General features: G+C 34.3%; 3 protein-coding genes across 3 annotated transcripts; all 3 read left to right on the top strand.

Annotated features, from left to right (window-relative positions):
* The first annotated feature begins 30,572 nt into the window (after nucleotides 1-30,572).
* Nucleotides 30,573-32,917, top strand: LOC143577291 (heat stress transcription factor B-4-like). The gene is made up of 2 exons (XM_077061159.1): nucleotides 30,573-30,887; nucleotides 31,360-32,917. The coding sequence occupies exons 1-2, from the start codon at nucleotides 30,636-30,638 to the stop codon at nucleotides 32,182-32,184; spliced, it is 1,077 nt and encodes a 358-aa protein (XP_076917274.1). The 5' UTR covers nucleotides 30,573-30,635; the 3' UTR covers nucleotides 32,185-32,917.
* A 19,001-nt stretch (nucleotides 32,918-51,918) lies between these two features.
* LOC143577290 (putative serine/threonine-protein kinase At1g01540) lies at nucleotides 51,919-54,194 on the top strand. Its single transcript, XM_077061158.1, has 6 exons — nucleotides 51,919-52,593; nucleotides 52,918-53,022; nucleotides 53,107-53,400; nucleotides 53,492-53,621; nucleotides 53,706-53,915; nucleotides 53,980-54,194. The coding sequence occupies exons 1-6, from the start codon at nucleotides 52,007-52,009 to the stop codon at nucleotides 54,091-54,093; spliced, it is 1,440 nt and encodes a 479-aa protein (XP_076917273.1). The 5' UTR covers nucleotides 51,919-52,006; the 3' UTR covers nucleotides 54,094-54,194.
* Nucleotides 54,195-68,073: 13,879 nt separating this feature from the next.
* Nucleotides 68,074-71,107, top strand: LOC143577289 (E3 ubiquitin-protein ligase MBR2-like). The gene is made up of 6 exons (XM_077061157.1): nucleotides 68,074-68,344; nucleotides 68,813-70,088; nucleotides 70,183-70,233; nucleotides 70,324-70,422; nucleotides 70,523-70,660; nucleotides 70,744-71,107. The coding sequence occupies exons 2-6, from the start codon at nucleotides 68,844-68,846 to the stop codon at nucleotides 70,870-70,872; spliced, it is 1,662 nt and encodes a 553-aa protein (XP_076917272.1). The 5' UTR covers nucleotides 68,074-68,344; nucleotides 68,813-68,843; the 3' UTR covers nucleotides 70,873-71,107.
* The last annotated feature ends 982 nt before the right edge of the window (nucleotides 71,108-72,089 follow it).

Below are 72,089 nucleotides of genomic sequence, written 5' to 3' on the forward strand. Positions count from 1 at the left end.
TGTAGAAAGGCCAAGTCATGTCAGTTGTAGGTATATGTATAATACATGAGTAAGTCTACGTTTATGCTTTTTAGTTTGATTGCAGTGATACATTTTTAAGTTTTTATATTATTATATTTTTAGTTATATTTCTTAAGTATTTGTGTTAAAAAATAGTTGTATTAAAGTTAAAAGAAAATGATTGGGGAATGAAGGGGTGGAGCGTGAAGGAGATAATGATGTGTCCCTAAGTTGCAAGCAAGAATAAGGAAGATACAATCACACAGATGGTGCATATAGTTTGAGTAAAGTAGTACCTTTAGAAACTAGGGTTTTAAAGTAACAAATTTGGGTTTTAAGGTTCCAATTTTGTAACGAGTTTATGCATTAACATTAAATTATGTTAACTTTTCTATTAAATTCTAGCAAAATGACTAAAATACCCATGGATATTTTAAAAAACAATTAAAAGTAATAAAGAAATAGAACACTAAAATAGGTATCGTCTTATTAATAGCTCCTAACCGAAAACCACATGAATCTTTTCTCCGATAACTTTTTATTCTCCGATACTTACCTTTCTTGGCAATTAACTACTGCTCTTTCTTTTTATCTTTGATCGTGAGCCTCCCACTTTTGTCATTCTCGCCGTTGCAAATTAAATAAATAAAAGCAAAATCTGTTAAACCCAAATAAAATTACAATCAAAGTTGAGGTGAACCTGATGAGTTTGAAAATATTCTATTGGAATTACTACATGGGTATTTGGGTTCACCAACAAACCAACACAACATATGTGTCGGCATTGGGTTCACGATTCACCACAATTACCACCAAAAAACTAAACAGAGAAACCACCATCGACATATGTGTTAAAAACAACCGTTGTAGCAAGCTTTGCTGATGAATATTTTACTCATGCGTATTAAATAACATAAATATAAAACAAAAAAAAATTTTATGTAAGTATATACTTTTAAGTAAATTACATAATTAGTCTCTCATCCAATTAAGATATATGATTAGTCTTACAAATTTGAAAAGGCTTAAATGCTCTTAATTTTAACAGAAATATTAACAGAAGTTAATGTTAATACCCAAATACATTACAAAATTGAAAACTTAAAACTCAAACTTGTTACTTTAAAACAGTATAGTATTTAAAGGTGTTACTTTACTTAAACCACAGACACCATATGTGTAATTGCATATTTGGATAGGCATTTTTTCCCAAATACCCGTACTCGTACCCGTCCCGTACCCGTACACGTACATGTACTCGTAACGATTTAGTTTATTCGGTACGGGTATTGGTACTCATTTTTGTTGAATTTTGGTACAGGTACAATCGAGTACATGTACGGGTACGGTACGGGTACATTTGGTATTTTGTTCCTGTTTGGAGTATATAAAGTTTTAATCGGGATTCTTCATATTTAATATATAAAATAAATTCTCCAACCATGTTATTATTGAACAAGTACCAAACGTTTCTTCAAAATTAAATAATATAGCATCTAAGACTCGAACCAACAAACAAATCACTTAAAGTTGGGGACCGAATTAGGGTTCTTCAATACTATCTATCATTAAATCGACGGCCAATTTGGTACCTATAATAATTTGGTGCCTTCACGTACCTGTGAAAGTACCGATACTCGGACTAATTCGGGTCCTTTGTTACTCGTACCGGAACTAGTTTCAAGATCGTCAAAGTTTTGGAAATAAAAAGGCAATATGGTACAAAAATGGGTATTGTACTGAAATACCCGTACCCGTACCCGTACCATATCGAAAAATTTGGTACGAGTATTGGTACGTGTTTTTATTGATTTTTGGTACGAGTACAATCAGGTACAGGTAGGGATACAGGTACAGTCCCACGCTCATCCCTGATTGCATATGCTAATAAAGAATAATAAGTGAGTAGCATATACGCGCACACACACTTGATGGCACTAAGGACACTAATCATATACTCTTGATAAAACTAGCCCGTTAAGGTTACTTAACAAAACTTTTTAAGCATATGATAACAACATACATCTTGGATTCGGTATGCGATCAACACTTATGTATCTTAGTTATTGGTCATTTCAAAGCTCGGAGGGATTTTTATTTCTTAAATGAAAAAAGAAGCTAGGGGTGAGAGAAACATGAAGAGAAAGACAAAAGGGTACCTTGTCCTCTCCATTAATACCATATGGCCACTTCCTCGTGGGTACCATATTCATATCATATGATACTCCAGTTCAGTCTCCCCTCGTGACCCATCCTCCTACTCTTACTCTCCGTATATTTTTATAATAAGTTTGGTTGTAGATCATAAATTATATATATTTCAAGAATAGTTTAATTATCTTGCCTTTGTTTAAAACTTGTATTGAACAAAATATATAAAATGTAATGTACAAGCACTTGTCATATATTATATGGCATCAAGTATATATAGTAATCACTTTCTACTAAATGCAAATACCTTTTTTCTATATTCTAAATATGTATATCTTTTCTTTAAAGACAAGTTTCTTGTGTTTTTGAGGATTAAAATCCAGAACTTTTGGATGTTTAATTGATATCTATTTAAATAAAGTTCCTTGTCATGATATTTATTTTATTTTATTTCGTACTAGTTTTAAAACCCGTGTGATGCACGAGAAGCTCAAAAAATACAATTAAACTATAAATATTAAATGATAAAATAAAATATATTTTATCAAATTAAATAGTTTAATAATTTTAAATTATATTTTCTAATGGTATATTCATACGAATATGTGGTACATTCTCACGCAGTTTCTTCATAATCATGAAAAAATGAACCTAGTAATTTTATAAGTTGTAATTATATATTTTAATGGAATAATGAATTTTTACAAAAGATGATAAGATGTTTCATTATAATTGACATATAAAAAATAAAACATCATATATAAAATATAGCATGACTAAAACACGTTTTTGTATTACTAATTTGAAAGAGATGAATGAGAACTCCATCGATCCATGGAGGTTGAATGAATACGTGAAAATAAACTTGTTATGTATTCATTCGTAATTTCTTTTTGTTTTTATCTTCTTATACTATTGTTCACTAATTTTTACCACATTCATCTTATACACTGAAAAATGTTTATAAGTCTAAATATTTAAATAAATAAAAAGATATATATGATTTCATTAAAGATTTAAATAATTTTATTATACTAACATAATTTCAACATATTTTTAATCTCTATAATTTATGTATTTAGTTATTTGATTAAATGATGAATTGATATGTTTTGATTACACTAACATATATAAGTTTTCATTAAAAATAAAAAAATAATTTAAGTTAAAAAAATTGACAAAAAATGAATCATTAAGTTATATGTGTCTCCATCTATTTAACTATTAGTATAGGTAGATTTTGAAATTTGGTTTGCATATAACATAATATCAAATTAGACGTTTTGTCATTTTCAGGGAAATGTACAGCATAAGGATTTAGATGCATGCACAATTTTCAATTTTTAGTTATGCAAAAAGACAATAACTTTTAAATTGTTTTTTGAACCCAGTTTATTTAATTTTCAATTGGTAGATCAATCAAAAGTGATACTTTAAATAAAAAAAATATTGTTTAAAAGGTTTAACTGATTTATATTTATTAAAAGATTATTTAATAATTAATAAACTACAAGCTAATAATCATAACCTAAGTGATTAATGTGAGACATTCAAAGACAGCATTTCAGAAACAAGAGGTTTGGGTTTTATTCACTTGTGACAAAAAATTAAGGATTTTAGATTGGGTCAGATGGTTTTCTCATTTATAATGACTTTTATTCATAATGTGAAATGAAGAGGATCGGATGGATTATTGGTCGTCAATAATCCATTGGTCTTTCAAAAACAATTAATATAGTACTACAATGTGATTCAAGTATTATAAGATAACGTTTGGTATGCAGGAATGAAGAATGGAATGAAATGACTCATTGTCAGGGAATGAAAAATAGTGTGTTTGGTTGACCAAATGAATGGAATAACCCATTACCTAGTCCATTTCATTCCCTCTAAATTACCCAAATTTCATTCCATCCATACCCCATATTTTTTTTTCATTCCATTCCCTCATTCACCCTACATCACCTCCACCACCCTCCCACCACCACCACCACCAACCACACCCGCCATCGCCGTCCACCGCCGCCCACCGCCCACCTCCACCAACCATCGCCATCAGTGCCAGCCACCCAGCACCGCCGGCCGCCCGCCGCATATATCAACCATCGCCCCACCATCACACATGCCGTCCTCCGTCACCGCTGCCCACCACCGCCTCCACTGCCACCAATCACCACAATCGGCGTCCACCGCCACCACCACCCACCTTCACAAACCATCGCCATCAGTGCCAGCCACCCACCACCGTCAGCCGCCCCCGTATCCATCAATCATCGCCCCACCATCACACCCGCCGCCCACCGTCACCGCTACGCACTACCACCTCCACTGTTACCGCCACCACCACCTCCACCATTACGGCCACCGCTGTCAACACCACCACCACCACTCACTACCATTTTAATTTTATTTTTTTATTTTTTTTCTACATACTAACAATACAAAGTAATGATTCATTTCATTCCAATGTGACAACCAAACATTTCATTGGAATTGTAATAACCCATTCCTTTCCTTTATCCATTCCATTTCGTCGTCCATTCCATCACCCCATACCAAATAAACCCTAATTTTATTTTTATGACGATTGGCCAGAGAATAGGACAAAAGAGACACATGAAAGAACCTTTGTGAATTGTCGTATTTACTGCGCATTTGATTCTTCCACCACTTCGTTTTTTTGACTTTCCATTTACACTACTCTTCACTTGTACTCTTGTATTATTTATCTTTATTCTTTTCCTAAATTCAACAATAAAAAATAATATTTAGAAAAATAATTTTTTAAGAAACTAGTTAGAGCATTCTCAAGTTATTCCTTATTATATTTCTTTTATCATCTTTAAATAAATAAAATACTTTTAATATTTTTATTATTATCTTTTGTCTCTATTTTATTTATTACAACCACTTTAAAAAGTATTAAAAATTTATATGGTGTAAACAGTAAAAAATTCAAATTTAACTTTTTCATATAACATTCTCTCTCTCTTATTCTCACAAGCACTCATGACCATACTATATAATTAACAAAACTAATTTCTTTGGTTGGATTACGTCTCGCTCGGTGCACAAAGACATAGTTTGAAGAGTTTGGATGGAGTCTGATTTTTCTAGTCTAGTCTAATGCTTTTAATTTTGTTTGTTGCTGCTTGTTTGCTGTTTTTTTCCTTCTCTTTTGTAATATTTGGCTGTCATTTGCTTCTAGCGGAGGTTACATGCCATTTTCAATCTATCATTTGCTTTGTCATAAAAAAAATAGAAAAAATAACTTATCACTTATTCATATCTGTCAAACTACAACAAAAAAACATTATATTTGCTTTCTCTTCTTTCAAATACATGAAATACTTTTTAATATTTTGTCCATCTTTACTTATAATCACTTTTGAAAAAAATATTATAAAATTATACAGTTTGAATGGTATAAACTCAAATTTAGCTCTCACATAATACTATCTCTATGTTCTTCTCACGACTACTCATAACCATACTATATAAATTAACAAAACTACTCACATATTTATATGAAACGTGTTGAGAATGCTCATGTATTAAAATTACTATTAGAGTTGATTTTATGTTGTAACATGGTAGAGTACCTACTTAATTAACTAGTGTATTAACAGTTTAGTGTCACAAAGCAATCTTTTTAGACTTCATGTGACGTTTGAAAACTAGTCAATCCGACCGTTTAGGATTAGAGTAGTCTCTTTAAACCTTCTATGTGATGTGTTCTTCTTTCATGCATCACTTTTCTTTCGTATATAAGCAGTTAAGACGCTTATTTTAAAATAAAGTTTATTTTCATGCGAAGCTTACTTAATTATGAAATATTTAATGGGAGATATATCTATATTATAATGTAAGATTATTCGCACTGTTTGCGAAGATGTCTCTCCTTGGAACACTCAACCAATTCATTTGTTTATTTTATTTTATTTTGAGTTATTAGTAAATGGGTTAAATATACCATCAATAAGCAATTCCAATCTATTCTTCAAATTATATAACGGGGTTCTTTATTTTTTTTTTATTTTTTTTTGTTAAAAGTGGTTGTGAGTGGAGTAGAGAGAAAATGTTACTATTTATGGTTAAATTTGGAGAAACACATTGTTCACATCTATATTTTTTAAGTTTTTTTAAAATGATTGTGAATGAAGAAGAGAGAAAATGTAATGATAAAAATATACAAAAGTATTATTTAATTAAATATGAGAGACAAAAGATGGTGTTTTTAACGTAATTATAGAGATGGAGATGGGGAATGGATTGAGAATGCACTAACTGGTCCTTGTTAACTAGCTAAGTGGTAGATTAACATAGTGCTAGGAATGAGCGTTTATGGTATCGATAACAATCCGGTATCAAATTCGGTAATGATTTGGTACTGTCGGCCTAGAATCGGTACCAAGTTTTGAGTTTTCGGTAACTACCGGTATTTCCTAAAATTTTGCACGATATACAAGTACCGTAATAGTACTAACATTTCGATGCCGGTACTGGTACTAAATATTTCCTTCGGGATCATGATTTTCGAAATCATTACCGGTACCATCCCTAGCTAGCTCATCCCTACCTAGTGTTGCGGTGGAAGGTTACAATTTGTAAGGTTTGGTTTAGACGACGTACGTCGTACGGTGTCACCATTGGACGTGGTATCGATGATATGACCGAAAGCGTATTTACTCGTTATAACAATAAAAGAGAACCCAAAAATAGAGTCATAGTATGGAAGAAAGGGTATCGAATGTGTTCGATTTGCTATTGATATTTGTCAAGAATTCAGTCGGTACTAGTTCGATTCATTATGTATTGGAACACCACTACATAATGAAAAGGAAAACAAAAAAATAAATAAAGTTGTGGTAAGATAATTTTTAAGCTAACAAACATAATTAACTATTAGGTCGACCCTCATGTCGTGTGTAATTGATCACGACTTCGTACGTTTCACACCATATACACCTTGTATCGAAACTATTAATATGGGGTTTATGTATAGTGAATGTACGTAGAATAAGTATTATGGATTTAAGCATATCAAAAAATATCATTACATGTTCGTGTGGAACACAACCCTATAATATGAGTGAAGGCTAGCTGGTAATAATGTAAAAATATGATTTGGTAGAATTAGAATTCTGCTCGATTTCTGGTTTCGAAAAGAAAAAAAAGCTGAATTTAAAAACAAAACAAAAAAAATCTTGCTTCGCTTTCTGGTTATGTTTCTGGACAAAAGCAAGAAGTTCAAACTACACACTTATTTAACATAGTCTGAAACAAACATCCTAAAACCAATATAAATACGTATAAACCATAAAATTGTCTAAAACCAAAATTGTAATGATATAACATTTAACAAATTATTGTAAGTTGCTATTAGTGATAAACACGGTTAGGCGGGAAAACCGTATTTTGAACACCTTGATTATTTTGTCAACTTTCAAGAATATATTCTAATTACTAGGTTAGAACCTGTGTATTACACGGGATGTTAGATAATAAAGAAAAACAACAAAATAATAATAATAACATTAATAATATGATCTAAATTCTAAATATTTGTAAGTAACTATCATTATCCAAAAAAAGCACAAAAAAATCAAATATAATTCATAAATCTTTAACTTCATCTCATAAATGAAATTACATATTACATTACATAGAATTATGAAAACTAAAAAGTTACGACATTTATTCATAAACATCAAAGTTATAGTTTTTTTTCTAACAACTTACTTTAATACTTAACATGCTCCATCAATGAAAAATACTTATTTCTATTGTCATCATATGGTATTGTCTGTCAATAACAAAGAAAGAATAAAATCTATAACAAATTTATCTTTCTTTTCAGATTATGAATGTAGGGAAAGTAATAAAAAGTCAAAAATCTAAATAAGACACTCTAATTTTGTAATTTTCATCTCGAAATGAGCTACCTCGTAATGATTTATAATATCTCCACCTTAAATCATAAACCTGGGGATGATACCTGTTTTGGCTTGCCAAAAAATGAAAATTGAGAAACTTAAAGAAAAAAAGTAAAATAATAATAATAATCTAAAAAATTCTGAAAGAAATAAAAAATATAAGCACTATAATATAAGATTATCACTTGTATACAATATTATTTGCAAAGTGAAAAAATAAAATAAAAAAGAAAATTCAGATTCTCGATTCCATTGGAGAAAATAAAAAAGGGAATATCAAGTTGTCACTCTCAAGTCTCAAGTACTAATTTATAGAGCTATGAGAAAAAATGATCCGATAATTTGCTAGATTAATATTATTTATAAAATAAGTAGCAAGATTCCATTTTTAAATGTTCAATCAACACAGAAATTAAGCCTAAACAAATTGACGTATTTTATTAAAGTGACTTGTTTTGTACCGAACTCATTTTAATCGGTACTTATTTTTCTAATTAAGAAATTATATTGACCCGAACCAAATAGATGTTTTTTTAAAACAACCCATTTTGACATGAACCAAAATTAATGAAATAAAAAATTAGAAAATGTCATGAGTTAAAAACTGATCCGATATTTGGCTAAATTAATATATTTATAAAATTAGTAGCAAGATTCCATTTTTAAATGGTCAGTCAACACAAAAGTTAAGCCTAAACAAATAGATGTATTATATTAAAATGACTTGTTTTGAATCGAACTCATTTTAACTTGAACACATTTTTCTAAGAAACCATATTGACCCGAACCAAATAGATGTTTTTTTTAAAGCGACCCATTTTGACATGAACCAAAATTAATGAAATAAAAAATTAGAAAAACTATTTTTTTAATATTTTCTTAAGAAACAAATATTAATGTATGATTCAGATCATTAGATTTTGAAAATAAATAAAATTAATGAAATAAAAAATTAGAAAATGTCATGTGGTACTTTGAAGACATTTGGTTAAATATAAATATAAATTGATGAAAATTGTTGGTGTAAGATGTCAGTAGTTCAGTGTCAAGTGTCTGTAATCGTGTTAGTTAGATTTATGTTTTGTATGTAAGCGAAGTTGCTAACAAGTTCGCTGATATGGGCGAACTTGTTAGACAAGCGAAGTTAGGGACAACTTCGCCTGAACATGCCAGGCGAAGTTGTCGTGTCTATATAAGCTGTTTAGGTTACGGATTATTAAAAATTTTCCAACGAATTCAGTTTATTATTCAGAGAACGAGTTAGAGAGAGTCTGTATTTGGTGATCTTTGTATCACGTGTTTACGGTTGAAATATAACGTGTTTGTGTTTATTGTAACGTGTTTAATCGTATCGTCTTCTACGCTCGTAACGTCTTACGTTGGGATTCCGCACCTACGTAGAACGCGATATCTCGTGTAGATCCGGCTGGGAACCTACAATTGGTATCAGAGCTTTTTGCTCGTGATTGTGGTTCGGGATTATCACGCGGGTGTAGAAATCGTTCCGTTCGACTATTCGCGGGACGAGTTTACTGTGTTTTTGTGTCCTACTCACCTCCTGCAATCATAAACAACCCTTTACACCGTCACAAACCTCGCAAAATCCAGAAATCAAACCTGCAAAAACCATCGTGTTCATCAGGCGAAGTTGCTGTCACTGTTAGTAGGGTTTCAGCGAAGATATAAGGTTAAGCGAAGTTATCCACAACTTCGCCTACCTTCTCAAGTTCGCTTATCTCAAGCGAAGTTACCCACAACTTCGCCTACCTCACAAGTTCGCTTACCTCAGGCGAAGTTATGCACAACTTCGCTGAATCAGGCGAATTTAAGAAAGTGAGCGAAGTTCAGAATCAGCGAAGTTCAGATTTAAGCGAAGTTATCCAAAACTTCGCCTACAGTACTGTTAAGAAGAAAATTTTTATTTTTCGGGTTTCTTTGTGTTTCGTAAAAGATGACTTCAATAAACATTACGGAACTGGTGAAGATGGAAGTGGAAGCGGGTTCAGCTACTAAGGCCCCAAAGATGCTGAAAGGAACCGACTTCGTGGCATGGAAGGATCGGTTTGAACAATATGTCAAGTACCAAGATGCTAAAATGTGGGTGTGTACACAAGATGGCTACATTCCACCAACTGCAGAATATGAGGGTCGTGATCAGATTAAGAAATACAGCAAGATGGAAGAAGAAGAGAAGAAAATGTATGAGGCCGAAAGCAAAGCTCATGCAGCAATTACAATGGCTCTTCCACAAGAGATTCTGCACACCTTCAGAAAGTACAAAACTGCCAGAGAGCTTTGGGAAGCGCTTGAAAACCGTTTTGAGGGTAATGTGGGAATCCGTGCTTCAAAGATTAAACTACTTAAAACCCAGTTCTCGGTCTTCAAGTATCTGAAGAATGAATCACTTGATGATATCATCACTAGATATTATCATCTTATGACAGAACTCAGCAATTATTCTATTACTTACAAAGAAGATGAGATTGTTGAAAAGCTTCTTGATGCTCTCCCACCGAAATGGGAGATGTACACTGTGTTGATGAGAGAAGACAAAGACTTTGCCGACTATGATTTGGAAACGGCAGTAAACAAGCTACGAACTTTTGAACTAAACATGGTTCGAAAAGAGACATCTACTGATCAGGTTCAAGATCCAGGAATGTATGGTGCAAAGGTCAACTCAAGTTCAAGTTCGAAGTCTGATTCGTCTGCTTACTACTCAAAGGGAGAGTCGGGCGCTAACTCAACACATGACATTCATGTATCTCTCAACATGAATGGTGATGTGTGCTTTGTAGCTGGTGGATCTAATGCTTCTAGCCCTCAAGCAACCAAGAGTAGTTTTTCCCCAGGTGTTTCAAAAAACAACTACTCGAAGATGCCCATGAGTGTTAAATCTGCTGAACAGCAGTTTGCTCTCTACGCATCTTTCATTGCTTCGTATGAAAATTACATCAAGGGTAAAATTGTTGATCCAGCAACTTTGGATGAAGATTATGATCAGATCGATGCTGATGATCTGAAAGAGATGGATCTGCAGTGGCAGATAGCGATGATTGTGAGAAGGGTTAAGCGGTTTATGAAGAAGACTGGTAGGAAGTTTGTTGGTGCGAGACCAGGGTTTGACAAGTCGAAGGTTAGGTGTTACAACTGCCAACAGAATGGCCATTTTGCAAAGGAGTGCACAAATGAACGTGTAGATCGCAGTCAAAACAGGTCTACACAACAGAGTGGGGGTGTCAATGATAATAGAGCCATGATATCCAGACAAAATGGAGAGTACAACTGGAATCTGCATGCTGAAGAAGTGTTCAAACAGGCCAATTTGGCAAACATCGAGACTGCAGATAGTGAGAAAGTGACTGGCGAAAATGAAGCTTACATGGCAGAAGCTCAAAATGAAGCTAACATGGCAGATGTGAAAGACCAGCTCTCCGAGGTAAGTACCAAAATTCATTGTACTAAATGTGAAAATCTGTCTGAACAACTGAAAACTATAACTGATCAGTTTGTTAGTTTGGATGCTGAATTTAAAACGTTAAAAGAAGATCATCATTTCACTAAAGCTCGAGAAAACAGTTATAAAGTAAAAATAAAAGCTAGTGAAAAAGATATTAGAAGTCTGAAAGCAAATTTAGCTGAAAAAATACAAGTTATTGATCTTAGCTGTGAAGTCTTAGAAGAGAAGACCAAACTAATAGCTGAAAGGGATAAACAGATAGCTGATCACCAGGTGAAAGTGGTGGAACTGAACAGGAAACTTGAGAAATTTAGAAATTCCTCCGCTATACTTGATCACCTCGTTAGTGATCAAGGTTCCCCAGTTAAAAGGGGAGGAATTGGTTATCATGAAGTTCCACCACCTTACAATCATAATTACACTTATGATCCTAGTAATCAGAAATCTGTCGAGTTTGATTTTGGTCAGACAGTTCCGGTTAAGGTTACTATTAAAGAACCAGAAGTTAGTAAAGGCGAAACAAGTAAGCCTGTTTCGAGTGTGAAAATTTCTGTGCCTAGTCCTGTCTCATCTAACTCGGACAAGTCTTCCGAGTTGAGTGAGACAAAACAAGAGGCAGTGTTACCAAAAAGTGGGGAGAAACATAAAACAACTGAAAAGAAATCTCCACTAAACCCGTATGTCCCACCTTATGTGAGACAAACGGGCAGTAATACAGCCTCAACATCTAAAACAACTATGGAAAAGAAATTTGAACACAGGAGTTATTTCAGATGTAATCAATTAGAACACCTAATTGCTGATTGCCCTCTGAAGCAGAAATTCAGAGGTGTGAGGCCTTCAAAATCTGAGAAAAGAAACAGTAATCAATATAATGGAAAAAATGAAAACCCATCAAAATTCAGAAATTGGTCTAATTCAGGTTTTCAAAGAAATAGATCTCAGTTTTTCACTGCTAACAACCAAACCATAAGTAATAATTCATTTAATTCACGACGGTTTGGATGGCCTCATAGTCAATCTCCAAGAAGGTATCCGCTCAGGACTTACAGAAATTATTCTGATGCTAACTTTGGATAGCCAAGGTACGGGATGTAACGACCCAAGACCAAGAGGTCTTGGGTCCCCAGATTTTAACCCTCTGCTTTAATCGTGCAGGAACAGTTGAACAGGGCTGCAAACAATCTATGGGTTGTGGATAGCGGCTGTTCCCGGCACATGACGGGTAACAAGAATTTGTTACACGCATGGAAACCTGTTCAAGGAGGAAAAGTGAGTTTCGCTGGAGAGGGCGGTGGAAGGATCACAGGAATTGGGACTGTGACGAATGGAAAGATGACTTTAGAGAAAATGAACTTTGTTGAAGAATTGAAGCACAATCTGCTGAGTGTTTCGCAGATCTGTGACAAGGATTACACCGTGCATTTTACCAAGAATGAGGCGATTGTGTTGCATCCTGGTTTTAAGATACCCGAGGATTGGATTGTTATGAAGGCTCCAAGAGAGAAGAATACGTATATCATGGACATGAGGTCGACTGAAATGGCCACAGAAGAATCGTGTCTTTTGTCGAAAGCGACTGAATCGGAGTCCGAATTATGGCATAGGAGAATGGGGCATATTCATCTTCGGAAGATGAACTACATTGTCAAGAATGGGTTGGTGTTGGGTGTTCCCTTGAAGAATTTCAACTTCGAAGACTAATGCTTATCATGCAAGAAGGGAAAGCAATACAAGAAATCCCATCACACCAAGAAGATTAATTCTATAGTCAGTACCCTAGAACTACTTCACATCGATCTCTTCGGTCCAGTGAATGTAAAAAGTCTAGGAGGAACATCTTACTGCTTGGTAATCACTGATGATTTTTCTCGATATTCCTGGGTATATTTCCTGAAGTCAAAGGATGAAACTGTTCAGATGGTAAAGAATTTGATTACCAAGGTTGAGAATATCATGGGAAAAGGGTTAAGTACATCAGAAGTGACAATGGGACTGAGTTCAAGAACTATGAGATGGAGATCTTCTGCTTACAGAAGGGGATTGAACACCAGTACAGCGCTCCATATACACCGCAACAAAATGGAGTGGCTGAGAGGAAGAACAGAACTTTAATTGAAGGAGCCAGAACCATGCTGGCTGATTCGAAACTTCCCGTGGTGTTCTGGGCTGAAGCAGTTGCAACAGCCTGTTATATCCTTAATAGAGTGTTAACTGTTAAAAGATTAAATAAAACCTGTTATGAACTTATGCATGGGAGAAAGCCCAACTTGAGTGGTCTTGAACCATTCGGGTCCCCGTGTTCGATATTAAAGACCAATTCTAAATTTGGTGAAGTAGCCGACGAAGGAATCTTAGTCGGATACGTTGTTGGGACTCCCAACAGACGGGTCTTTAATACATCGACCAGCAAGGTTGAGGTGGTGTGTAACACTGATATCACAAGTTACAAATCACGAAAACCAAGCACGGGACCCGCCGCGGTTTTCGACTATGATAGACTTTTTAAATCTTTTAACATGCCTTATTTGGATTTTGCAGAAGTTGAGGAAAGAATTGCTACGAAGATGATATGCGATGAGGAAGACACTTTGGTGCAACGACCACAGTATGATGAATGTCAGCCTTCCTCGTCAAATGCTGTCAATACCCCTGCTGCCTCTACTGAAGAGGAATTCATCAATCTGTTTCACTCTCAACATTAATCACCCATTGATGAGCTATCTTCGAACTTGGAAGATAATCTGAATGTCAGTTCGGTTCCGACTACGAGAATTCACAAAAATCACCCTCTGGAAAATGTGATAGGTGATCTGTCCGATGGTGTACAAACAAGACAAAGCTTGAATAAGCACACCTGTGTTTACACAAGCATTAAAGAATCAGGCATAATCAACGAATGCTTGTACACCTGCTTTATCAGCCAGATTGAACCAAAGAACTATCAAATGGCTCTCAAGGACAGCTCGTGGGTCGAAGCCATGCAAGAAGAATTAGCCCAGTTTAAGAAGATGGAGGTATGGAACTTGGTTGCAAAACCAAAGAATGTGCATGCGATTGGCACAAAATGGGTCTTCAAATGCAAGAGAGATGAGAAAGGGATTGTTATCAGGAACAAGGCGAGGCTGGTTGTTAAAGGCTTTAATCAGCAAGAGGGGATTGATTACAATGAGGTGTTTGCTCCTGTGGCAAGATTGGAAGCCATTCGGCTGTTTTTGGCATTTGCTGCTCATAAGGAGATGAAGGTTTTTCAGTTAGATGTGAAGAGTGCGTTCCTAAATGATAAAGTCGATGAGGTTGTGTACGTTGAGCAACCTCCGGGTTTTCCTGACCCTGACTTTCCCGATCACGTGTACAAGCCAAGTAAAGCGCTGTATGGACTACATCAGGCACCTCGTGCCTGGTACTCAACGTTATCCGATTACTTGCTTGAGAATGAGTTTGAAAGAGGTAAGATTGATAGCACATTGTTCTTCAAGAGAAAAGGGAGCGACTTTCTACTGGTGCAAGTCTACGTGGACGACATTATCTTTGCTGCATCAAAGGTCGCCATGTGTCAGGAGTTTGAGGCCGTCATGAAGAAGAGATTTGAAATGAGTGCTATGGGTGAACTAACTTTCTTTTCAGGACTGCAGGTTGATCAGAAGATAGATGGTATGTTCATTCATCAGATGAAGTATGTCCATGATGTTCTCAAATGTTTCAAGATGGAGGACAGCACTCCATACGATACTCCAGTCTACGTCAACCACAAATTGGGTGCTGAGTCAGACAACGATGCAGACGTGGACCCAACCCAATATCGGGCTATAATAGGTTCTTTAATGTACTTAACTACTTCTAGGCCTGATATAATGTTTGCTGTTTGTCTTTGTGCTCGCTTTCAGGCAAACCCAAAGGAATCTCACTTGAAGGGTGCGAAGAGAATATTGAGGTATCTCAAAGGCAAACCTAAGCTGGGGTTGTGGTACACAAGAGGAGGAGACTTGGATTTGGTCGCCTACACAGATTCTGATTATGGAGGGTGCAATCAGAGTCGGAAGTCTACAACTGGTGGATGTCAGTTTCTTGGTGGCAGACTAGTGTCCTGGCAATGCAAGAAGCAGACCTCAGTCACAATTTCAACCTGTGAAGCAGAATACATGGTAGCATCCAACTGCTGCTCCCAGGTTCTTTGGATTCAACAACAGTTGCGCGATTATGGTCTGAATTTTACTCTTACTCCTATTTGCATTGATAACACTGCTGCTATCTCAGTAACTAACAATCCCGTTAAGCACAGTAAAACTAAACACATTGACATACGTCATCATTTTATACGGGATTGTGCTGAGAAGAAACTGATTGAGCTCGAAAAGGTTGATACGCTAGATAATTTCGCTGACTTGTTTACGAAAGCGTTTGACAAAACTAGATTTCAAAACCTTGTTGAGCTGAATGGGATGATCAATCCCGAGTAACCATGCTTTATGTTTTTGTTTTTTTTAAAAAAAAAAAAAAAAAAACGTAACTATCGCTTAGAATTATGTCGGTTGCCTCAGCTTGAATGACATGTCTTCGGATATGTTTGGTCCTCATTTCTACTTGTAGAATATGAGGATAACCATTAACCAGATGACTGAAAGTGACCGGGGCGGTTTATGATGTGTTTTCATTCTTTCGCTGAAAATTAGTCGATCATACTTAGTTAGAAGGACACATACTTGTATGTGGTCGGTCCAGCTGATCCATTGGATCTTCGGGACAGCCGTTTACCTGAAAATTTCAATTTGATCGGGGTGATTGAAGTTAAAAAAATTTTTTCTTTACGGGAGATGAAATTATTTTTCAAGTCTACTACTTCGTAAGAAGTACCTTTGCTATGTTTAACAGAAAATTGATCCAACCTTGGAAAGTGATAGATATACTGAATCTGTGTTCTTAACTAGCGAAGTTATTAGGCCTAAAAGACTTTAGAACAGTCATTGTATGTCATGGTAGCTTTTTATGGTGCGTAAAAGTAGAAGTGATACTAACTAAATCTACTCGATTTTACGTGGAAACTCCTTAAGAGTTGTGCATGTCTTCATATATATCTTTCCGAATGATAGGCAGAAAACCGATTACCCAGTCATATACGAGCCCGTGAGTGTTCTGATTCCCGTGATTATAGCGTGTCAAGACACTGCAGTGATCCAGATTCGGGACTTGCAGTTGTTTACTACTTTGAAGTTTGAAAAAAAAAAATGTGAGTTATTGAGACATTCTAGAGTACTTACTAGTTAATCAAGATGCAACAAAGAGTACGGGAAGAAGAGACTAGAGATCGAAGAGTACTTTCTAGTTAATCAGACACTACGGGTCGAGGTCAACTCGGGGTGACTTTGGGAAAGCCAAATACGCTTTGAGAATAGATAGGAGGCATCATAATCTCTGAGTTGTTGCCCACTTAAGTTTTGAGCTTAATTGAACCTAACCCGTATCACAGAAACAATGAAAACCATTCTAAGTCATTTACCTGCTTACAACCTGTTTCTTTATGTCATAATACAGCTAAACACGGATCTGTGTGACAGTCACGTAATAAGTATGATTCCTGTTCGGATCTTTTCTTAAACATGGTAGTCCCTGTCGAGACTGAAATTTGATCCCATGTACTTTAATTTTTCAAATTTTCGTTACTTTTGTAGTTGTTTGATTTTATACCTGGTTACTTGGTCTTGATCGTATCATTTATCTCTTTAAAGGATGTTTTAAAACTTAATTGCAAATTGTTCAAAGTATGGGGTTGTTTTGAAAAATTTTAATATCAGCGAAGTTGTGTATAACTTCGCCTGCAATAGGCGAAGTTATCCATAACTTCGCCGGTACATCTGTGATCCTATATAAAGAAGTTTTTAGGTCAAACCTGTTCATTATTTCAAAAACCTCAGCGAACTTATTCTTTCCTGTCAACCGGCGAACTTATCGTATTATCGTTCGATTCAATCTGTGTTCATTCTTTCTCGATTTCATTGTCGATTAAATGTCTGTAGGGTTTATAGTTTCATATAATCATTGTTTTTGAGGTTAATCATCGGTCGTTTCGACTCGATTATCGACCTCGTCTTTCGAACCTTAACACCCGATTTTCAAACTTACTTTCACGTGATAGTAAACATATTAATCGTCCAAATCGACTCAAAATCTTGTGTTAACTGGCCGAAATCTTCAAAATTGTCCAAATCGATTCGATTGAACAGCCTTAACTGTCGCCGTTTCATATTCGGCGAAGTTACAGTTTAGGCGAAGTTATCCGTAACTTCGCCTGAGGTTTAACTTCGCCTGATAATAGTTTTTGAAACAGTTTATGAGGCGATGTTGTGGTTAGGCGAAGTTCTCATTAACTTCGCCTGGACCTTTTTACTTAACAGTTAACAGACGAAGTTCAAGTTGAAGCGAAGTTGTTTCCCAACTTCGCCCCACCTTTAACTTCGCCTGTACAGAATAGATCACAACTTCGCTCATGGTAACAGGCGAACTTGTGATTTGCTTTGACGTTTATATAACTTAGTCTGTTTGTTGCAGATATGGCTGCTGTAGCTGGAGCAGGTGGTGCAGGCGGTGATGACGGAGGTGATAACCAAAGACAGTTCTTCCCGGGTCACAACATGTATATAACATTAGACCCGGAGGCGAGCGGAGTTGATGATTTCCGCGAAATCATCACGTTTCTGTTATGCTCGCGTATATTCCACGCGATCACTACAACACTGCCGATATCCTTGCCCAACATTGAGGATTTTTGGCAGACCGTGGAATATGACTGTAGAGTCAAGCCCCCGGTGATGCGCGCAACAGTCAACAATCAGATTGTTCAGTTCTCTTCTGAACAAATCCGGGCGGCTTTACGGTTTGGAAATGAGACAAGGGATGACCCGACAGAGTTTGTGGCTCCTTTCCGTGATGGAGCGTTTTTGAGGATGGGATACTCTGGTCCCTTGGGGGATACGCAGAGAAGGAAAGGGTTTTTGCTTGACCAGTGGCGCTTTCTCATGCATGTCATGATTGTATGCATGTCAGGGAGAAAGGCTGGCACTGATGGCATGGGCGCGACCATGCAGTCGGCGATGACTGCTCTGACTTACAACAAGCGATACAGCTTTAGTCAGATGGTCTTCTATGAGATTGATCGTCAGAGAAGGGAGATGGCGCGTGAGAGATTCATCATGTATCCAAGATTCCTACAAATGATCTTGAATCATGTTGCTCCAACGCTAGCTCAGCGCCGTCCGATCAGATACGTTGAAAGTGTGAATAAACGGATCTTCGCCCAATGCAGATCTTCGAGTGCGAGGAGCAAACCTGAGCTCCGTCCTCGCCATACTCCACTGTTTGGGTACTTAATCAACCCAGGGTATGTGCCTGCTCGTGGGGACGAGTTTCGGGACCCGGCACCACAACAGGCAGGAGCACCTCAAGTTATACCTGCTGTACCTGTTGTGTCACCGGAGGAGAACGTGGACCTTGATGCTGAGTTTGGAGGTCAAGGCTACTTTGATATGGAACGGGTGGACCCTGGAGAGTATGTGCAAGTCTCGGTTGAGAGGGTGTCGACTGTGAATGTTACTAGGACAGCTGCTACGGTGGCTGGTTCTGATTCTGATGATGAAGTGGCTGAGGCAAGAAGGATTATGGTAACTCGAGAAAGACTACATGGGAAGAGAAAGAGAACTGATGATGACAGCGAGTCAGACTATGAGGAAGAGGTACAACAGTTAATACGCAGATCAAGAAGGGAACGGATAGGTGCAGGTTCTGGAGCTGGTGAGAGCTCGAGGGTGGTACGTTTCACCCCACCCGCACTATCCAGTATGACAATGGTTCCCTCAACATTACAGGTTACAAGGCCAAGCGCTACGGATGTTCCCGTGGTGGCTACCTCATCTACATTTGGCCTCCCACCCACTACTTTCCAACTATCGGCTCCTGAGATTGTCTCGTTGCCGCCTCCAATTGTTACTCCAACGGAGGTCGTGGCACGCTTTATTGAATCGACTGTTGTGGCCACTGCAGGGTTATCGGTGACAATACCACCTGCGGTTACGTCTATTTCTACTTCTGAGGTCCCGGTGACATCGGAAATCCCTCCTCAGTACACTCAAGATATATCACATATGAGGTTCGATTTCGATGCAACCTTATCAGACTCTGAACGAATAGCAACACTTGAACGGGTCGTGGCAGAACAATCAAGGATAAATCTTATCCAGACCCAGGCTATTCAACGCCTAGTTGCAGAGAATCAGATGTAGTCGTCCCTGCTGGTAGAACATGGAAAAATCATAGATGCTCTGAAGGAGTTCTTGGCATCTCAGGGGGAGACGAGCTGTAAAGGCGATGAGTTGAGGACCAAGAGACGAAATGATAGAGACGATGATCCCAATGCGTCGAAAGATGCAGGTGGTGAGTTGCCAAGAACTGATCAAGCTCTTGGAACTTCCACAACTCAGGGGGAGTCGACAACTGCAGCTGGTGATGATGATGTGGTGGTAGTGGACGTAGAGGAGATGGATGATGAGTTGGTTGGTGATGATGATGTACTACCGAGTGATGAGATAGAGAAGATTGGTGAAGAGATAGTTATTGATAATGAGATTGAAGAGGGAGAGATAGTAGAGGAGAATGTGGAGCATAAATCTAACTAACACGATTACAGACACTTGACACTGAACTACTGACATCTTGCACCAACAGACTCCCCCTTGGCAGTAGCTTCAACTCTTTATCTTCAAACACGTGTCTTGTAATCTTCAACGACCTTGCATCTTTATCTTCAAGCATGAACTTCTTCGCGTACACAAACTGATACAATTCTTTGATATTTCTTCGCTTCGTCTTTCCAAGCAGGAATATAAAAGATTTTCTTCTCATTCAGCACCTGCAGATCAGCTTGCGACAAGTTCACTAGATGCATCGGATCATAAACTCTTAGCAGCACTTGTTCATCTTCGTCTTCCATCACTGCTTCAGCTGTTTCACAATCAACATACCACCACTTTAGATCTTTGAGCACATCCTTGGGCATCTGTTTCATCGGCACTTCTTTAAGGCACCGGATCGGCTTATACTTCATAATCATCCAAGGTTTACCATCTGCTCTCAATCCACGATCTTTGTCTTCGATAAGTTTTCCCTTTTGTGGTTTCAACAGCTCAAACTTCTTCTCTTTTATACTTTCCTTCCAAACAATCTTCCCAGTAACTCTAGCCATATTATCATCACTTCGGTTTATCAATCCCAATCTAGCTAAGTCTTTCACTTCACATTCTGGCAGTGTATTCAACGATCTTAAAAGTCTTTTGAAGTACTGAACACCATCATACCTCTTAATAACAAAGAGCCTCAACTGCTCATCGTATATCCAGCAAATAATCCCTTTTCTCGATTCAGCATAGCCTCTAATGTTGTAAGTCTTCTTAAACACAGTAGGGACCGCCGGTTTCTTCGTTTTGACGAACCACTGAGCGTAGCCTTCTTTCCATCTAGGCTGCTCTTCCCATTCCGTCTCATCACTTCCAATCTGTTGACTCATATCTGCCTTATCTACTTCTGGTATTTCATGCTCCACATTCTCCTCTACTATCTCTCCCTCTTCAATCTCATTATCAATAACTATCTCTTCACCAATCTTCTCTATCTCATCACTCGGTAGTACATCATCATCACCAACCAACTCATCATCCATCTCCTCTACGTCCACTACCACCACATCATCATCACCAGCTGCAGTTGTCGACTCCCCCTGAGTTGTGGAAGTTCCAAGAGCTTGATCAGTTCTTGGCAACTCACCACCTGTATCTTTCGACGCATTGGGATCATCGTCTCTATCATTTCGTCTCTTGGTCCTCAACTCATCGCCTTTACAGCTTATTAAAAATTTTCCAACGAATTCAGTTTATTATTCAGAGAACGAGTTAGAGAGAGTCTGTATTTGGTGATCTTTGTATCACGTGTTTACGGTTGCAATATAACGTGTTTGTGTTTATTGTAACGTGTTTAATCGTATCGTCTTCTACGCTCGTAACGTCTTACGTAGGGATTCCGCACCTACGTAGAACGCGATATCTCGTGTGAATCCTGCTGGGAACCTACAAAAATCCACTCTTTTATTATACATGTAGTGATTTTGAAAAAAAATAAAATTAATGAAATAAAAATTTATAAAATGTCATGTGACATTTTGAAGACATTTGGTTAAATATAAAAGAGAAATTGGTGGAAATCTACCATTTTATTATATAGGTAGAGATTTTGAAAAGAAATAATATTAATGAAATAAAAAAAATTAGACAATATCATGTGACATTTTGAAGACATTTGGTTAAATATAAAAGAGAAATTGGTGGAAATTCACACTTTTATTATATAGGTAAAGATTTTAAAAAGAAAAAAAAAATTAATAAAATAAAAAATTAGAAAATGCCATGTGGCACTTTGAAGACATTTGATTACAACCCGCCGTCATCAATATTTCACTTCCTTGCCCACCAATATTCTTCTCCAGCCACAATGTCTACCGCCAGTTCTATAGACTCCGCCATTGCTGGTACCATCCCACTAAAAACAACATCATCCCTCACCCTTGTCTCGCTTCCCTCCTCACTTAAACTAACCACCACCAATTATCTATCTTGGAAGACTCAGATTGAAGCTCTCTTATATGGCTTAGATCTATTTAAATACATTGACGGATCCTTACCTTCACCTACACCTTCTGCCAATGGAACTCCTCATGCGGATTACAACGCATGGTTCCGTCAAGACCGTTTATTATACGGTTCGCTAGTTGGGAGCCTCTCCCCATCTCTCGTTCCCTTGATTTCTAACGCCTCATCATCTTTTGAAGCCTGGAAAATACTTTCTGACACCTTTGCATCTGCCTCTCGTGGCCACATCAAACAACTCCGACATCGCCTCAAACAAACCACAAAAAGCCCAAATCAAACGGTTACCGATTTTATGCAATCGGTCAAGGCCATTGCTGATGAACTTTCCATTCTGGGTAAACCACTTGACTAAGAAGATGTTACTGATGCAGTCATAAATGGCCTAGATTAGAAGTTATACAAAGGTTTAATCGAGGCAATACACAATAGAGACACACTTATTTCTTTTCATGAGCTTCATGAAAAACTCATTAATCATGAGTTAACTCTAGCCCATCAAATGGCCCCTGCCACTAATCTCCATCAACCTAAACTGCTTTTGCTGCCCATACTCGCTCCTCACACAAACCATGGCAACCACGCAATAACTCGTAGTCTGCAGGTCTCTTACCCACACCCCAAAAGTACTCGGTTAACACACAACCCGTCACACAAGGTCGTCCTTTTCTTGGCAAATGTCAGTTTTGCTTTAAACAAGGTCATTCACTTACTTCATGCTATTCATTCAAGAAGATGTATCCAAACATTGGGCTGCCTCCTCTACCAAAAGGTACACAAAACAACACCCCACAAGCCCACATGATGCATGCTTCGGGTTCTCACACCGCCGATAACCGCCCATGGTTATTTGACAGTGGTGCATCACACCACATCACGAATAACCTAAGTGACCTCTCCTTACATGCTCCGTATGATGGCACCCAAGAACTCGTCATTGGAGATGGTTCGTCTCTTAATATCACTCATATTGGCTCTTTAACTCTTCACTTTGAAAACGTATCATTTGTTTTAAATAATGTCTTATGCATCCCATCTATCTCTCGTAATATCATATCCATATCTCGCTTATGTATTGACAACAATATACTAATTCAATTCTTTTCTCTTAATTTTGTTGTCAAGGATTGCAAATCCCGCCTCCCGCTCCTCCAGGGAACAACTAATCACGGGATCTACGAGCTTCGTCCTAAACCACCACCCTCAGTTTTTTATGTTCAGCAAAATAAATCATTATTCGATGGATACTTTTTACTTCTTAAAAACAAATAGGCCATTAGGTGTTAAACATGTGAATGTGGTGTTCTAAATTGATGATTTTTAAAGCAATGAAATATCAAATTATCAAGGTCTTTATTGCGTTCTTCCATATTGACAACATCACTTGAACATATCTAATCTTTACAACAAGTTAAAGCTTCAACGGTTTAAATAGTTCAAGAACTCCAAATTGATTCGAGCACTCTACCGGCTTCCAAGTTCCAATGTTAGGTGTAGATTTCAGAAGCCATTGCTAAAATACAAATGACAAAAATATCATGAGCAAAAAACATACCAATATATTGAATGTTAAACTTCTCCTCTCCCATCAACCCATAACTACATAATTTAGCCACGACTAATTCTGCCTCTTCCCTTTATGTCTCGACCATGATTTATATCAAGGTGCTCTAAATGTATTATTAAAGCTAACAGCTAACAAACCAAAATCTTTGCTACATAAGTCTTGTTATTGATAGCCTTAGATGGTGGTGGCGGTGGTGGTAATGGTACCTTTTTTACATGCAAGTCCAAGTAATAAATTCTTGAATAATCATTTAGTATCTCAATTATGCATCTTTACCCAATTGACAACCCTTGCCCCTAGTGTCAATACTATACGTACATGAACCGTAACTACTATAGTAAAAAAAACATATATATATATACTAGTTTTTATCCCCCCGTATTACGGTGGTTGTTTTATATTGTTTGTTCTAATATATATTTATTTTTTGAATTTATACTTTTTTTATTGTATGAAAGTTAATAATATACTAATGGTTTGATGATAAATTGTTTCACAAATAAATGAGATGTTATAACTCGGTTTAAAGGATATATGGTTTTGATGAGACCCAAGACTCGTTTATTTTTTTTTTACTATAAAATTGATTTTTTTAATTATAAATAATATTTATGAAAGTTAATAATATACTTATGGTTTGATGAGACCTAAGACCCGTTTATGTTTTTACTATAAAATTGGTTTTTTAATTTAAATAATATATATATATATATATATATATATATATATATATTAAAATAAATAAGATATTGATTTTTAGTATATCCTATTTTATAGGATTTTTATATCAATAATTTGGTGAGAATAATTTTTTATTTAATGAGATGTTATAACCCGTTTAAGGAATATCTGGGTTTGGTAAGACCCATACCCATGAATTCGGGTCAAATGCATGAGAAGACTCCATTTAAAAATCAAGCAAATCTGGTGACTCCAAAAAAAGGGGGAGCGACAACATCGCGACACGTAGGATTTTTATGTTTTCGTTTATATATATATTATATATATATATAGTTTTCCATATTTTAGACTTTTTTTTTTTTGTAAATTCACAATGTTTAGGACCTTGTTTTGTACGTTAGTCTTTTGTATTTGTTTGATATATAGATGATGTAATTTAGTTAGCTTTTTGGTCTTGGTTATTATATGTTTTAGCCTAAGTCCATGTATCTAGAGTCCATTGGTCCGATTATAATGAATTGAGGCATGACATGCTCTAACTATAAACAGGAGAGCATGCCCATGCACTCCCAAAACCTTTTGAAAATATTCAACCTTATCCTCTCACCAACTCCTCTCCTACTCTCTTCTTTCATTCTACTTTGGGTAATAACCAAACTCAAACAAGATGCGAGATCTTGGTTCTCTACTAGTAATTTTCGCTAGCTAATAGTGAGTATGATCCAAGAACTTAGTTGTTTGATCCGCTAGAAGGACCTACAATTGGTATCAGAGCTTTCGGCTCTACTAATTATAGTTCTTGGGTCAAAACCTTGGATTTGGGTCTTGTTTGTGTGTTGAAGATTTGTGTTCAAGTGTTGAAGTGGGTTTTCGGTTTCACTTGTTAGCGTATCTCTGTTCACAAGCTTGAAATAAAGGTGTTAAAAGTGTTACAAAAGTATTATGTTTTAAATTAGTGCGTTCTTGGGTTCTTGAAGGTATTTGAAATCAAGAAATATTGTTGGTTAAGCTAGAAAGTTTGTATTTTAAGATCTACAAAGTGTTCTTCAGGTTTCTTGGTAAATCAATCGAGTTTCTATATTTGGCAAAAAGTGTACTTTTCTGAAAATTCATGCATAAAGTGAAATTGTACTTTCTGGAAAAAGCATTCGAATCGAATCCACAAACCATTCTAATAGAATCCACAAATCAATTGAATCAAGTCTTGAAAACCAATCGAATCGAGTTTCTTTTCAATTCGATTCCCTTTTCAATTTCGATTCGATTCCTTTTTCAGTTCGATTCGATTCAAATTCCAATTCAATTCGTTTACACTTAGAGCTTTTGGGCAGAAACTGTTTGACTCCTAACTTGTTGAAAATGATGGCAAACGATCCCGATATGTTGAAAAGTTGCATGATGTTGGAAAATGAGGCCGGTACCACCACAAAACCTCCAAAGTTGATGTCATTTGATAGAAATTTAATGATTTTAACCGAAGGTTCAAGAATTACATTAGAATGATTAATACTGCTTTCCTTAGATCCATTGAACAAGGACCTCATAAGCCTGTGACCTTAACCCCCAAAGGACCCGTTGATACTCTTGTTGAAGCCTATGGGGAGGAAGGCAAGAAACTAATTCAAAAAGATCAAAAGGCTTACGGAATCCTTAGTGTTTGTTTGTCAGCTGATATTGCTCAAACTTTGTGAGAAGAAACATTTGTCAAAGGACTATGGGATTGTTTGGTTGAGAAGTTTGAAGGAAACTTGAAGATGAGAAACAATCGAAAGAAGATGTTAAAGGGGGATTTCAACAGGTTTAATCATATTCAAGGAGAATCTGTTGGAAATCTCATCAGGAGATTTGAGAAGTTAATCACCAAGATGAGAAGTGATGGAATTAGCTATGATCCGTTTGAGATTAACTACAAGCTGCTGCTAAATTCACTGTTCTACACTTGGAATAGCAGTGTCATTACCATTAAGAGAACTACAAATCTGCAAGTTCTCTACCTTAAAGATTTTATCTCTATTATCAAGTCATTTGAAATGTATTACAGACTTAGAGCGAACAACCATGTGAGCTCTTTGAATCAAGCTGGAATTGCTACAAGTTCAAGCATTGGCTCTGCCTTTCTTAGCCAATCTCACCCAACAGTTCACTCAGTTGATGGTGTAAAGTTGTACAATGTTCAATCTACCACTAAACAAGCCCTAAAAACGACCTCCTCATCAAGTCAACCTACCTCAACAAGCTCCAATTCGTTCCAAAACGTTGTTGACAAAGCCATTAAGCAATCACTCAAAGCACATGGGTTAAGCAAACCAGGTACTAGCAAGCCTACCAGTTCAAGTCAACCCCCTGATGTTGATGATTCTCACATTGCTCTCTTCCACACCTTTATGGCAAGTCATGAACAATTATTGCAAGGAAATTTATTACCTCTATCATTTCAACAAGGAGATACACCTAACATCGATGAAAAGGATCTTGAGAAAATGGACATCGGATATCATATGGCCATGACAGTCCACAAGGCAACCAATTTCATAAATAAATATGGGAAAACAGCTTCAAGGACTCCAATATCAAGAGTATTGGGTTTGACCGTGATCAGTTTCGTTGTTACAACTGCAATAAAACTGGACACTTTTCTAGAGAATGCACCAACCCAACAAAGCCAGCGAATGAGATTAAGATCACGGATGCCACTGAAAATGAGAGTGGAAAGAGAAATGACAAGCTGCCAATGGGTCATGGTTCGGGCCAAAGGATTCCACAGATTGGTCAAAGAAATTCAACCAAAGGGAACTCAAGCTCAAACTCCAGGGCCCTCGTCACTCAAACTTCTGGATCAATGGAACCAGACCGGGAAGATGATCAATTTACTAAGCTGGTAAACCCGTTGAACATTGTTGAAATGGCATTCATTGATAAATTCATGGCTTCTACAAGCTCTACAATAAGAAGAACCCTTGTCACTCCTGAAATTCCTGAGGTACACAAAAACGTTTGCTCTCAAGCTTGCATAAATTAAGTAGAATTCTATAGACCACATGATGCTAAAGTGATTAAAGAAATTCAAAGCATTAAACATCTAAATGATGAATAAAAGAAAGCTTATAAGATATATGTCACTAGAATCAAAATTCATCATGACAACATGGCAAAAATAAATAGTAAATTGTTTCGGTTCACAAAAATTATTGAATTTCATGAAAAGCGTATAGCTGTGTTAAATGCTAAAATTGAGAAACTTGAACTAGAGCTCTTCAAAATAAAAAATATTGTAGACACATTTGAAATGGCGTTTGATAAGTTAAATTGTATCATTGGAGCTCAGATGGGTGTGAAACAAATGATGCCCTTCAATAACAATTACACACCCCTACCTCACTTTAGTTTCAATACCTCTCATGAGGATGAAATGGTATATGGAGTTGGACATGTGCCAAAACCAAATATATTTGTTCCTCTTGTTTCAAAAACAACTTATCCAATGCCATTGCCTACTGATTCTGATGGTAATTGGTTCATGAGATTCCTGAGTAAGGAATGGAATAACGACTACCCGAACTTCTAGCTCAACAAGGGTAAGTGGTATCGTCAACCCGCTGAGATTGATCCGGTGTCGGGAAAGAAGAAAAAGGCCTGGAGGTACAAGACCCGCACAAATGGGAGGCTGATTTATCATGGAAAACCGTTCAAGCCCAACATCTTTCATGATTTCACATGTTGGGAGTTCGACAACAACACCGGAGAGGTTGTCATCCATTGTGAAAGGATGCATTTCCTCCGTTTCTATGACGAGCATGAGCTTGCTGCGCTCAGCAAAGAAGATTTGTTGAAGTTGTATAACTATCCCTTGGGCACGATTGAAGACGTTCGTCGAGACAACTTTGATAAGATGGTTGTGAAGTTCAACAGGTTTATTGACAATCAACTATATGAAAATGACGAAGGCTTCGACAACAAAATGACTGAAGACAAGAGCTAACGGATCAAATACTAAAGACTAGAGGGAGATTGTAGGACCATGTTTTGTATGTTAGTCTTTTGTGTTTGTTTGATATATTCACGATGTACTTTAGCTAGCTTGTCGGTTTTGGTTATTGAATGTTTGGGCCTAAGGCCATGTATCTAAAGCCCATTGGGCCGATTATAATGAACTGAGGCATGGCATGCTCTCACTATAAATAGGAGAGCATGCCCATGCACTCCCAAAACCTTTTAAAAATATTCAACCTTATTCTCTCACCATCTCCTCTCATACTCACTTCTTTCTTTCTACTTCGGGTAATAACCAAACTCAAACAAGATCCGAGATCTCGGTTCTCTACTATGATTTCCGCTAGTTGTTTGATCCGCTAAAAGGACCTATACAATGGTACTTAATTGATATGGTATTGAATTTGCTGAACAAATAAACGATTTGTGGAGATTGGATATGATCCCGAATAGGCAGTAGAGATGAAGACATAAAGAATAGCCTAGTCAAGCATCAAACAAACTATATTGGAGTTTAAACGGCCTAAAATGGGTTTTCCTCTTATACAAGATTTTATCATTTATTAGCCACCTTTATTGAGTTTATATGGACCATGTGACATATAATACAGTTTGTATCGCGCACCTTGTAGAAAACCTATATTTGATTGTTTATAAACTTCACAACAACATATTTGGGGATTTGTTATGCTTAATTTCGAGAGAGCATAAATAGGCAAATAAGTTTAAATAGATTGAAACTTTGATAGATTTGAAGTTGAAGTTTTATGGAGCGTTATTTGATTTAACTTTCGTGTTCTTTATATCAATATTAGCTTTAAACTTGTTGACTCACATAAAGTTCGAATTATAATACTATGTTGATTGTTTAGAATCATAGTAGGCTAAAATTTTTAATCACTTAGGTTTAAACAAACCTTGAGCATGTGTTGATTTTTCTGGTTTTAACTTGTTGATTTTTGTAGAATTCCAATTTTATTTTTATTAACAAACATTAAAATTTGTTAATCAAGTTACGAGTTCTTCAAGATTAGATAATTTACTAATATTCTCTATGATGTCTTTAATTTAATAGTTGTGGGATTTAAACAACCTTGTTAGATATTTTGGTTCATTTTAACACTTCAGCATTTCCATTGTTTTGCATTTCATAGTTTGCTCGTTAGGATCTTGTAGGTGTGACACGTCCCTAGTTTCTTATTCATTATAGGATTTGAGATCATTAACAAGAGTCCTTTTAGCATCTATTGCAATGTCATAACAATTGTTATTCCAATAGTCGTTTACATGTTTAAATTAGAGGCGCTGACACTTAAGTGATCTTTATCTTGGTGAATTAAATTCAAATCCACTTTCTTTCTGTTTTCATTTTCCTTGTTCTCTTTAAATTGTCTAATTTTAGCTGCCTGACATTTTTAGTAAGTTAGTTTCTTTATCCGATTTTATTAACAAATTTCTAGTTACAAAATACCCACTAATGTTTTTCAATATGAAATATTGAGGTAATATAATCATTCAATACATTTTCTACTATCCAAAGAGTTCATCTATGGATGGAGTCATACAAATGCATATACTGAGTTGTCAACAGTACATGTACAAATCAATTATACCAGAATATATATACTTTATGCTTAATAAATTGGGCCAAAAACCACAAAAGAAATGTGAACTTTTTTACTTTGCCTAATAAAGATAAATAAAAGGTGGGTGGTCACCGTCACACATGCAACTGTTCGTGTGAGAGAGGCTTCAATTTCCTTGGAGTCTTAATATGCTACAACTAGTATATTCTACTGCTCTCACTAAAAAACAGTACCGAATCGATATATAGTGTCTCTAAATAAAAAGTGTATGTATGTATATTCTAACGTGTCACGGGTTTGTCTTGAAAATCTCTTATTTTACCGACACTCAGACACATGTTCACTCTTTACATATTCGAGGAATATTACCACAAATATCACCCCATCTTTTAGTATTAAATAATAAATACCCTTTTTCCTTAAAATCAATTTTCTATAAGTTCCTTTCATTGTTATATATACTACCATTCTACTAACATTTATCTCTCTATTTCTCTCTCTCTCTCTTCTCTTTATATATATATAGAGAATCATAAGAAGAAACACAAACAATATTTGAAAGAAAGTAGAGTTATCATCATGGCTTTGATGATAGATAACTCATGTGAAGGGATGTTGTTATCATTAGACGCTCATAAATCAATGCCTGCTCCTTTCCTCACTAAAACCTACCAACTGGTGGATGATTCCACAACCGATCACATTGTTTCATGGGGAGAAGACGACACAACCTTCGTTGTCTGGCGGCCACCCGAATTCGCTCGTGATCTCCTTCCTAACTACTTCAAACACAACAACTTCTCTTCCTTTATCCGCCAACTAAACACATATGTATGCAACTCTTTCCTTTTCACAATCATATATAGGGTGTGTTTGCTGTTTGGCCTAGCTTTTATTTTTTGGCTTATGCTTATTTCTTTACATAGATAAAGCTTATTCAAATAAGCTAAAAATTCATTTTCAAATAAGCTTCTTTAAATTAGCCTATATAAACTAATAAGCTTAAGCTTGAAAAGCTAAACCAAACACCAAATTAAGCTTATTTTGTAAAAAAAAAAAAAAAAACAAGCTTAAAAAGCTATAAGTTTTGTTAAAAAAGCCAGGCCAAACACTCCCATAGTTTGAAAACACTTCTATATTTGTTTGTTTGCTTGCTTCTAAAGAAGGATGATATCCGATACAAATAAAATAACTAAAGTAATTATTATTACACTATAGTTATAGTAGTGTAATAATAATTATTCTAGGTATTTGTATACTGATTTTGGGTATGTTTTGTTATTATAATATATTATTTTATTAGGGTTTTAGGAAAATCGTACCGGACAGATGGGAGTTTGCGAACGAATTCTTCAAGAAAGGAGAAAAACATTTGTTATGTGAGATCCACCGCCGGAAAACATCACAGCCGCACGTTGGACTAAACCACAACCACTTCACAAGCATTGGCGGCGTAGGAAATGGTGTCTTTTCTTACCAACGTGACAGCATCTCACCACCAACCTCCGATGAACATCTTTGTTGTGACTCACCAACTACCACCACAACAACAGGAGGTGGTAGTATCCTAGGAATCTTGTTAAACAACAATGGTATTAATATTAATAGTGATAGTAATAGTAATAGTAATAGTAATGGTAATGGTACTTACAACCAAGGTAACGCAGTGACTGCTTTGTCGAAAGACAACGAGAGGCTAAGGAGGAGTAACAACATGTTGATGTCGGAGTTAGCACACATGCGGAAGCTTTACAATGATGTTATATACTTTGTACAAACCCATGTGAAGCCAGTGACACCAAGTAACTCATACCATTCATCTCTTCTTCTACCTTCTGCTACAAATGTCCCATTATTCAATGCAGGTAGTAACTACACAAATGCCACTGTTGTGTACCCTAGTAGTAAACCTCAGCAACTCAAGTTTCATGATATTCCAAAAATCAACAGTGATCATGATAGAACAAAGCTTTTTGGAGTTCCATTGTTGTCCAAGAAGAGACTGCATCCAGATCATTATGGTATAACAAATGGTAATAGTACCGTTAATGTGGAGTCTCATAAGGCAAGATTGATTGTTGAGAAAGATGATTTAGGGTTGAAACTCATGCCTCCTTCTCCATGTTGAATCTTTATATTTTTATTTTTTTTCTAACTTTTTAAAGTTTGTTAGATTATGTTATTTAATTATTACTAATTAAAAGGAGTTTGTTCAGTTTTTCATGTGGTGTTGATAATGTTATGCAGTTAGGCACAAAAGTAATCAGGGAAGTCATTGATCTCTACCCTTATTTAGCATATCTTTCTGGTGATATCTGAATGTTTCAGTTCAGTATCAGTAATGGGAGGTGCCAGTCATTTCTTCTTTTCAGACAGAGTTTGTGTTTAAAGCATTAATGGTCATAGTACAAGTCCAGTTTTTCTATTACAATTTCTTGTTTGTTTAATTTCTGGACTCTACTAATTTTCCTTTTCTAGCTTCACAATAAATTTTAAGTGGGGAGTTAAAATTTAAAAAAAAATGTTTTCATAACTGGATCACACATTCAATAGTTTGTGTTAGCGGTCTACGGATCGGTCTGGTCTTAAAAAGCATGAAATCAAAGCTTTGTAGGAGTTCTAAATTGAGCTACAAGTAACATAATATATAGTGTTCTTCACTAGCAACATCATCACAACTAGCTAGTTTCTAGCTTCTATAAATAAATGTATAAAGTTATATATATTCTGCATTTTCTACCTTTTGTTTCTTACATTCTGAAACTAATAATTCATTCACGAGCTTATTGTGATGTGAGTTTAATCCCAGAATCACAAATTCACAATTGTCCTCTCAGTTTTTGCCATAAATTAATTCATTCAGATCTCTTGTTCCATAAAGCTTACTCCAACTCAGCTCATTGATTTCTAGAAATTAAAAGTAAGTGTTTATCAGACTTGTTTATATATATGCTTAATTCTTTTTATTACATGAATAATACAATGATTTTAGGATGATTAGGATATCCAAGTTGTTTATCAAATTATGTGTGACTAAAATAACTTAAATTAAATAAACAGTTTTAATCAGTTTATTTATTACAAACCGTATTTTTAAAAAGCTACAAAAAGAAAATTGTATACATCTCTTAAAACTTGTCAAAATGGGAAATGATGCGTATGCCCGAACCATATTATAATAAGTGTACGTTGTACAATATGTGTGTATACATATATGCTTGGTGAACTTTCTTAATATATGTATATTGTATACACCATCACATATTGGAGATGTAGATTTTGATACTTGATTGTCTTGTCTACACGTGAATTAAAAAGACAGATTACCGGCAAAAGAAATTTATTTTAGAACCCGCAAAGTGCTCGTTTGAAATTAGATTCTCAATTATTACCACTGGTATCTATATTTCAAGATATAAATCATTTGTTTAGGAAAGTAGTAAGATCTAGAAAGAAAATTAGAAAGTCATCATCATCATCATGATCAAATCTTTGCGATTAAGGTTATGATCTCAAAAATGTTACATATATAAGATCTAATTATGTGGAAAATAAACATGAATTTACTTCTTGTTTTTCTTTATTAATTAATTCTTGAGGATGTGTACGTACAAGGAAGACAAAGACATGGAAACAAAAACATTTAGTTTGTGTGATTCGATGAAATATTGGAAGTATTGATGTTGGAATAATAAGACCAGAAAAAGTTTGGTTTCAAACGTTCCAATCACCAAGTCCCACTTTCCACCTCTTCTTGCTTCTGACCACTAAAGATAAAAGGAATATTTTTCTTCCCCTTTCTTTTTCTCATCTTCTTTGGATCCCTTTCCTTCCTTTCTTCTTTTTTTACTTTTTATTTTTATATTGGAAATATTTACGTGCAAATAATTCTTATATAATTTTCTATTTACAAAAATTTAAAAATTATAGGTAGTTCATTCTCTCTGAGTTATGCATATATATATAGTGTTGTTATATAAAGCATTGCTATACGTACACATGTTGTAATCTTTATAACCACGTTAAGACACACGTTATCTTAAAAATACAAAATTCAAAGGAAAAGAAAAAATTTTGCACTGCAATAAAGAAAGTATTTATAAAATTAATATGAGGACTAGTATATATAGCTTTAAACGCTAAAAATACATCTTTTGGTAGTAAAAGCAAAGTTTCTAATATAAAGTTTGACCAAAATTTTCTACTAGCTTTTCATGGTCCCATTCTTTGCATCACCACTTCTTTCAGTGAGTTATATCTTTATACTTAGACTTGCACCAACTATGCGTATTGATTTGCACTCTTTTTAACCAATAAAGAGAATTCAATAGTTTGGACTAATTCTTATCCGGATCTAAAGAAAAAGACAGTCCAAATGGATAGGGTACCTAAATTCTATGAAATTAATCTAAATTGGAATTTTAAATTATAGTTATATTATAAAAAACATAGACCCGTGAGTGTAATTGTTGTCGATATTGATATACTAGTTGTTCTAAAGCATCAAAGCTGCCTCTACAACTGATCACAGCCATTCAAATCATGTTGTAGATGAATTATCAATTCCTCATCTATGATTATAGACACAAGCTCATTCTTAACAAAATTCGAATTAGATAAATATTAGATTGTTCCAATTCTAAGTTACATGCTTTATATATTATAAAATCCAGCAAATAAAATTCAGATTTTAAGTACATCACCAAGTGAAGCCATTGGTGAATGTCTTAATCCTTCCTGTTAGAGAGCTTTATTCAATGTTAAATAATCAGGACACTAGGATTGTGATAAACTCGTTGAATTGTAGTTTGAAGAACTGGATTGTAAAGCAGCACCTGATCGACAAGATTCTTGCAGTCACCCTTTCATTAACTTCATGAATAATTAATATTTCATTCATCGGTTTCTTTCCTCTAGTATCCCTTCCTTTTGCAACTGTAGAAATAAAGAAAGTAAATAGTTCAAGTTATCACATTGGAATAGAGAAAGAGTAGGAAAGTTAGAATTCCCTAAATCCCAATCTCGTGTTCTTCCATTCTGTAGCGATGGAAGGGTATGTTTTGTCGAGTGATTCTTGATTTATCCCAATTACCTTTACCTTCTTCGTCATCGTTGTGGATTTGCTTCTTGATGTCTTCCGACATAGCAAATCGTTTTATTTAAAAATATATGTAAATTGAAATGGAAACCTAGAATCATGGTCATATTCGTAAGCACATTTAGCAAACACTAGATAAGATAAATTGAATCTTCTGGCTTCGTACAACGATGATGATCAAACTCAAATTTCCCCCAAACGATTCATTTTCAAAAATATTGTTGTGTACACATGAGTAGCAATTGTTATTGGTGGCAAGATACGGCGGGCTCGTGTTTTTCTCATTGGCCAAAAAAACACGAGGATAAAATGGGCAGTTTTGCATTCTCACATGTGTTTTAAAAAATGAGGGGAAGAACAAAAACCATCACATAGTGTGTAAGCCCCCTAAACTGTTGTTTCTAAAAACATTTTAGGGACTTTGAATAGCTTAGACTAAAGATGAAGACTTTAAAGAGTCATGATCTTCTCAAAGTTAGTTACAAGATCCGTTGTCAATTAACATATACTCCAGTTTAATTTTTATACGTCATCCCAGTTTAATTCTTATACATGAACTCATTTAAATATCATGATGACAAAACTTGCCAAAATATATATATAGATAAAGGATGGAATACGAAAATCGTTTATCGTACAATAGGTATGCGAGTGTCTGGAGCGTCCATCTTCAATAACCATCCTAACCTAAAATCACAATTACGCGAGCCGGCCTCTTTCAACCTCTTCTCCCGTCGATTCTGTCCACCTTCACCATCACCGTTCAACGATTCCGTCCACCATCCACCTTCGCGACCACCATCTTTTTCCGACACAACCATCGATCGTTGCTCACATGTCAGTTGATTAAATTGCTCAATTGAAATTGAAATTGTTGAACTAATTGATCAATTAAACTTTAAAATTTGTCCAATTAATCATCAATTTGAAGTTTCAATTAATCAATTTTGAGTTTTGCAGAAACCCAGTTGCAGACGCTCTATATTTTGTTCATATGATCGAATCAATGATCAAATTAACGGTCGGTTGACGATTGTTTGATGATTATGAGATTATATGAAGTGATTTCAGTGTTCAATTTCATATTTACAGGTGTTTAATTTTTTTTGTTAGTTTTAAAAGTTTTGAACACCCAGAACTTCTTAGAACTTCTAAACTTTTATCAGAACTTCTAAACTTTTTTGAACACCTTTAACTTCTTAGAACTTCTAAACTTTATCAGAACTTCTAAACCTTTTTTTAACAACCTGAATTTCTTAGAACATATTAGAATGTTTAAAGATGTTCATTTTTTTTAACACCCAGATCTTCTTTGAATGTATTAGAACGTTTAAAGATGTTATTTTTTAGTCAGAACGTTTAAAGGTATTCCGTTTTGTTTCAGAACGTTTAAACATAATATTTGTACTGAACTTATAAACAACATTATTTAAAAACGTATAAACAGAACGTATAAACTTTTTGTACTGAACTTTTAAAGTTTAATTGATTATGCTCTGAACGTTTTAAACAGAACGTGTAAACAGAAACCCATAAACTTAATGTTAATACGTTCTATGTCAAAACCCAGAACTCAAAACTCAAAATTGATTGACGGAAGCTTCAAATTGATGATTAATTGGATCAATTTCAAGGTTAATTGATCAATTAAGCTCATCAACAATTTCAGTTTCAATTTCAATTTCAATTGGAAATTACCTAACTGACCTGTGACCAACGATCGATGGTGGTGACGGACGATGGTGGTGCTCATGACAGTAGACGATGGTTGCGATGGTGGACTTTGACGGGTATGCGTTAAGTATTTTTAGGTTAATTACAATTATGCCACTAAGCAGTTTTTAATTTCAATTAGAATCGGTGGTGCAGGAAGTCGCGTATGTAATGTACGATAAGCGATTATTGTACGTTAACTCACCCCTATATAGGTATTGGATCATTTCAGAAGTTTTTTTACAGCAAGAAGTGAAGGTGTAATTCCATTAATCCCTAATTTCACTCTCTTTCTTATGTGTAGGTGCGTTGTGTAGATGCAAATGTATGTGTGTAGGTACGTATGTTTGAATATGTGTACGTATGTTTGTATATAGGGGTGTGCAAATTAACCGTCATAACCATTAACCGAACCATAACCGACAAAACCGAACCGATTTTAACCGATAACCGACATAACCAGCTGGTCGGTTTAATGAATTTTTGAAAACCGCCAAATACAGGTCGGTTTTGGTTAAAGATAATTTCAAACCCGCCAAAACCAAACCGTCCCATTTACAAGATTCTCAACTTTATGAAGTATAATTAGACACACAGTTTATAATTTGAAGAAATTTAAAGAAGGTAATAAACTAATAACGTTTTCATTTTTATAGTATATGATTTAATTTTACTAAAGAGTTCATCTATTTATCGTTTGTTTGATGAATATATACTATTAATATTAAGAATTATATATTTTGTTGAACTATGTCATATCATTTTTATTTTTCTAGTACCAAAGTTTTAGGCTCAATTATACATTGGTTTGGTCATGGTTAACCGACCTATAACCGACTCGCTATAACCTTCAAAACCGATTAACCGAAACCACCATAATGGATCGGTTATGGTTATGGTTATCTATTAACCACCATATTGGTTATGGTTATGGGTTTGGCCTAAAACCGCTCTAAACCGACCCATGCACACCCCTATTTGTAAATGTGTATGTATGTTTGTATGTGTGTAGGTACATAGGTTTGAATGTGGCTGGGTACATTTATATGTTTGTAGGTAGGTTTGAATGTGTAATTAAGACATAAATACAACCAACCTACATATATGTATGTAACATCATATGAAAGGGAGTGAAATTAGGGATTAATGGAGTTATACCTTCACTTCTCGCACTTCTCGTTGTAATATCACTTCTCGCAATATCCATCCCCTATATATATATATATATATATATATATATATATATATATATATATATATATAGGATGAGTATCATTACAGAATCGTTAAATTATTTAAAAACTTGAAGGAACCCTTGAAAACTAACGTTTTTTTATAAAAATTTTTGTATGTTAACGTTATTTAAGTGTAGCTTTATCATTTTTTATATCTATATTTACGTTTACAAATTTGAAAAATAGTTTTTATACATATCTATGTTTTGTTTTACACCTATGTAAATTTGTTAGTACATAAATTTTACACATATGTAAACTTTATATATATATATATATATATATATATATATATATATGGTTGGTATCCTTTGAGAACTCTAAAAAAGTTAAGAACTCTTAGGAATTCTAAACAACCAAACTTTTTTTGGTTTTTTTTATATATTAACATTATTTAAGAGTAGTCTTATCATATTTTATATAAAAATTTTTGATAACATATATTAATCAAAAGTTTACATATGTGTAAAATTTATGTACTAACAAATTTACATAGGTGTAAAACAAAACATAGATTTGTATAAAAACTATTTTTCAAGTTTGTAAACGTAAATATAGATATAAAAAATGATAAAGCTACACTTAAATAACATTAACATACAAAAATTTAAAAAAAACGTTAGTTTTCAAGGGTTCCTTCAAGTTCTTAAATAATTTAACGATTCTGTAATGATACTCATCATATATATATATATATATATGTATATATAACTCCAGCTTTCTGTCTGTTTTATTTCCATGATCTTCTTATTAAGGAGGTAATTCATAAACCTTTTTTAACAATGTTTGGAAACTACCCTCAATACCCGAGTGAGTCTTTCTGTAACATGATGTAAACCATTAATACTGATTTTGAAGCACTAACTCAATGAGAGTTTCCCGCAATGATGGGTTTTCCTTGATGGCGTTTCTGTTTCAGTCTTGACTGAAACAGAAACGACTGAAACAGAAACGCCATCAAGGAAAACCCATCATTGCGGGAAACTCTCCTTGAGTTAGTGCTCGAACTTGAGACCTTAAAATCTCAAACCTTAACATGCCATCATTCCAATGTCATTGAACCTGAAGATTAATCACTAGGTAATTAATAAACCGGATATTATGAGAAAAGGTTACTTATTAAAAGTTGTAAATTTTGAGGTGTAGAAATTAGAACTTTTTTGTAAAAGGAAGGCAGGGTCGATAGAAACGAGGGAATCTTGGTCGTCAAATGTAATGATTTCAGTCTTCATTAGAAAACCCTACCCTATTAATTTGACACACCTACATTCAGCTTCTCTTGGTTGTATTTTGGTTGTCACTTTGTGGCTTCTGATGCGGCATGTGTATGTAGCACGTGCAGAGTAGGAGGATACGTCTCTTCCATATCAGAAACCTTTAGTGCTATCTTATTGCATGTCCGCTAGATTAAATGGTGTATTCTATTTTTATATATTTTCATAACCATGTATTCTATTTTTATATATTTTCATAACCAAACTTTTTTTTTTTTTTTTTTTTGAATGTTCAAGCTTTCCTCCTACTATTTACATTATACCGCCAATGCTAGGAATCGAACCCTGGACCTCTCACCCAAAGGCCAAAGCCTTTACCATCCCACCAAAGTGGTGATGGCATAACCAAACTTATATGCATGGATCCCCTTTCCGTCAAGCAATAGGACAAAATTAGGAGGAAGATCAAGCAAATTATTTATAAGAAATGGATCAAGGGAATTTTATATAACATGCCTTTCTTGAATTTTCAAATACAAATAGAACTCCTCTCTTTGCCTATATAGAACAACATTTTTTAACATGACCCAACTCGGGGTATCGCAGTGACAAAAGGCGACCCCCTTAGTCCGTAATTGTAGAATAATGAAAACCCCGTAAGGTGTAATTTATTATTGATCAACTATATATAGGACTACAATTGAGATAAATACAAGAAAACCAAATCAAATACAATCTCCTAACTATGGTAACACTATATTACTAAAACTCTAATAATATATTCTATATATTCTCTAATATTCCCCCGCAGTCAGAGCGATAGGAAATCGGACGCTCAGACTGGAGCGCAAAGCTTGTGAAGATACTCGATCGGCTGTCACCTAGTGCAGAAACTCGATCAGTTATAGGATCTAAGAAGATCACTGGTGGCACGACCGTGGTCAGGCGGCTAAGCATGATGACAGGAGCCTCGACTGCGATAGCAGGAGCTATGATTGAGTCGGCCGAAACAACGACTTGACAGCAAAGAAAAAAAAATTATATATTCCGAAGAATCAAACCGAATAAATAAAATCTAATAATATATAAAAATATATTTTTTTACGAAAAAAAAAACTAAGCTAAAAAAAGGTAAAATTTGGAAACAACTCCCGAAGGATAGCAAAAAAGAATAATAAATAAATAAATAAATAAATAATAAAAACTATAAGTTTTTTTTATGTTTCACAAGAAGAAAGAAAAAGAAAAAACAAAACAAAATCTAAATAAAAAAGGAAAAAAAAAAAGATAAGTGTCGAGAAGGTAAAACAAATATATCAAAAGGAAAAAAAAAGATAATAAAAAACCAATAATTCAAAATCAAAAGTGATTCTCCAAATTTAAAACGTGGTAACACATGTGTTACGGTCGAAACCGAAACATAAAACCGGATAGTTGGCAGCGCATGAGGAAGCCGTGGCTTTTACTTTTGTCGGTAGGTGTGTCAGTGTTAGATAAAAAGCGGCGACCAAAGCTAGACCGTAGACCCTTAGTCTATGGCGGCGGTAGATCGTAATCTACACCGGCGGCCGAAGCCAATTATATATATATATATATGTACAAACGTCCCCGGGGTAAGACGAGAACGAGAAGAAGAGAAAGATTTAGGCCAGAACCCTAAGGCTTTGATACCATGTAGAATAATGAAAACCCCGTAAGGTGTAATTTATTATTGATCAACTATATATAGGACTACAATTGAGATAAATACAAGGAAACCAAATCAAATACAATCTCCTAACTATGGTAACACTATATTACTAAAACTCTAATAATATATTCTATATATTCTCTAACACATACAATATCGGGTAGTCCAAGCCCACTCATCTCCAGTTTCGAGGAAAACCCGCCCCAAACGTCCTCTGCAGTAAAACTCAGTTAGGATCAGATTGAAACTTAAAAAATTGCACTCTTCAGCTCAAATTTTATCTTCCCCTTCAATGTCAACAACAAATTATGCAAGTCTCACAATTCATTAAATTGGGCATTAAGAATATAAATAAGATTGGATAAACATTTTTAATGCAACTCTCGATGTAATAAGAATATTGTCTAATGGTGAAATGAATAAGTCTGATAGTTTAACGAACTCATTTGTATCACTGTACGCGTGTTGACCTCACACGAAAACTCACCCTTGGTTGCTTCATTCAATTTTATATCTTTGCCTTCGAAAATTAAAGCTTGAAGTGGTGTTGGTAGTAGTTGTGTACTTGTGTTGACTACGTCCTCCTTTGATCCTATATTATGATCATTTACACAACTTATATATTAATTTCTGCACATGCATTTGATATTTAGTTCAACATTGAATTGAATATTAGGAAATGTTGAGGGGTCATTATGTTATTATTAGATATATGGCCAAATTTTGGGGCATGAGACAATTAAAAAATGAACCCTTAAATATTTAAATATGATACATTTAGATTACATATAAGTAGGTAACATTGATTTATCTTTTTTATTAGATACACAATTTATTTACACTCTTGAGTCTGATAGTCACATAATACAAGTACTTAAATATGCATAACAAATATTACATTTTGTCAATCTGAATTATCTGTTTTTAACCAAGTTTTAAAAGTGTTTCAGTTAAGTCAGTCATGCAATTTGCTTAAATTGAGTTACTAAATATTCAAATCGAGCATCATCGCATTCTTTTAGCGTCAAGTAAGCAATGGAGAAGAAGATGTGAGGGTTGGGATTTGAAGTATACGTATCATCATCATCATCATCATCATCATCATCATCGTACTCAGTATATCCCAGAAATAGCAAAACTATGGTCAGGTCTGAGAAGGGTAAGATGTAAACAGTCTTACCTCTACCCTTTAGGAATAGAGAGGCTGCTTTCGGTAAGACCATACGTAGTTCTATTTAAAAAATAAAAAAAGACATTGTTTATATTAAAAATTAAGAATAAAAGCGACGTCACTACTCCACATCAACATAGAAAAATGGATAAAAGATTTTCTTATTAAAACAAAAGAAAAATGTACTTAAAAACATGTTAAAACAAATCATTTAAATAAGATATGAAAGTTGAAGACTTGATTGGAATTATTTTTAAACTTGAGTGACATAATTGAAATATGTTTAAACTTAGTTATTATTCTATAAAGTCGTCCCTTCTTTTTTCTCATAAATAATGTCATTTGATTAGCTAGACTATTATGGTTATTAATAGGAACTCTAACTAGGGATCCAAACAAATGATTATTAATTACGTTTTAGAGTGTAAACGAGTCAAGCAACTACTGAGCTACCCGAGATCTGTTCGTAAAACATGAATCGAGAATAATTTAAACTATCATAAACCCGAGTTTGAGTGTATGAATGCTTGTTAGTGATTATAACATCAAATGAAATTTACATTTTATATACATTATTTAAAAATATTATACTTGATCTTTTGAAAACATAAATGTTTCTTTTAACATGTTCTTTCGAGTTTTGTTTTTATTTTTAATAAGTATTCAAACTATAAATAGCAGACTACATAAGGGTCATGATTAGGGCCGGTTGTCACTTTTACCCGAACCTCGAAACCTAACCCGTGAAAACCCGTACCCAAACCCGAATTAACCTGACCCGAGAAAAGGCTAACCCAAACCCTAACCAAATTAATTCGAGTTGGTTTTTGGGTCTGAATTCTAGGTTTCGGGTCAACCCAAATAAATTTTTAGTTTTAAAACAATATATATTTTTAAGTATTATAGGCTAAGTCTTAGCCGCTGACATTATCATAATTTACGATGTGTTCCCGAGTCTCATTTAACAAGGGGAGGGGAAGGAAAAGAGAGGATAATAAGAAAAAATCATGTTCCAGAGATTTTTTAAGAAAGAGATGGGAGAGGAAAAGAGGGAAAATGCTAGAAAATATGAGTATATTATCATCTTTTCAAATTGGAGAGATTAGAAGAGAAAATCTTTTCAATTACTAAATTATCCTTAAAACTAATTTATTTTAGTTTTACTTAAATGGTATAATAGTAAAATTATAACTTTTTTTTCCTTTTAACTCGGGAACACATGAAATATATAAATTCGTTGATTTTCCTTTCCTTCTTATTTAACTCGGGAACACAAAAAAAGGTTTTTCGTCTCATTTCGTTTCTCTCCTAATTTCCTTCCCCTCCCCTCCCCTCGTTAAATGAGAATCTGGATCCAAATCGACTATTCTCATTTCACCTATTATGAATTAGGGTGTTCATGGTTCGGTTCGAAACCGTGAAACCGCCCAAACCGGTCATCGGTTTGGTTTCACGGTTGGTTTTTTTTCTTAACTTTCGGTCGGTCGGTTTCAAAGATTTCAAACCGTAGTGAACGGTTTGGTTTACGGTTTACACCAAAAACCAACCGTATAAAACTGGACCGGACCGGACCGGACCGAATAATTTAATAATTTAATTTTTAAATTATTTGTTAATATGTATATATATTAATTAGAACTAACTAAATTAAAAAATGTATCAACTGTATATATGAAATAGTTACTACTGATTGTGCAGTGTGACTAAGCCCACTTGGATAACATTTTAGTCCAACTTTCTCAAATTTTTAAATAATAACCTATAATTTCGTTATAATCCTAAAAATCCAGTTTGTTTTTCTACATATATGGATGGGAGATTTAAATTTTAATTTGTTCTTTATAACATAGAACTTGTTTGGACTTCGAAAAGCTTTTGTTTAGCAACTTGTTAAATTCTGAAATCTTTTGACAACTTAACTTACATATTTATCATATTTTATTTTGGATATCGAGCATAAAAGCCCAACGAGCCCAAACCGTGAAACCAAACCGTTACTTACGGTTTGGTTTGGTTTGGTTTGGTTTGGTTTGGTTCGGTTTAAAATTTTCACATTTTGGTTTGCAAAAACCAAAAACGTTACGAACGGTTTGGTTCACGGTTTGATATAAAAACCGCGAAAACCGGACCGCGAACACCCTTATTATGAATCGATTGTTTATTGTCATTTAATGTTTCAAATTTATGAGTAAAAGAAACTATAATCCAACAACCTAATGGCCTAATCATAGAATATTGAAGACGATTATGTTGGTCTTGTTTATTATGGTTGAACTTTGTTAAATTTTACTCTTTTTTGGATGTTTTATTGGTTTATTTTTGTTTTGTTATTGATTTATTTAAATTATGAGTAAAGAATAATATGCTAGTAATCTAGTTTTTTTACCTATAGGATACGTGAAAACCGCTTAACCCAACCCGAAAAACTTGAACCCAAATTACTCGAACCCGAATAAACCGTGATTGACTTGAGTTAGGTTTCAGGTCTGAATTTAAAGCTTTGATGCCCGAAGAACCCGAACCGAATAACCCGAAACCCGAAAACTAACCTTAAGAACACCCCTAGTCATGACTTATGAGAATGCATGTGGTTTTCAAGACAAGTAATCTGGGCCCAGGCCCAAATATCCTTTAAGGCTTAAGCAGTTGTTTTGCTGTTCTGGGCTTAAAAAATGTGTCAATTCACTCATATGTCAATTACTAATATTCGATTCGTCTCTGACTGATGTCGGTTTTCATCTGAAGTTTAATTTGCCTATACGACATTGTTGTGCTCTACTTTTGTAGTTCATTGGAAATGAATAAAGTCCAAAACTACTGACCATTATTATACAAAATAATAAATCATTTGTAACTAGGGGTCCCACTCGCCACGTTGTGTTGGGCTGGTGTTTTTTTCTTTTAAATACTAAGAATTGATGTGAAGCCGACCGTAAAAGCAACACAAATTATGTCGGTATCAGGTTACAGAGCTAAAAGTAAAGCAAAAAATAATCCACACCAAATACAATAAATTAACATATTTGAATAAAAAAAGTGTGGAGAACAAAAAAATGCACACGTGTTGTGCCCAAGAACTGGCATGAATTCGGCTGGAATTATTGGACAGTATTACCGATAACAAAAACCGGTGCTTTGCGATGGCAAACAAACACAAATTTGGTCAATATCGACAACATTATCACTAAATCGAAAACATAAAACATTAAACACAATCGTTATCAATCGTACCGCCACTAAATTGTAGGCTAAAAAGAATTTAAAATAAAAAAGAAAAGAAAAGAAAAAACAGGTATCGGCGATAACAAAAACCCGCACTTTGCGGTGGCGAATCGACACAAATTCGATAGGTATCAACGGCATCAACACTGAATCGTAAAATAAAATCCGGTCGTTATTGACAGTAGCGACTGTAGACTAAAAGAATTCAACATAAAAAAAAACCTGAAGCATCAACATGAGATTGGTGTTACGTGGACTAATCAAATCCACCACGACATCAACCCATATCTTTTAAATATATAGAGTAATAAGGGTAGGCACCTAGGCGGTTAAGGAATGACTAGGAGAGTAACAAGTTTGCGAGAACACATGCTTGCCTCCCTCAATACTACGACATGTTATTCCCAACAGGGTCTTGTTTCCTTAGAGCATCAACAATTGTATAATTGTTAATATATATATATTTTTTTATTTTTTTTCAACAACTAATATTTTATTTCACATTTCATCGCATGTTTTATGTGGGATTAGAACCCACAACCATTGATTGTAAGGTATATATACCCTTGCCACTAGACCAAACTAATGACCGTAATATATAGTCATTCTAATTAGAATTAACAATGATTAGTTTAATATCAACTGTTATATATACAAAGTCAAATCTTTCATATTTTTAGGGGGGGGTGGGGGGGGGGGGGGTTGTGACTATTCCATACTTCGAGAGTTGTCTACATTTTTTGACACACGCACGTTGTGCCGGGTTTGTGTCTTGAAATTCAGACCCCGTACAAAAAAAAACATATTGTGTATACGTGAGCCCAAAAAACCGAAGTATCATCATAGACATAAAACGAAATCCAAAAAGTGTAATCACAATAGGCATAAAACTTAAAAGATATGAAACTTAATAATATAGCCTACTATTAGTTGATACAAACATACTTTGTAACTATGTCAGCCTGTCAGGTAAAATAAACCTAATATATGAGTATTGATTTATTGATGCAAGAGTGCCACAAAACAAAACAGTAAATAGGTAATAACACCCAGGTTTGCAAAAATCCTCTTATTAGCACAAAATTCATGTTTTTATTCCCGTTAACAGAGAAGTCAACTAAATCATTTTTTTCATATGCACCTTCAAATGAAATTTTTGGGTGGAACTTATAAGAGTTTTAACAATCATGGTGTTTCATATGCATCAACGATTAAGAAACAAAACGGGTCAACAGTGGTGGACCAAATGATATATGAATAGTAAGGTGGTGGGTCAAATGATGGATGGTAAGATCTATCATAAGTTGAGATAGACACTAAATTCGTCCCCAACATAACCGTTACTCCGTTAGAAACTTTGTGTTAAACCAAGTACATTGGTCATGGCATGCAAAATTGATATGATTAATAGTTAAATTTATGTAGCATCTTTCTTCTCATAACAAATATCAACTTAATTAACTTGGCACTTGGAAAATGAATTCAAGACACAAATAAAACCAAATAAGCAACAAATTAAATAAAAAAAAAAACATGTAAAAACAAATATCACAAAAGCAGCCTCTAATAGACTATCATCAAATATGGTCGTTTTATATCATCATCAACATAAAGAAACAACTATGGATGCTCAAATGAGGCCAAGCTCATCATTATAACCTTATCACCCATATATAGACTCAGATCATCACATTCACACTCTCGTTTGATGCTCTTTTCGTTTCATTTTCTAGATAAGAGGATCGAGGAACCGCCGCAGCCATGGAAACGGCTTGTGGTCGGCCCGCCGTCCCTAGGGTTCGACGACATCATAATGCACAGTCAGATAAAGCAGAGAAGAAATGATGCGTGAGGAAAGTCGTCGTCCGCTGCCGTTGCCACAAACAGCCGGAAAGCCGTCATAAACGACAGAGCAATGACTTTGTTTCTCTCTCTATGAAACATCATACCATCTTAGGTCCGTGTACATACACATCGTCGTCGCCCAGGGTTTCCAAAACGTAACCTGCAACACAAAGACAATCGGTGTACCTCAAGGGCTCAAACCATTGTAGCCGCCTAGGGTTACCAAAATGGAACCCAGAAACACATAAACAACGGCACTCGAGAATTGATAAGCGACACCAAGAGTCAAAAGCACAATCGAGATGAGAGGAGAGGCGTAGAGAAAGATGAAGATAATTTATTTCTCTCTTTGGTTTCAATACGCAAAAGATAACATTTGCCATTCTTTTTTGACAACACACATGGAAAGCTGGTGGACAACATTTCATCGGATAAAACCCCACGTGTAGCACACAAAAGCTAGGCTTATGGTTACAGTCAGTTAAGCACGGTGTACTACACAGTAATGCTAAGTTCACCCGTAAATGTATATTCATAAATTACAGACTATGAATCTCATTTAAAGCTCATCATCTAGTTCATCATAATCAACACCATTAAGTTCATCGACAACCCGTTTAGTAATTGAATACTCAAGAAGCGTTACATCGTGAAATTGAAGATACCAGAAGGTCAATAGTTCATATATTTAGAGATGGTTAAGTTGCACAAGATTTTCTAATGCAAGATTACTTCTCTTAAATCTAACATTTTGAGATGATATGTGCATAAGGTTTCGATTTCAAGAGAACTACTCATATGAGTAGTTGGTGATAGTTAGTTCAAATTTTAAACAACTTGGTATGCAAGATGGAAAATGAGATTTACATCGATCGTTACAGAAGATCACATCTATTATGCGTCAATTAGCATATGAGAATATTCCTGGCGTGTATAATAAGTACTTAAGTATGTGAGAAAGATGTATACCATGGCCTTAGGGGTGTTTAAGGAAGTTTGACTAAGACCATGCGTAGTGACTAGTGAGAGAGTTAAAATATTACGGGTGGCATTTTGGCTTTCAAAGTTGTCTACACAATTTTGAATGTGAGGCTTTTTGTGAGAGACAGGGAGAGTGAGAGAGGGGAGAAATAATTAATGATTGCAGCAGAGATATGTGTTTCTTACAAATACACCATTTTTTAACAAAACTTTGAAATGCTGACTGGATATCACGTGATATAAAGCGTCCAAGGTTGAAGAATTGTGACTACGCATGGTCTAAAGAAGGGGTCATAGTTGATGTGTCCGAAATGTGAAAGGACACCTTAGAGATGATTAAAGAAAAGCGAATGCTTTCCACTTAAGGTAAGTATGTTTGTAAATGATTGTGCATGTAATATGAAGTTTGCGCCATAAAATGATTTGAATATTGAGAGCAAAGAAAGATCCAATTGGAATTTAGTTTAGAGGTTTAAGCGTTTCATTTGATTGGATGTTGGCAAAATGGTATGACTAAGGGAAGCTAGAGTTTGTGACTTTTGGTTTGGAATGGTCTATTGAAAATTTGAAATCGTTCCCATTTCTCACAGGTTACTTTTGTTACTTAGGGGCTGTTTGTTTATATCTGAATGGAACCATTCAGATGTAAACATCTGATTCATTCAGACTTCAGACTGTTTTGTTCCAAACAGAAAAACATCCGAATGGTTAAAATTAGGTCTGAATCATTCATACTTATTCTTGTTGTTGAATGAGACAGAGGTTCATTCAGATCTGACTCATTCAGATCTGAATAAGCCAAACAGCCCCTTAGTCATTGACTTAATTACTATGTACAGTAGTACTGTATGTTGCTCAAATCGGGTTATTATATAAATGTTGCTCAGTGTGTGTATATATAATCATTAAAATATTTGTAAACATATATAAGTGAGCTATTATTAAGCTAGGAGACCCGCTCAACGAAAAAAAAATATAATGTGATAACATAATACAAAGATTTTCTGTTTGATTCAATTGTGTCGGTTTTTTTGTTCGTGGTTCACGTCTCGTAATTGTAAATTTCGTATGAATTAGATAGTGTGGCTTAAAAACCCGTTACTTATCATGTAATTTGGTCTTATCCCCGATTAGGTTCTTCTAACGGGGTGTGTTTGTTTTTTATTCAAGCATGTCTTACAAAAAAATTTACCATAAAAACAGTTGGTATAATAACAAATGCGTTATATGTGAGATTTTAAGGCTATGCGAATGCGATATAGTAGTAAGGAAGGACATGGGGCCAAGTGTGGAGTATGCAACAATGGGAGCAGGATGCAAAAGCCGCTCACTACGCGTCATCAAGAAGAAATTAGCCAGAAGTGACTGGAGATACAATGAGGAAAAAGATGACAACTGGAGTGTCATACCGATGGAGCGGGGAGTGGGGGCGATGGAGCGGAGTACCATGCAAGTGTAATACTCAACCTAAGTAGGGGGGCATATATAATATAGAAATATCAAATAAAATAATCTAAAGTTTTTTCTTTATGTGATATGTTATTATTTTAGTTTAAATTTAGCATTTTTATAAATGTATATGAAATATACAACACTTTTATGTTAATATTGATGGTTTTTTTTAATTTCTTAATTCGAATTTTTGTAGAATTATCTTATAGAGTTTTAATTTTATTGTTAATGTTAGTTATTACTTATCTTGTAAAGTTTTAATTTGTTAATTAATTTTAGGCAATATATAAATATTAAAATTGAAATGACCTTAAAAGTCATCTAACATAATCAAATCATCCTAACAAAGTTGAAAATGCATTAAAAATACACCCACCTTCTCCCCTCTCAACCCAAGACTTGCGTATTTAGGCTCTTTTGTAGTCAGTTTTAGTTGATGGTTGGTATCATGTTAGATTTTATACTATTGTATTCCGGTTTAAAATGATTATAGTTTGCCAAATTTTCTATATATCAAGATGCGATCGGTCTTTCTTTTATATCGTTACTTTAAACATATTTTTTTCTGCCTTGTACTTTTATTTTTTTTTGTCTAACACGATTTTATGAAGATTTTTCGTTTTCATTATTTGTCATTACATCTATAATAAGTTCGACCTATTCCATAGCAACTATAGTAAACTATTTAATTTTCAATCTTGCAATTTAAGTTTCAATCTTGCATACATTAGATTTTTTACATATCTCATGATTTACGAATATAACAAGAATTCAGGGCCGACTTAACGTTTTTTGAAGCCTAAGGCGAACACTGAAATTGAAGCTTTTTTTAGGAGACCTAAAGCCATAGAAATATATAATAGTAGTTCTAATTTTGAAAACTTGAAATTCGAAGACTAAAGCATTTGCCTCAATTGACTTATGCCAGAGACATCTGTTACATGATTTATCATTTATGATCAAACACGAATATAACTATTAAAGTTTCTTTAAAAACAAAGGTATATATGGCAAAATTACACGAGTGGAATGATCGGCAGTCGGTGGTGATATATGTAAAGGTATAGTTTGGTAGCTAGCATTCACGTGACATTGTTACGTGATCCGTGGGTCGCGTGATGTAAGGGGCACACATGCTAAATATACTAATATAATCTTCATGTACTAATTTTCATTTTTCTATATTAATTGTGATTCTCATTGCATCTTCCTATTTCGTCTCTATCTAAAGTTGGCAATATTTTACTTCATAAAACAGATATAATAATACATTAGAATTTTAAGTTGCATGATCATTAAATTATGTATATTCTTATATTATAACACGACATGCATGGCAAGTGATTAAACCATTCAATAAATCGATCTATATAGACAATGGGCTCCACGTACATATTCTCATGGTGACTAATACTTGAACGGCAAATAACATAATAAACATAGAAAGATTGTTATATTTGTTGAATGCGAACCTTGAAATTCGAATATGATTTTAATATTGAACACCCCTAGGTTCAATACGATTATAAACTACTAGAAATCATACAAATAACAGTTGACTTGACTTTTAGTAAAGAAACTCATATAAGAGCACTCACAATGGAATTCCCATCCTCTTCCTCATTCCCAAATTTTAATGAAAACATTGGATTTTGTTCACTTTCATTTTTAGAGGTTCACTATTCATCCCCTTACTTTATTTTAATTTGGCTGCGAATGGAAATAAACTTAATTGGTTATGAATATATCTGAGGAATCAAATGTTAGAAATCAAAAAAGGAATCAACAAAATTTTTGAATTATTATATATTTTAGTTTCGTTATATAGATGATGAAGAAGATTTTATTGTGAATGATTTGAAAGCTTAGAGAGATCTCAAAGCATTCGCATCATCTCCAAACGGCCAATAAATAGTTGTTAATATGTCAAATCATAGTCCTTTTATTTTTAAAACGATAAATTAATAATTCATTAAACTAACCATTTTAAAATTAGTATCTCAAATCATAATCCCCACTTTTCCAATATAATTAAACGAGGTGAAACTCAGGGACGAAAAAGCAAAACTAACTCCTTTTTAACATCATAATAAAAGACATAAAATAAATAATTTAATAATAGATAGATATACAATGACAAGAGTAGATATTTCTTCCACTATTCACTCATAAACCAATTCTGTCTTTTTATTCTGTTTCCACCACCACCTTCATATTTGTGTCCCCCTAGATAATTCCCATTTTTCTAACCCACCCTTATTATTATTATTATTAGTTATTTCCTATGTAGTCTCACATCTTCACCACCGACAACTACAAACAATCAAACATGTCCGGCGTTTTTAAGGATGAACTCTCTAAAAAAACCTCAATTTTCAGTTTAAAATTCTGGATTATCCTCGCAATCTTCTTAACATCCGCCATTGTCATCATCATCTTCTTCATCTCCCTCTACTTCACCTTCAAACGCAAAAAATCCTTCGAGAAAACCATCATCGTACCCCAAAAACCCAAAATCCCAGACGAAATTCAACCCGCCCGGCTCGACCCGACCCGAAAACCCGAAAACCCAGCCGAATCGGGTCCTGTAAATAACGATAATAATAATGATAGTAATAGTAATCCAAATGGGTATGAGAAGATCCAGATAGAGATCGGGAAAGGACACCGGATATCTTACCCGGGTGGAACCGGGTCATCGTACGGAAGCGGGTCGGGTGATCAGCTGAAGATGGTGTCGGTTCAACCCGAAGTGTCGCATTTGGGGGGCCATTGGTATACTTTGAGAGAGCTTGAGGTTGCAACGAATGGGTTTTCTGATGAGAATGTGATTGGTGAAGGTGGGTATGGGATTGTTTATTCTGGGGTTTTGGCTGATGACACCATGGTTGCTGTCAAGAATTTGCTTAATAACAGGTTGGTTTTTTGAACTTTTAAAGTTTTAATTGTTTGGTTAATTTGTTGCAACCTATCTCCCGAGCGGTTCGCTTCTTGGAGCAGGCGCAGAAGGTGGTCTACAGTGACTCGCAGAGCCCGAGGAACCAAGGATTTATATTTAGCAGAATAGGCTTTGCGATTCAAAAGGGGATAGCGGCGCAGTTTGTTGCTCGCTTACCCATTATTCAGATGTAGCTCAGTTTGTGTTATATAAAAGAAGTAAAAGTTTTAGTAATAAAAAAAAAAGTTAATTTGTGGATCTTGAATTTGACTTTAGTTTTGTTCAACTTTTGCGTTCGATAGAGGACAAGCTGAGAAAGAGTTTAAGGTTGAAGTTGAAGCAATTGGTCGTGTTCGTCACAAAAATTTAGTTCGCTTGCTTGGATATTGTGCTGAAGGAGCTCAAAGGTAGTATACTAGTATAACCTTTTAATTTTGACTTTTGTCTTTTGACCTTGGAATGCGATTATATAATTTGATTACTTTGTGTAGGATTCTTGTTTACGAGTATGTGAACAATGGGAACTTAGAGCAATGGCTACACGAAGATGTTGGACCGATTAGCCCGCTTACGTGGGACATTCGTATGAACATTGTACTTGGTACGGCTAAAGGGTTGACTTATCTGCACGAAGGGCTCGAGCCCAAAGTTGTGCACCGTGATATTAAGTCGAGCAATATATTGCTTAACCGACAATGGCACCCTAAAGTTTCGGATTTCGGGTTAGCCAAACTTTTGGGCTCGGAGAAGAGCTATGTCACCACTCGTGTCATGGGAACGTTTGGGTAACTCGAGTACTTTCTTCATTGTATTGGTGTTTTATATTATTATGATATTATCACGTATGTTAATAATGTTATTGAATTTGTTTGTTAGATATGTTGCACCCGAATATGCTAGTACGGGTATGTTGAACGAAAGAAGTGATGTTTATAGCTTTGGGATTCTTATTATGGAGATTATTAGTGGTCGAAACCCTGTGGACTATAGTCGGCCTCCTGAGGAGGTAAACGTTTTATTAATTTATTTATTTTATGATTTATACATTCAGCAATTTACGTATTGGATTAAGTGGAGAAACACTTTGTAGGTGAATCTTGTGGACTGGCTTAAAACGATGGTAACAAACAGGAACGCGGAGGGGGTTTTGGATCCTAAACTACCCGAAAAGCCATCCTCAAGAGCGTTAAAGCGGGCCCTACTAGTAGCGTTACGTTGCGTGGATCCCAGTGCTCAAAAGAGGCCGAAAATGGGTCATGTGATTCATATGCTCGAGGCTGAAGACTTTCCGTTCAGAGATGTAAGTTTGTGTGTTACAAACTCATTAATATTTGTATATTTGAATAAATATATGTTGTGTACAGGAACATAGAGGGAACCGGGAAATGGATAGGGGGCGGTTGATGGAGAAGAGGTACATCGAGTCCGGAGACAGTAGCGGTTATGAGAGTAGTATGGCGGGCCAACGGGATGTCTAATTAGGGTTTACATGAAACCAGTGATTAGGAAGCTCGGTTATGTAGATATTGTTGTTCATTCATTCAATTTGTGTGATTTAACCGTTTTAAGTTTTGACTCATTCCTAGTGCCGGTTCGCTTATATGGTTTTGGGATTGTGTTGGTAGAGAATTAAAGTAGAGAACCTGTTAAGTAGTTGTTTTGTATCAAATTAGGTTGCTCTAGAGTTGCTATCATATTTATTATGAGGTGTGCAATTCAATTTTATGTAGGGAACTATGATAGGGAACATTTATCTATTACTTTACTACTTTTTTTTTTGTTTTTTGAATGATGAATACCTGCTAAACCTTGGAAAGCTCTTGGGGGGTTTTCGAAGTCGTGAGGCTTAATCCAACTAGTGGTGTTTATCCAGGCTTAAACTCGGGAATAAGACATAAATGTGATTCGAACCACTCACGACGTCAAATAGAAGAAACCCGTAGGTACGCCTAGCGACTTTTACAACATGTTTAAACGGGATCTAGTTTAACATCTAAATCATTTTGAGCCGTTACACGGTTGGCGCAGCCCGTTATACCATTCTTGGTTCTAGTTATAGCAAAAAAAGATTGTTCTCACTGATAGAAGTGTAAAGCATCTTTTCCTCCAAACCAGTTCTCATTTAGGTCCATTTAGTTCAACAAAAGTTAAAACCAGTTTTTACTTAAACTGGGTTCCAAACCTGTTTTCAAGTGAAAAGAAATCAGTTTGACTTCAAACCAATTCGGTTTTTAACTGATTTTTTACCTGTTTGGTTTTGACCGGTTCTTGTCACGCCGGTTCCTATTTAGTTCTAGTTTTTTAAAACCTCCACTTGAAACAAAGGTACACGTCCATAAGCACAAGGGACAAGTAGTACCCAGGCTTAAAACAGTAGGCATCGTATGTTTCCCAAAAGCGATTTGAAGATCTTCTTACCCACTGTTTGTACTTGGGTCCAGCTTATGACCATTTATATATTTAAATAAATTTAATGTGACAGCTTAGCTTACAACAGGAAAGTTCTAACTCCGTCCCATTTTAAATATCATGGGATCCAAAACATACAAATCTACTTATTTTAATAAAGTAAAATAATTGTGATACATGTCACTTTATGGTTAAACCTTACAATTATTTCCCTCCATAACTAATATCTTAATTATATTATATTTATACATTTTTATCAAAACAAATATTATCATATTATTAAATTATAAATCTATGCTTAAACGTTTAGGGTATATTATGGTCTCGTGGAATTATTAAGTGGTTGAGTTCCCCATTGAAGTCTTCATTTACTTGCCATGGTCGTCATTTGTTCGTTAAGACATTCATTTGTTCGTTTGAAAAATGTTGCTTATGTTTTCACTGAACGAGTTGGGTTTCAAATTTCTTTTAAATGACATTTTTGAAAAAAATCAAAAGGTTAAAAAACCAAGAAATTAAATATGATAACTTTGTTATATATGAAAGTTTTTGGTATATATTTACTAAATTAACCAAAAAATATATAGTTTAATAAATTAACCAAAAAAATAAATTGATAGATTTAAAGCATATATTTATAATTTATTAATTTATATGACAATTTACAATTATAATAATAATAGGTAAGTTGATTGGTTTTAAAAAAAATTGGTCAACTTTTAATCATATATTTATAATTTAATAATATGATAATATTTATTGTGATAAAAATATATAAATATAATATAAATAAAATGTAAAAGAAAAGTGAATATAGACATATATTAGGGTCAATTAAGATATTAGTTTTTGAGGGAAAAATTGTGAGGTTTAACCATAAATTGACATGTATCATAATTATTTTACTTTATTAGAATATGTAGATATCTTGATTTTTTATTTTATCAATGATTGTTTCGGGTTTTATGCTACTTAAATTTGGTTTCCATAGTCAAAAATTGGTAAATAGATTGTCTGGTACAAGTTAAATACATTTGGGTCAAAATTTGGTATGGGTCAAAAATGAGAAATCTGAGTATTTTTAAAAGTTTGAGAATGCAAATAGATTTATCATCAAATTTGTTACGGGTTCAAAGTGTTGGCTTGTAACTGTCAAACGGATGAAAGTTAAAATTTTAAACATGATTTGGGTTTCAAACTTCTTATCAAAGACATTTTAGGAAAAAATCAAAAGGTTCGAGATTTGGTAAATTGACTATTTTTTCCTCGACTATTGAAATTTAACAGATTGTGAACACTTACGACATGTCACCCTCATTCCTATCGATGCTTCTGATTTGTATCAAATTTGAAACATTTGTGTTAACATTAACTTTTTCTTTAATGGTGGTCAAAACATTGTATGAGAAGTATGCCATGCAAAATTATGCTCAAATGAAGCAAAATATTTACAAAATTGAATGGGGATAACATGTTATTTTTATGTTGTCAAACTTATCAAAAATCTTTTTCATGGTTAAGCTCAGAAAAACATAGTTATTGAATAACATCTGTCATTATAATTTAATGTTCCCCTTTTCTTCTATGGGTTGTAAATTGATAAATATATCAATAAAGATAACGCTCCTTTATTATTTAGGCCGAGTTGTCAAAACCACTATTGTATGTCTATTGTATGAGAAGTTTTCTTCCTAAATTCTTTCAATTATACATATATGATACTGACAATAAAAGTTTCAATAAAATGAGTGTTCTCGTGTACGTTTTTTAACGTGCATTTTTTATTAAGTTCATTTAAAAAAATCATTTTGTGATATAAATAAAATCAATTTATTACACAGAGTATAGATACAAACATAGATGTAATACATTTTTTCATATACATTATGTAATTATTTTCTTTACTTGTAATTTTGTAATTTTGATAATCCCGTGTGTTACACGGGCTCTAAAACTAGTTAAGAAATGTTTAATCACTTTATTTTATAAGCTGTAAAATGACAATAATGTCCTTTAATGTAATAATTGTTTATAAAATGAAACATTTAGTATATGTAATAGTAATGGCACAATTGAAAATTGAATTTATATGTATAGAAATAACATTTAAATTGGGACAACCAAAAATAAATTGACATTTAAAATGGGACGGAGGTAAAATAAATTATAAATTCAAATCAGGTTATAAAACCAGTGTATTAATAAGTTATAATAACACATGTTAAATATAAAATAATAATAATAATAAGTAAATGATCTTTTTATTTTATAAGTTGTAAATTTATATATTACTAAATAGTGAAATATAAAATAAAAAAAGCGATAAAAAGAAAGTTTGACCCCATTTAATTTTGACACGTGTCTATTGATAATTAGTTATTTTTTATAATGATATAAACATTTTTGATAGATCGGTTGCATATTTCACTTCTCAATTTATGGAAATTGCAAGACTATATTTCTTCGAGGTTGTGGTATTGATGGGTTTGTCTTTTGATTACAGGAGTGTGATAGATTTGTCGCACATTTCACTTCCAGATTTCGATAGTAGCGGTTTCTCTAATAAAGACACCTCCTAAGCCCATCACATATTTAAATAAAATTATTTATGTCCAAAATTAGTTAATTTATAATGACATAAACATTTTGACTCCAATTATGGGAGTGCGATAGATCGGTTGCACATTTCACTTCTCGATTTGTGAAAATTGCAAGACCACATTTCTTCGAGATTGTGGTATTCATGGGTTTGTCTCCGATTACGGGAGTGTTATAGATCGGTCGTACATTTCACTTCCCGATTTTGATAATAGTGGTTTTTCAAATAAAGACAATCCCCCAAACCCAACACATATATATAATTATATGTGTCCAAATTTAATAAAAAGAAAACATTGTCACTACATTCTTTTCAACAAAATTGATCATGAATACTACAACGAACAAAATTTAAACTTTTAAAATGTCATTCCACGGATTTAGTTGTATATTTATATTGACGATTGGTATAGGCTTTGTAATCTTAGCCAATATAAAGACCAAATGGTTGGGGTCTTAAGTGTTCTAGTAATATATAGAGTTTGGATCAAATACAAATAAAATTAACGTATTAATTGTGAGAATGAAATAAAGTAATTATATATACAAGTAGAGTAATTATATAATTACATTATAAAGACATAGAGTAATTACATAATTATTTTACTTGTATATATAATTACTATATTTGATTCTCATAATTAACACATTAATTTTAATTGTACGTTAACTTTCCCCGTGATATATAATATGTAGATAAAAAAATGTGGTAATTCTCATAATGAGACAAAGATGAATATTTATATGTTGTATGAGTTAGTTGAAAAAGAATAATGATTTTGATCCGGTGAAGGTGGTCACTTAATGCTCCTGGATAAGTGGATAACTAATAGATCCGGTCTTCAAACGGTCAAGTTGGTGTCGATCCCCGGTGGAATGCTTTTCGGGTTTTTGGCATTGTTGATGTATTGTATAATATAAACCTTAGTTTCTATTGTTGGCTTTGGATCAAGGATTGTGGACATGTACACACATGCTATGTTTTGGTATTGTGCAGCCTTCCGGGGGCATTGCATTACACCTTAAGTCCTTCACCGAACATATTATCTATCATGTGATATTTTTGAAAAGAAGAAAAAGGTTGATGTGAAGGCTCACATTACTATTTAGAAAATTAAGTGGCCACCTTCCATTACACCTTCACCTAACGTATTATCTATCATGTATGCAGAGACATAATGTCCAGGGACAATCCAATTCAATATTTCAACCGGTGCTAATGATAGCTCATTAATAAAGTCTACCATTTTCCATAATTCAATGCACATTTTCAAAATAAGAGTTTAGAATAGTTTTTAGTTGTCAATTTGACACGCAATCAAAAGTGACATAATGAGTTTAAATCCTTGCAAATGTAAGATTAAAAAACTTTTACCAAAAACTTTTGTTGTAAAAATCACAAAAACAAAACGTGTCACCTAAATTTTAAAACATGTTAGTTTAGGTTATATGGGTTAACAGCTGTTTATGGTATCGTGTTAAACTTAAATGTAAGAATTTTTCTAACAAGTATAATAAGAAGGCAAGTTGTTTCAATTTTAAGTACAACGATCAACGTCAGGCGTGATTTCTAGTCTTTTGGATACTAATGAAGGAATAAATGATTACCAATATTTGAATGCATTTGTCACAAAACCAGATTTTAAAACTCTCATTCCCATATAAAAAACTATTTATTACTCAAGAACGATTCAAGACTACGGAAATACAAACTCGAACATCAAGATGCAGATAATCAACAAGATGGCCTGACAAACAAACGAATACAATTAGAATCACAAAATAAGAACTAGAGAAGCAACGTGATAAAACCCAAAATCTGGTGATGATGATGAAGATCGAGAGCTATTCTAATATGAGATGAAAAACTATAATGTCATAGATGATGTTTGGGTCTCAAACGCACAACATTGTCTCTCTTTTCTTTAAATACACAAGGATTGAAGAATTAATCTTGAATTATTAGTAAAGTTAAAGGTTTATTTAATTGTGTTATATTTATTTAGTTATTTGAATTATAATAGGTTTAGGAAAGGTTTGCCTTGGAGAGGAAGTTGGGGTTGTCTTGGATAAGAAGTTTAATAAGTCTATAAATAGGGTCTAGATTATTAGTTTTATTAGTGAGACTTGAGAGAGAGTTGAGAGAAAGTTAAGAGAGAGTCAAGGAGTCTCATCTCCATGTACGTTTGATAAGTTCGTGAAGTTCATTTGGTATGTTCGTTTGATATATAGAAAGAGTCGAGGGTTGTCACCTCAATATCTCGTGTTCGTTTGTTTGATAAGTTCGTTTGATTAGATTGTTTGATCTGTCTGGGCCAACAATAAGAAGAAAAAGAAAAGATGGAGAATCTTCAGGTATGTTTTTATGAATCAAACAACCTTGAAGATGAAAAAATTGATAAGATAAGTGAGCAGAAAGGAAGCAAGAAATATGCTACTGATGATGATGAGAGGAAGGATATTGTACTGAGTGAAAGGAATGATGCAGCTAAATGGTCTGCAGATTTAGAAGTGTGTGTGAAAGTCAACAATCGAGCATTCGTTGATGAGAAGTCAGAACCGAATGAAAGGTTGAGAAGAACTGTTAGAATGAAAGGCCTAGTAGGGTCTGATAAAGAAGGAATGCATAGCCCATCTGCAAGTTTTGATGAACAAAGAATGAAGAGAAAAGTGAAAAAGAAGAATGTGGAGAATGAAGTGGTATGTGAGATCAATGTGGATGGTATGAATGATGAACGTGAAGAACTTGTTAAACAAGTTTGTTACAAACAACTGAGAAGAAAGGGTAAAGATGAACCAATGATTAAAGTTGAAGAGTTGAGAGTGCTATTGGGAATTCAAGACCTTGGTGGTACAAAAGAGATGAACAATTCAAAATTAAGGGGGTGAATGAAGGATTAATCTTGAATTATTAGTAAAGTTAAAGGTTTATTTAATTGTGTTATATTTATTTAGTTATTTGAATTATAATAGGTTTAGGAAAGGTTTGCCTTGGAGAGGAAGTTGGGGTTGTCTTGGATAAGAAGTTTAATAAGTCTATAAATAGAGTCTAGATTATTAGTTTTATTAGTGAGACTTGAGAGAGAGTTGAGAGAAAGTTAAGAGAGAGTCAAGGAGTCTCATCTCCATGTACGTTTGATAAGTTCGTGAAGTTCGTTTGGTATGTTCGTTTGATATATGGAAAGAGTCGAGGGTTGTCACCTCAATATCTCGTATTCGTTTGTTTGATAAGTTCGTTTGATTAGATTGTTTTATCCGTGTGGGCCAACAAGGATCAGTGTAAGACCAATCCGCGAGTGAGACGCTATCTTCGGGCCCACCACCAACTCTAACAAGCACCAGCCCAAGACTGCTCACAACTTTAGTCTTGCTTACGTTTAGCCCAAATTAATCTCGGCCCAATCCAACATACAAAACAAAACAATTATTTTAAAACTAATAATCTCATTAATATTTTCAATATTATTTGCCGTTTATATGAAATATCTTATATTTCAACAACATTCAGCTTCTGGTATTATTGTATATATTTAGAATCATTTGAACACATTGAGTGTTAACCTATACTCTATAAAATACTAACAATTTTGTTGATATGTCTCGCTCAAATTAATATTCACAAATTATTTAATTATTAATTCAATTATTTAAATACAGTAATTCTTATTCCTCGTAAGTTATTACTTAATTATTAATTTAGTTGTTTAACTATGATAAGTCTTAATCCTCACAAATTATTTAATTATTAATTCAATTTTTAAAATATGATAACTCATTAATATTATTTTTTGTGAATTATGTTTTTAATTCCTTACTATTAATAATAATGTATAGTTAGTTATAATTTTACTAATAAACTTTATTAACTTCAATTATATATAACTATTTGTCAATCTAATGAAAGTGTATTGATAAGCTTACACCATTTTTAAAACCAATAATTTAATATTGAGCAAACCACTCCTTGATATTGCCATTTCAAAACATCAGGATAAAATTGAATAAAAACATGATTTACTTATTTACCTTGCATTTTCTTTTCTTTTATTGTAAAATTTCCTAAAATAAGGGTTTATGAAAACGTTTTTCAGGTTTTATGTGTCATTTGCAAGAAATTCCCAAAATAGGTATTATAATCTAGTCGTGGCGACTAGTTTGTATAACCAATTAAAACTTGACAAGTGTCTTTAAACTAACCGTAACGAGCAGATTTACTAACCATTTACTCGTCACGACTAAATAAGTTTTATGCCTCGTAATCAACGCCCAAGAGTAATCCATAAGTTCTTTAGTCGCGACGAGTAGATTGTAAGGTTAAACTAGTCGCAACGAGTTAACTACTAATAAACTACTCGTGTAGGGAATGTAAACCAGGTAAACTAGTCGCGAAGACTTATGAATTACTCGTGGGCGTTGATTACAAGGCATGGAACTTATTTAGTCGTGACGAGTAAATGATTATTGAACCTGCTCGTTACGGTTAGTTTAAGGGAACATGGCAAGTTTTAATTGGTTATACAAACTACTCGTCATGACTAGATTATAATACCTATTTTGAGAATTTCTTGAAAATGACACATAAAACCTGAAAACGTTTTAATAAACGCTTATTTTAGGAATTTCATTCTTGTTTAAGTTTACCTAAAATATGTAAAAGCATGTATCCATGCAAGTACTTGTACATATAGGATAAAATTGAATAAAAGCATAATTTACTTATTTACCCTTGTCTTTTCTTTTCTTTTATTTCATTCTTGTTTTAAGTTTACTTTAAAAAATGTAAAAGTATGCATCTATGCAAGTACATATACATATAGTGCATGAACACACATCTACATATACCCTGTTTGTGATAATTGTGGGAAAAATTCTCAAATTAGCCATTTTGACCCATTTTTTTTTTCAGTTTTAGCATAAGACCAAAACAAATTTCAAAATAGCCAAACTAATACGACGAAAACCGTTTCTGACCTGACAGAATAATGAGCCTATCAGGACGCACCCCGAAGCATACTATTCTGTCGGATCCTTCGTTTTTCCGTTTCGCCTTACGGATTAGTGAAACAAACCGACGTAATAATAAACAGTCGGATCTGACGGTTCAGTTCATGCTTCGTCGGATCCGACTATTTAATTTGTCCAACGAACCCTAGATTTTTCAATTCGGGGGGGGGGGTGTTTGATTTTAAATTCTATAGTGAAATTGAACACTATGATCGTGTTCTTCTCGAAAAACTAAGCGATTTGCACTATTCATTTCCTTAATTTTGTGGTTAAATAAGAAAGATTGAGATGGTGGTTGGTTATGAAGGTTTAGGGTTTGAGAGGTAGAAGATGAAGATTCCGTTGGACACACTAAAATTCTGTCGGATCCTATGGAAATTTAAGAAATTCCGTCGGATCCATTAATACGTTGACACGTGGCGTATTTTAAAGGTCTAAAAATTATGTTTGACAATGTTAAAATTCCAAAGGAAAAATAGGTTATCTTGAGGATTTTTTTTGTAAACTTAGGGTATGTTTGGTTGAAATGAATGGAATGAAAGGGGAATGGAATGAGAGAAGGAATGGAATGAACAAATGAATGAAATAGATCATTATCATTCCTTTGTCTTGTTTGGTTAGCATATGAGAATGAAATGAATAATTACTTTATGTTGTTTGGTATTCGAAAAAAAAATTATGAATGAAATGGAAATAATAAAAATATTTCTATCCCAAAAATATATATATTTTTACAAAAAAATGAAATGGCGACGGTGGTGGTAGCTCTGGGATGAAAATGGTGGTGTCAGTGGCGACGGTGGTGGTGGTGGCGGTCAGGCAGCGAGGGTGGTGGTTGTGGTGGTCAAGCGATGGTGTAGAATTAGTAGTGATGACGGTGGTGGTGGCTAGGCAGTGATAGTGGTGGTGGCGGTTATGATCGGTGGCGACAGTACAATGGTTGTCGTTGTTATGGCGACGATGGTGACGTGGTAGCTTTGGTGGTAAGGTGGTGGTGGTGGAAGTGGTGATGGCGACAGTGGCGATCAGGTGGTGGCGGCGACGGTGGTGACGACGGAGGTGGTTGTGGTGGTCAGGTGATGGTGGTGGCTATGGTAGTGGTGGTGGCGGTGGTTGTTAGATGATGGTGTTGTTGAGAAAGTAGGTTGAAGGAGGAATGGAATGAAAAAAAAAAGAAGGGGGTGGGAAGGAATTGTTTTGATGGAATAAGATTTCATGTGTAATGGATGATTCCATTCCATTGTGCAACCAAACACCTTTTATTTCATTCTCACGTAATGAATCATTCCATTCCGTCTGTTATTACTGCATCACAAACGCTACCTTAGTCTTTTTGGAAAATTTTTATCAAATAAGGCTATTTTAAGAAATTTCCCGGCAAATGTGCATTGAGACAAAATATATACACACAATATTTATAAAACCTAAATATTAATGGTATGCTATATATAAATATATAAAAATATGCATGATATTGTTTCTTATATCCTATATCAGTTGCAACCGATAATAATTCAAATTGAGATCTTACTTTATAATTATATATCTATATTACTATATATAAACTCTTTAACTTTCATTGTTAGCATTTGATATAGATGTCGTGCTTTAATAAAAAACAAGTATTTATGAAGCTTAGATATCTGTAACTAGTACGGGTAAGCAATGTCGTCTCCACATGAAATCAGTTAAAAGTGCTAGTAAAGTTCATAATTATTAGTTAATTAACTAAGATGGACAGACGATGTCAAGCGGTTTGTAAAAGATGATTTAATAAAACACGATTAATTTAAGTAGATTGTAAACAATTATGAGAGAATAATTCACTTCAGGTTCGGGTAAAGTGATAACCGACTAATCACATATTCATAAAGATTTGTTGCGCATTAATTACTAAACCTAACAGTTGGGTTGTGAGAAAAACGATACCCTAACCGAATTGTTGACACAACTAAACCCCGGTTTACCCAATTACCAGTTTAATGTATGAAAACCAATTGTAAGCAATGACTAACGATTACTGGTTCAGTGACATAAGAGCTAACCGTACATGTGATGAACACAACCAGAAAAAGTGATGCAAAGTTTGATAATCAAAATCATAAACTGTTTAAACAACCAATTCATAATGTAAAACAAGATTAAAGACATTCAATCAAGTTCATACTCATTCAAAACATAGAATCTGATCAAAGTTAGTTTACACAAAACCCTAGCCTAAAGTGAATACAATGGTTTAGCCTGATATCGGCATCACGAAGGATTCGCTTATCTGATGAAAGGATGAAAGCATGCGATGAACTGACAAACCGGAGGCTTCGAGATGGTACAAAATCATCCTAGGGCTTGTACTTGGTTGCTAGAATGAAGGATAGGTCGAAATATGGGCTCCAAACTAATTATATCAAATTTAGGTTAATTTTCCCGTCTAGAAGAATGCTAGCGCGTCGCTAACATCACTAGGTTTAGTCCTTAGCACCGTGCTAAGGATTCAACTATCTGGTTTCTTAAGTATGATGTTATAAGTAGCGCTAAGATCACCCTCAGGACTCCTTAGCGCCATGCTAAGGGGTGTCTGACACATCCTCTTCATTTTCTTCTTTTATTTTGCATAGGAAAATGTGCCAATCGTCATGAGTCTTCTACATCTCCGTTTAAAGCCCGTAATTCATCCTGATAAGCACCTTTAACGTCAAGTATCCTGAAACACATAAACACGATTGAAGTACCAAAGTTCACATAATATTTAAACTAAAACAAACAAATAATATAATAATATACATGACTTTTTGTCAACTTTCTGAAGGTCTAATTAAATCATTAACACACAAGTCATATAATGTATTGTTTATTTCTAAATTGTCGTAAAAGCTATAGTACATCGACGGTGTGTTAACACATTGTTCGATAGATTTATTGTTTATTGTATATCAATTATTTATTAAATATTGTATTTTTGAATTACCCGTATATCACACATGGCTCAAACTAGTAATATAGATACAACTTGTTTATTCGCGTGGACAAAAATCTTTTATAAACTATTCATGATTTAATTAATCATTTTACTTTGAGTCATGCAATAATGTAAAAGCTACGAACCAATGAGTTATTTGGTAGCCTATTAAATAATTTCATTAAGAGATTACCTCTGAAACTATAGGAGGTACAGTTGTTTGGTTCTTTAAGAATACATCTCTTAATGGTTTATAAAAATTCTCTTAGTAGTTAATATTTAGAGACTTGCTAAATGATTAAAATGTTACATCTTAATTGATCATATCTTAAAAATTCAGTACAAGATTACTAAACAACCCCTGACATTGTCATAAAATATATATTTAATTTTTATGTTTTAGAGTAATTCTAAATGATTAATCTTTGGTGACATGAAGTTCTCTTAATAGTTAATCTTTAGAGACATGCTAAATGATTAAAATGTTACATCTTAATCGATTATATCTCTTGATAATTAAGTATAAAATTGCTAAACAACCTTTAATATTGTCATAAGGATTTATATTTAATTTTTAAGTTTTAGAGTAATTCGAATTAAACAAAACTAAATGGAGTAACATTCAAGTTTTTAATTTGTGTAAATATGAAAGGGGCATATTGCCATATACATTAGCTATGAAGTCGATATCGCCGATATATCATTGATATATCAGTGATACATCGGTTATCGGTCCTTTGGCAATATATAAATCAGAATATCGGTATCGATAATATCAACGATATTGACCGATATTTAATTGATATTGGACTAATATTTGACTGATATATCACCGATATTCCCGATATCAATGTCTTAAGTCTTAATTATCAATTTTTAGTGTTCAATGTTAGTGTTCTAAGTCTTAATCAATTCTTACTTGCTACAATTGTTAGTGTTTTGCAATTTACAAAAGGTTAATTTGTTAATGGTAGGAGACTATACTGAATTTTTATTAGTGTTAAATTGTTATATATATATGAATCTTACATGATATTAAAACTACCGATATCCCAACGATATCTCATTGTGATAACTGATATCTCAGATATCGGTCCTTGACAGATATCCGATATTTTTCCGCATTAACTGCTTAGTACATTAGTCATATTTGAATTATAATTTATTAATTATTAATGGTACACTATAGGCACACGTGGAGAAAGTATGAAATGGTCAAATGGATATTTTTTTTAGAATCGTCTACACTTTAAAATCCTACACAATCTAAGATTTATCTAAATACTTATAAGTGATGGACAACGACAAAGTTTAAACCAAAACGGTAAAACGTGAAGAGTCCGATGCAATAGTAACTTTTTTATAAACATAAATGGGTGTGGTGTGTGTGTGTGGGGGGGGGGGTTGTCAAAATTTTTAATCGAAAACGAGGTATTTATACAACCGAGCAAAAAACTAGAAAGGGAGGTGATTGAAGGTATTGGGCCCAACATGAAGGGACTGGGCAAGAAGGCGGTGAGCATGTATAAGGCCGGATGGAGTAGGAGGCTTGTTTATTTTTATAATGATTTATTTATTAAAAACTATTTAGATTTTTATTTTCATGTTCGCTAGCTAGTCTTATTTTTCTAAAAGATGACATCTAGGGTTATTGTGTTTCTTAGTTTTTATAACATTGAACAAGTTATTCCTAAGAGATTTTCGATCGGAGCATTTGACTTTCGAAGTTCCAGTTAAAAACCGTTTGTGCTCAACCGTGTGTTGTAATTACTATCTTGTTCGTGTTCATTTGCATCAAGTGGTATCGATACCACCTTCATAGGCAAGTTGCCTGGATGGTTAAAACAGGGAGTCAAGATTTTAATCCGAGCTTCTATACAATTTGAAAGAAACATTATTAATTTATTTACTGGGAAAAAATTAAAGAAATTGATCCTACTTGATTTTATTCTTCAATTTCATTATATATCACAACCAAACAAATCACATATACAAAAATCATCTAGATGCTACTATTAAGCTACACACTAAATCAAACGATATACACATACAAAAATAATAATACTAATAACAACTAAAAAAAATTATCTCTCCCTATTTTTATAAAGAAATATTAAAATTTCCCATTATACATACATACAATAAATGCAATTCTATATTTTCTTTTGTTATATCCATCACATTATGTTTCCTTGTCGAACAATATTCATAACAAATATAAAATTAAATACTAATATTAAATAGTGACCAAGTTAAATGTACAATATATTGATTGCATATCTGATTTTTAATACAAGGTAACACAAATATTCAAACTTTTATAACCTTTCTATCAAATATTCAGATTTTAAGAACCCCACTAACTTTAAATTAATTAGTTGAAGAATAGTAGGTAAAAAAATAAATTAAATTGGTAAATAATAATAGTTATATAAAGAGAAGAGGTTAGATATGAAAAAGAGGCATGTGAAAGGGGTGAATAATAATAAGTTGAAACAAGAAACTAGTTTCCCGACAGCCCAATTCGTACTCATCTCTCTTTATAGGACTTTGTGTGTATCTAGGTTCTTTCGTAAATCAAATACTATTAATATTAATATTAATATTAATATTAATAATAATTAATAATCCATTCCAACCCAACCTCCTCTAAATTCAATTGCACCCAACAAACCACACAATTTCTTTCGTCGTTGATTTCTCTCTTCTTCTTCCAAAACCCACTCATAAAGCTGATTGCTTTACCGGTTCAAGATCTTCAGGTACCTTCAATCGATCATTCTTTACAATACCCAGTTCCAGTTTTGTGTTTTTTTCTTAAATTTAGCATTTTTTCTTGATTATTTTGGTTTTTGGATGATGGGTTTTGCTTGAAAGATTGTATGTATGCTCTTTATGTTATAAAGTTTGGATTTTTATATGTATTTGTATTAGTATTTGGTTTAGGCTTGTGTTTTCTTGTGAATTAGGATGTGGGTTCATGATGGTTTGTAGATTTAATTGGTTGTTTCAAGATTTGCAAGATTTTGTTAATTGTTAAAAAAAAAAAATTTAAAATGTTTATGATGTACAACTGTTTTGTATGTTGCTTGAAGTTTTGACATGAACCCACCTAATTTAGGTCGCAAGATTTGACTTTAGTACATGTTACACATGGTTTGGTGCTTTACAACACTTTACCAATTAACTCTTTTCTTGAATGTTGTGACATTGGTATTAATAAATTGCAGGGTGTAATTTTTATAAACCATTGTTAACCTAATGCAAGGGCAAAAGGGTATTATTGGTTCATCACAAGAAGGCTTACCATTAGAACATGGTTCGAGCTCAACGGATTCGGGTGTTGTAGAACCGCAGTTTCACTGGACTAACTTCATTCAAACCGCACCGACCAACGCAAATCCAGAAACTCAAAACCTAAGTTTGTGGAGTATGGGTGAATCAAGTTCAAACCATGTGAGTCATCGTCATGAGCCGCCTGCTAGTATGCTTTCACTCGGTGATGCTAATAATGGTCGTAATGTTACCGTTAATCCGTCGACTTTTATCGGCATCAAGCCTGCAAATTATGCTAGTAGTAGTAGTAGTTCATCTTTGGGCCCGTTTGAAATGGAGGCCCGGCAACGACCCGGTAAAAGAAAAGCGTCTGAGTTAACTATTGGTCAATCATCTTCCGGGATTGTAAACTCAAATGTCTTTCAAACTGGTAGTATCGGTACTAACGGGCAGTTAAGTTTAAGTTCTCCTGACCCGACTATTCCAAGACTTGGACCGAGTGTTGGAGCAGATAACAACCGTAGAAATGTTCGAATAAGGATTAATAATTCTCGGCAACAGGAACCGCTGCGTGTTCCGGCTAGTAATAGTAGTAATAATAATATTAACAGGCAATTAAATTTTTCGTCTCCGTATCCTTCTTTGGGACTCAACCCGGTTGCAACAACGGGGGATAATTCATCAAGTCAAAGTCAAATTGGTCAAACTATGTTGCGGGTCCCGGCATTAAGAAGAAACCTGCACGTAACTTCTAGAAACCGGAGTTCTCCTTCTAGCTCGAGAGCTAACCTTCCCGTACCATCAAATATTATTCCAACGTCAACTAATATATCCGACCATCCGTTATTTGTCCCACCACATGACATGAGAAACACTGCTCAACCTGCAGTTAACTGGAATTTGAATGGCCCGGTTGCAAATTCGGGCCCACGTCAGGGGTCTTCACTTTATCCTTCTAGAAGTCTCTCTGAAGCTCTTCGATTGTATTCATTGTCCCACAATGATTCCGGTGCTGGAGGGCAAAACGGTAATCTTCTACCTAGAATTCCACCACCCGCGGTTGCTTCAGCTTCTTCTTCACAAGAATCTGGAATCCCGTCTGTAATTGGTGTGACCGGTCATCATCCACAACATCGTCTTCCCGGTTCCACTGATAGTGCTTTTGCGTTTCCTCATCTTGCACGGATCGTGGCAGGTGCAAGTGAAAGAAGAGGCCGGATAGCGTCAGAGGTTTGTTTTTGTTTTTTTTTAAAATTTAAACTAATAAAGTTATATAATTTTGTGTTCTTGTTATGCTGACCCGTTGTGTTTTTTCTTGTTGTAGATGCGCAACGTTTTGGATCTTATACGCAGAGGAGAAAACTTGCGATTCGAGGTTAGTTTCTTTATATACGAAACCGTAAAATATTTAGTTTATTTTCATAAAAGTTCATTTTTATGTAGTTTTGTTTATATTATGTGGCAGGACGTTATGAGTGTAGATCAATCCATCTTCTTTGGCATGGCGGGCTTTCATGACCGACACAGGGATATGCGGCTCGATATTGATAACATGTCATATGAGGTAACAAACGAAAAACATTTCATATGCTTTTAGATAAACGATGAATAATGAATAATGAATAATGAATGATGAATCATAATATTATGTATTTTGTGTTTAGGAGCTATTGGCATTAGAAGAACGAATTGGAAACGTGAACACTGGATTGACCGAAGAAAAGGTTTTAAAGTCTTTGAAACAGAAAGCATATGCAAGTGTGACGGGTCAGCCAGATGCTGAACCTTGCTGCATATGTCAGGTACGCGTTGTATACTTCATTATTGTTACTAGATGATTAGTCTCCGTGTAGATTATTGTGTAAAGATTTATATGCTTTAACAGGAGGAATATGCGAATGGAGATGATATGGGAACATTGGATTGTGGGCATGATTTCCACACCGGTTGCATTAAACAATGGCTGCTTCAGAAGAATTCGTGCCCGGTTTGTAAGTCTGCGGCTTCTAAGTGAGGGGGGTTAACAGAAGGTTTTTGCTTAATTATTGGATGAAGATTCAAGAAGCATGAACAAAAGGAAGGTGGATTTGGTAATGTTTTTGAGGCAAATAGTATTCTTTGGTTAATGCCCTTTATTTAGATTATTATTATTATTATTCCCGAGTAATTTTGTATTTTCCTATTGTTATTCTACCATTTTATTAAATTTAAATTTTGTTTTGGAGGATGTAATGGAATCAAAAGGTGAAACTAATGCCATTTTCTCATTTATTTTTTGGAATGCTTGATACAAGTTAGACTGGCCTCTATGGTGAGGGGCATCGATATCATTCTACACTGCCACTTGAGAAACTGGGGCGTTGAAGCCCCAATGATGCCCCCAAAGGCGCCCATAGCAACCAGCCTTATGAATTATGTATGAGACCGAGATTATAAAAACTCGTATAATTGCATACTTGCATGGTATGATAAGAGATTGATATTATAAAACCGATGTTTTAGTGATCATAACCATACTTTCTTAGAATGTTTAGTTTGTATGTTTAGTTTGTCACTAATACAAGTTTGTTTTACTAGATGGTTTTTTGGGTTTAGGGTATATGACATACTTGGAATATTTAAATTTGCCACTAGGTTGTATTGTTTAGAAAAATATAATAAAATACTTATTGAGTTTTTATGTATTTATTAATGGTTATAGACCAGTTGTTTTTTGTTACCAAAAATACTTTTGACAAGTTGGTGGAGAGAGGTCAAAACGGTGGCCTTTGGATGACGCAATAACCATTGTGAATGCAACTGCAACTCGTATGAAAAGATAATATTATTATCAAATTGTGTTTTGACCTTTTCTTTGGTTGACCTAACTCCATACTATTGTCATGAAGAATTTGAAATGTGGAAGCCAAGGATTTCGGTAATATGTTTTATAACTGGAGCTAAATATATACTCCGTATTTTCTTAAGGTTTATACTTTATACTCTCTTTATCTTAAAATAATGTCTACAAACAATTTAGTAACAAACAGTTAAAATAGGGGCGAGCATGATTCGGTTCGGTTATTGGATGAAACCCAAACCGAAACCGAAGCTATCGGTTATTTTAGAATAACAACCGATCGGTTTTCGATTATTCGGTTTTTTTATTGAAAAAAACCGAATTCAAAAAAATTGAGTAACTCATGTATATTGAATTCAAAATACAAAAATAAGCATGTGTTACGTGTAACC

The sequence above is a fragment of the Bidens hawaiensis genome, unplaced genomic scaffold, assembly GCF_021521415.1.
Source record: "Bidens hawaiensis isolate Kalapana, Puna unplaced genomic scaffold, B.hawaiensis_p1.1 tig00028504_1, whole genome shotgun sequence".
In the NCBI taxonomy this organism is placed as follows: domain Eukaryota; kingdom Viridiplantae; phylum Streptophyta; class Magnoliopsida; order Asterales; family Asteraceae; genus Bidens; species Bidens hawaiensis.

What these genes read in the sequence shown, in the direction of transcription:
- LOC143577291 (XM_077061159.1), top strand. Translation starts at nt 30,636, where the DNA reads ATGGCTTTGATGATAGATAACTCATGTGAAGGGATGTTGTTATCATTA. An exon ending in TCCGCCAACTAAACACATAT is followed by an intron (nt 30,888 to 31,359) that starts GTATGCAACTCT and finishes TTATTTTATTAG; the next exon opens with GGTTTTAGGAAAATCGTACC.
- LOC143577290 (XM_077061158.1), top strand. Translation starts at nt 52,007, where the DNA reads ATGTCCGGCGTTTTTAAGGATGAACTCTCTAAAAAAACCTCAATTTTC. An exon ending in CGTGTCATGGGAACGTTTGG is followed by an intron (nt 53,401 to 53,491) that starts GTAACTCGAGTA and finishes TTTGTTTGTTAG; the next exon opens with ATATGTTGCACCCGAATATG. An exon ending in AAGACTTTCCGTTCAGAGAT is followed by an intron (nt 53,916 to 53,979) that starts GTAAGTTTGTGT and finishes TGTTGTGTACAG; the next exon opens with GAACATAGAGGGAACCGGGA.
- LOC143577289 (XM_077061157.1), top strand. Translation starts at nt 68,844, where the DNA reads ATGCAAGGGCAAAAGGGTATTATTGGTTCATCACAAGAAGGCTTACCA. An exon ending in GAGAAAACTTGCGATTCGAG is followed by an intron (nt 70,234 to 70,323) that starts GTTAGTTTCTTT and finishes ATTATGTGGCAG; the next exon opens with GACGTTATGAGTGTAGATCA. An exon ending in TTGATAACATGTCATATGAG is followed by an intron (nt 70,423 to 70,522) that starts GTAACAAACGAA and finishes TTTTGTGTTTAG; the next exon opens with GAGCTATTGGCATTAGAAGA.